Source organism: Narcine bancroftii, chromosome 8 (genome assembly GCF_036971445.1).
Source record: "Narcine bancroftii isolate sNarBan1 chromosome 8, sNarBan1.hap1, whole genome shotgun sequence".
Lineage (NCBI taxonomy): Eukaryota > Metazoa > Chordata > Chondrichthyes > Torpediniformes > Narcinidae > Narcine > Narcine bancroftii.
Window position 1 is genome coordinate 113,929,901 of NC_091476.1, and position 72,089 is coordinate 114,001,989.

Sequence of the window (72,089 nt, forward strand, 5' to 3'; positions counted from 1 at the left end):
CCATATCTGATTCCCCGCCTCTGATTCCCCAACTCTGATTCCCCACCTCTGATTCCCCAGCTCTGATTCCCCGCCTCTGATTCCCCGTGTTTGATTCCCTGCCTCTGATTCCCCGCCTCTGATTCCCCATCTCTGATTCACTGCCTTTGATTCGACACCTCTGATTCCCCATATCTGATTCCCCACCTCTGTTACCCCGCCTCTGATTCCCCGCCTCTGATTCCCCATATATCATTCCCCGCCTCTGAATCCCCATCTCTGATTCCCGGACTCTGATTCCCCACCTCTGATTCCCGGCCTCTTATTCCCGGCATCTGAATCCCGGCCTCTGATTCCCGGCCTCTGATTCCCCGCTTCTGATTCTGATTCCCTGCCTCTGATTCCCCATCTCTGATTCCGCACATCTGATTCCCTGCCTCTGATTACCCACCTCTGATTCCCCATATCTGATTCCCCACCTCTGTTTCCCCGACTCTGATTCCCCGCCTCTGTTTCCCCATATCTAATTCCCCACCTCTGATGCCCCAACTCTGATACCCCGCCTCTGATTCCCCAGCTCTGATTCCCCGCCTCTGATTCCCCGCATCCGATTCCCCATATCTGATTCCCCGCCTCTGTTTCCCCGCCTTTGATTCCCCGCCTCTGTTTCCCCATATCTGATTCCCCGCCTCTGATTCCCCGCCTCTGATTCCCAACTATGATTCCCCGCCTCTGATTCCCCAGCTCTGATTCCCCGCCTCTGATTCCCCGCGTTCTATTCCCTGCCTCTGATTCCCCGCCTGTGATTCCCCATCTCTGATTCACCACCTCTGTTTCCCCATATCTGATTCCCCGTGTCTGATTCCCTGCCTCTGATTCCCCGCCTCTGATTCCCCGCCTCTGATTCCCTGCCACTGATTCCCTGCCCCTGATACCCCACCTCTGATTCCCCATATCTGATTCCCTGCCTCTGTTTCCCCGCCTCTGATTCCCCGCCTCTGATTCCCCGCCTCTGATTCCCCGCCTCTGATTCCCCAACTCTGATTCCCCGCCTCTGATTCGCCAGCTCTGATACCCGCCTCTGATTCCCCGCGTCTGTTTCCCCGCCTCTGATTCCCTGCCTCTGTTTCCCCATATCTAAGTCCCCGACTCTGATTCCCCAACTCTGATTCCCCACCTCTGATTCCCCAGCTCTGATTCCCCGCCTCTGATTCCCCGCCTCTGTTTCCCCATATCTGATTCCCGGCCTCTGATTCCACGCCTCTGATTCCCCGCCTCTGATTCCCTGCCTCTGATTCCCCATCTCCGATTCCGCACATCGGATTTCCTGCCTCTGATTCCCCGCCTCTGATTCCCCGCCTCTGATTCCCTGCTTCTGATTCCCAACCTCTGATTCCCCACCTCTGATTCCCCATATCTGATTCCCCGCCTCTGTTTCCCCGCCTCTGATTCCCCGCCTCTGATTCCCCAACTCTGAATCCCCGCCTCTGATTCCCCAGCTCTGATTCCACGCCTCTGATTCCCCGTGTTTGATTCCCTGCCTCTGATTCCCTGCCCTGATTCCCCATCTCTGATTCACCGCCTTTAATTCGCCACCTCTGATTCCACATATCTGATTCCCCTCCTCTGTTTCCCCGCCTCTGATTCCCAACCACTGATTCCACACCTCTGATTCCCCATATCTGATTCCCCGCCTCTGTTTCCCCGCCTCTGATTCCCCGCCACTGTTTCCCCATATCTGATTCCCCACCTCTGATTGCCCACCTCTGATTCCCCGCCTCTGATTCGCCAGCTCTGATTCCCCGCCTCTGATTCCCCGCATCTGATTCCCTGCCTCTGATTCCCCGCCTCTGATTCCCCATCTCTGATTCACCGCCTTTGATTCGCCACCTCTGATTCCCCATATCTGATTCCCCACCTCTGTTTCCCGGCCTCTGATTCCCCGCCTCTGATTCTCCATATCTCATTCCCCGCCTCTGAATCCCCATCTCTGATTCCCGGACTCTGATTCCCCACCTCTGATTCCCGGCCTCTTATTCCCAGCATCTGATTCCCGGCCTCTGATTCCCGGCCTCTGATTCCCCGCTTCTGATTCTGATTCCCTGCCTCTGATTCCCCATCTCTGATTCCGCACATCTGATTCCCTGCCTCTGATTCCCCACCTCTGATTCCCCATATCTGATTCCCCGCCTCTGTTTCCCCGCCTCTGATTCCCCACCTCTGTTTCCCCATATCTGATTCCAGCCTCTGATTCCCAACTATGATTCCCCGCCTCTGATTCCCCAGCTCTGATTCCCTGCCTCTGATTCCCCGCGTTCTATTCCCTGCCTCTGATTCCCCGCCTGTGATTCCCCATCACTGATTCACCACCTCTGATTCCCTACCTCTGATTCCGCACATCCGATTCCCTGCCTATGATTCCCCACCTCTGATTCCCCGCCTCTGATTCCCCATATCTGATTCCCTGCCTCTGTTTCCCCGCCTCTGATTCCCTACCTCTGTTTCCCCATATCTGATTCCCCGCCTCTAATTCCCCAACTCTAATACCCCGCCTCTGATTCCCCAGCTCTGATTCCCCGCCTCTGATTCCCCGCATCTGATTCCCTGCCTCTGATTTCCCGCCTCTGATTCCAGGCCTCTGATTCCCAGCATCTGATTCCGGCCTCTGATTCCCGGCCTCTGATTCCCTGCTTCTGATTCTGTTTCCCTGCCTCTGATTCCCCATCTCTGATTCCGCACATCTGATTCCCTGCCTCTGAATCCCCACCTCTGATTCCCCATATCTGATTCCCCGCCTCTGTTTCCCCGCCTCTGATTCCCCGCCTCTGTTTCCCAATATCTAAGTCCCCACCTCTGATTCCCCAAATCTGATTCCCCACCTCTGATTCCCCAGCTCTTATTCCCCGCCTCTGATTCCCCGCATCTGATTCCCTGCATCTGATTCCAAGCCTCTGATTCCCTGCCTCTGATTCCCAACCTCTGATTCCCCACCTCTGATTCCCAATATCTGATTCCCCGCCTCTGTTTCCCCGCCTCGGATTCCCCGCCTCAGTTTCCCCATATCTGATTCCCGGCCTCTGATTCCCCGCCTCTGATTCCCCGCCTCTGATTCCCTGCCTCTGATTCCCCATCTCCGATTCCGCATATCTGATTCCCTTCCTCTGATTCCCCGCCTCTGATTCCCCGCCTCTGATTCCCTGCCTCTGATTCCCAACCTCTGATTCCCCACCTCTGATTCCCCATATCTGATTCCCCGCCTCTGTTTCCCCGCCTCTGATTCCCCGCCTCTGATTCCCAACTCTGATTCCCCGCCTCTGATTCCCCAGCTCTGATTCCCCGTGTTTGATTCCCTGCCTCTGATTCCCTGCCCTGATTCCCCATCTCTGTTTCACGGCCTTTGATTCGCCACCTCTGATTCCACATATCTGATTCCCCGCCTCTGTTTCCCCGACTCTGATTCCCTTCCTCTGATTCCCAACCTCTGATTCCACACATCTGATTCCCCATATCTGATTCCCCGCCTCTATTTCCCCATATCTGATTCCCCGCCTCTGATTCCCCAACTCTGATTCCCCGCCTCTGATTCCCCAGCTCTGAATCCCCGCCTCTGATTCCCCGTGTCTGATTCCCTGCCTCTGATTCCCCGCCTTGATTCCCCATATCTGATTCCCCGCCTCTGTTTCCCCGCCTCTGATTCCCCGCCTCTGATTCCCCATATCTGATTCCCTACCTCTGATTCCCCAACTCTGATTCCCCGCCTCTGATTCCCCAGCTCTGAATCCCCGCCTCTGATTCCCCGTGTCTGATTCCCTGCCTCTGATTCCCCGCCTTGATTCCCCATCTCTGATTCACAACCTCTGATTCCCCACCTCTGATTCCCTATATTTGATTCCCCGCCTCTGTTTCCCCGCCTCTGATTCCACGCCTCTGATTCCCCATATCTGATTCCCCGCCTCTGATTGCCCACCTCTGATTCCCCGCCTCTGATACGCCAGCTCTGATTCCCCGCCCCTGATTCCCCGCATCTGATTCCCTGCCTCTGATTCCCCGCCTCTGATTCCCCATCTCTGATTCACCGCCTTTGATTCGCCACCTCTGATTCCCCATATCTGATTCCCCACCTCTGTTTCCCGGCCTCTGATTCCCCGCCTCTGATTCTCCATATCTCATTCCCCGCCTCTGAATCCCCATCTCTGAATCCCGGACTCTGATTCCCCACCTCTGATTCCCGGCCTCTTATTCCCAGCATCTGATTCCCGGCCTCTGATACCCGGCCTCTGATTCCCCGCTTCTGATTCTGATTCCCTGCCTCTGATTCCCCATCTCTGATTCCGCACATCTGATTCCCTGCCTCTGATTCCCCACCTCTGATTCCCCATATCTGATTCCCCGCCTCTGTTTCCCCGCCTCTGATTCCCCGCCTCTGTTTCCCTATATCTAATTCCCCACCTCTGATGCCCCAACTCTGATTCCCCGCCTCTGATTCCCCAGCTCTGATTCCCCGCCTCTGATTCCCCGCATCCGATTCCCCATATCTGATTCCCCGCCTCTGTTTCCCCGCCTCTGATTCCCCGCCTCTGTTTCCCCATATCTGATTCCCCGCCTCTGATTCCCAACTATGATTCCCCGCCTCTGATTCCCCAGCACTGATTCCCTGCGTCTGATTCCCTGCGTTCTATTCCCTGCCTCTGATTCCCCGCCTGTGATTCCCCATCACTGATTCACCACCTCTGATTCCCCACCTCTGATTCCCCATATCTAATTCCCCGCCTCTGTTTGCCCGCCTCTGATTCCCCGCCTCTGTTTCCCCATATCTGATTCCCCGTCTCTGAATCCCCAACTCTGATTCCCTGCCTCTGATTCCCCAGCTCTGATTCCCCGCCTTTGATTCCCCCCGTCTGATTCCCAGCCTCTGAATCCCCGTGTCTGATTTCCTGCCTCTGATTCCCCGCCTCTGATTCCCCATCTCTGATTCCTCTGATTCCCCACATCTGATTCCCCATCTCTGATTCCGCACATCCGATTCCCTGCCTCTGATTCCCCAACTCTGATTCCCCACCTCTGATTCCCCAGCTCTGATTCCCCGCCTCAGATTCCCCGCGTCTGATTCCCTGCCTCTGATTCCCCGCCTCTGATTCCCCATCTCTGATTCCCCACCTCTGATTCCCCGTGTCTGATTCCCTGCCTCTGATTCCCCGCCTCTGAATCCCAGCCTCTGATTCCCCATATCTGATTCCCCGCCTCTGATTCCCTGCCTCTGATTCCCCAGCTCTGATTCCCCGCCTTTGATTCCCCCCGTCTGATTCCCAGCCTCTGAATCCCCGTGTCTGATTTCCTGCCTCTGATTCCCCGCCTCTGATTCCCCATCTCTGATTCACCGTTTCTGATTCCCCATCTCTGATTCCCCACCTCTGATTCCCCGTGTCTGATTCCCCGTGTCTGATTCCCTGCCTCTGATTCCACGCCTCTGATTCCCCATATCTGATTCCATGCCACTGATTCCCCGCCTCTGATTCCCCATCTCTGATTCACCACCTCTGATTCCCGGCCTCTGATTGCCCACCTCTGATTCCCCGCCTCTGATTCGCCAGCTATGATTCCCCCCCTCTGAATCCCCGCGTCTGATTCCCCGCCTCTGATTCCCCAACTCTAATACCCCGCCTCTGATTCCCCAGCTCTGATTCCCCTCCTCTGATTCCCCGCATCTGATTCCCTGCCTCTGATTCCCCGCCTCTGATTCCAGGCCTCTGATTCCCAACCTCTGATTCCCCACCTCTGATTCCCCATATCTGATTCCCCGCCTCTGTTTCACCGCCTCTGATTCCCCGCCTCTGTTTCCCCATATCTGATTCCCCGCCTCTGATTCCCCAACTCTGATTCCCCGCCTGTGATTCGCCAGCTCTAATTCCCCGCCTCTGATTCCCCATATCTGATTCCCATCCTCTGATTGCCCACCTCTGATTCCCCGCCTCTGATTCGCCAGCTCTGATTCCCCGCCTCTGATTCCCCGCATCTGATTCCCTGCCTCTGATTCCCCGCCTCTGATTCCCCATCTCTGATTCCCCGCCTGTGATTCCCCAGCTCTGATTCCCAGCCTCTGATTCCCCGTGTTTGATCCCCTGCCTCTGATTACCTTCCTCTGATTCCCGGCCTCTGATACCCCGCTTCTGATTCTGATTCCCTGCCTCTGATTCCCCATCTCTGATTCACCACATCTAATTCCCTGCCTCTGATTCCACGCCCCTGATTCCCCACCTCTGATTCCCCATATCTGAATCCCCGCCTCTGTTTCCACGCCTCTGATTCCCTGCCTCTGATTCCCAACCTCTGATTCCCCACCCCTGATTCCCCATATCTGATTCCCCGCCTCTGTTTCCCTGCCTGTGATTCTCCGCCCCTGTTTCCCCATATCTGATTCCCCGCCTCTGATTCCCCAACTCTGATTCCCCACCTCTGATTCCCCAGCTCTGATTCCCCGCCTCTGATTCCCCGTGTTTGATTCCCTGCCTCTGATTCCCCGCCTCTGATTCCCCATCTCTGATTCACCGCCTTTGATTCGACACCTCTGATTCCCCATATCTGATTCCCCACCTCTGTTACCCCGCCTCTGATTCCCCGCCTCTGATTCCCCATATATCATTCCCCGCCTCTGAATCCCCATCTCTGATTCCCGGACTCTGATTCCCCACCTCTGATTCCCGGCCTCTTATTCCCGGCATCTGAATCCCGGCCTCTGATTCCCGGCCTCTGATTCCCCGCTTCTGATTCTGATTCCCTGCCTCTGATTCCCCATCTCTGATTCCGCACATCTGATTCCCTGCCTCTGATTCCCCACCTCTGATTCCCCATATCTGATTCCCCACCTCTGTTTCCCCGACTCTGATTCCCCGCCTCTGTTTCCCCATATCTAATTCCCCACCTCTGATGCCCCAACTCTGATACCCCGCCTCTGATTCCCCAGCTCTGATTCCCCGCCTCTGATTCCCCGCATCCGATTCCCCATATCTGATTCCCCGCCTCTGTTTCCCCGCCTTTGATTCCCCGCCTCTGTTTCCCCATATCTGATTCCCCGCCTCTGATTCCCAACTATGATTCCCCGCCTCTGATTCCCCAGCTCTGATTCCCCGCCTCTGATTCCCCGCGTTCTATTCCCTGCCTCTGATTCCCCGCCTGTGATTCCCCATCTCTGATTCACCACCTCTGTTTCCCCATATCTGATTCCCCGTGTCTGATTCCCTGCCTCTGATTCCCCGCCTCTGATTCCCCGCCTCTGATTCCCTGCCACTGATTCCCTGCCCCTGATACCCCACCTCTGATTCCCCATATCTGATTCCCTGCCTCTGATTCCCCGCCTCTGATTCCAGGCCTCTGATTCCCAGCATCTGATTCCGGCCTCTGATTCCCGGCCTCTGATTCCCTGCTTCTGATTCTGTTTCCCTGCCTCTGATTCCCCATCTCTGATTCCGCACATCTGATTCCCTGCCTCTGAATCCCCACCTCTGATTCCCCATATCTGATTCCCCGCCTCTGTTTCCCCGCCTCTGATTCCCCGCCTCTGTTTCCCAATATCTAAGTCCCCACCTCTGATTCCCCAAATCTGATTCCCCACCTCTGATTCCCCAGCTCTTATTCCCCGCCTCTGATTCCCCGCATCTGATTCCCTGCATCTGATTCCAAGCCTCTGATTCCCTGCCTCTGATTCCCAACCTCTGATTCCCCACCTCTGATTCCCAATATCTGATTCCCCGCCTCTGTTTCCCCGCCTCGGATTCCCCGCCTCAGTTTCCCCATATCTGATTCCCGGCCTCTGATTCCCCGCCTCTGATTCCCCGCCTCTGATTCCCTGCCTCTGATTTCCCATCTCCGATTCCGCATATCTGATTCCCTTCCTCTGATTCCCCGCCTCTGATTCCCCGCCTCTGATTCCCTGCCTCTGATTCCCAACCTCTGATTCCCCACCTCTGATTCCCCATATCTGATTCCCCGCCTCTGTTTCCCCGCCTCTGATTCCCCGCCTCTGATTCCCAACTCTGATTCCCCGCCTCTGATTCCCCAGCTCTGATTCCCCGTGTTTGATTCCCTGCCTCTGATTCCCTGCCCTGATTCCCCATCTCTGTTTCACCGCCTTTGATTCGCCACCTCTGATTCCACATATCTGATTCCCCGCCTCTGTTTCCCCGACTCTGATTCCCTTCCTCTGATTCCCAACCTCTGATTCCACACATCTGATTCCCCATATCTGATTCCCCGCCTCTATTTCCCCATATCTGATTCCCCGCCTCTGATTCCCCAACTCTGATTCCCCGCCTCTGATTCCCCAGCTCTGAATCCCCGCCTCTGATTCCCCGTGTCTGATTCCCTGCCTCTGATTCCCCGCCTTGATTCCCCATATCTGATTCCCCGCCTCTGTTTCCCCGCCTCTGATTCCCCGCCTCTGATTCCCCATATCTGATTCCCTACCTCTGATTCCCCAACTCTGATTCCCCGCCTCTGATTCCCCAGCTCTGAATCCCCGCCTCTGATTCCCCGTGTCTGATTCCCTGCCTCTGATTCCCCGCCTTGATTCCCCATCTCTGATTCACAACCTCTGATTCCCCACCTCTGATTCCCTATATTTGATTCCCCGCCTCTGTTTCCCCGCCTCTGATTCCACGCCTCTGATTCCCCATATCTGATTCCCCGCCTCTGATTGCCCACCTCTGATTCCCCGCCTCTGATTCGCCAGCTCTGATTCCCCGCCCCTGATTCCCCGCATCTGATTCCCTGCCTCTGATTCCCCGCCTCTGATTCCCCATCTCTGATTCACCGCCTTTGATTCGCCACCTCTGATTCCCCATATCTGATTCCCCACCTCTGTTTCCCGGCCTCTGATTCCCCGCCTCTGATTCTCCATATCTCATTCCCCGCCTCTGAATCCCCATCTCTGAATCCCGGACTCTGATTCCCCACCTCTGATTCCCGGCCTCTTATTCCCAGCATCTGATTCCCGGCCTCTGATACCCGGCCTCTGATTCCCCGCTTCTGATTCTGATTCCCTGCCTCTGATTCCCCATCTCTGATTCCGCACATCTGATTCCCTGCCTCTGATTCCCCACCTCTGATTCCCCATATCTGATTCCCCGCCTCTGTTTCCCCGCCTCTGATTCCCCGCCTCTGTTTCCCTATATCTAATTCCCCACCTCTGATGCCCCAACTCTGATTCCCCGCCTCTGATTCCCCAGCTCTGATTCCCCGCCTCTGATTCCCCGCATCCGATTCCCCATATCTGATTCCCCGCCTCTGTTTCCCCGCCTCTGATTCCCCGCCTCTGTTTCCCCATATCTGATTCCCCGCCTCTGATTCCCAACTATGATTCCCCGCCTCTGATTCCCCAGCACTGATTCCCTGCGTCTGATTCCCTGCGTTCTATTCCCTGCCTCTGATTCCCCGCCTGTGATTCCCCATCACTGATTCACCACCTCTGATTCCCCACCTCTGATTCCCCATATCTAATTCCCCGCCTCTGTTTGCCCGCCTCTGATTCCCCGCCTCTGTTTCCCCATATCTGATTCCCCGTCTCTGAATCCCCAACTCTGATTCCCTGCCTCTGATTCCCCAGCTCTGATTCCCCGCCTTTGATTCCCCCCGTCTGATTCCCAGCCTCTGAATCCCCGTGTCTGATTTCCTGCCTCTGATTCCCCGCCTCTGATTCCCCATCTCTGATTCCTCTGATTCCCCACATCTGATTCCCCATCTCTGATTCCGCACATCCGATTCCCTGCCTCTGATTCCCCAACTCTGATTCCCCACCTCTGATTCCCCAGCTCTGATTCCCCGCCTCAGATTCCCCGCGTCTGATTCCCTGCCTCTGATTCCCCGCCTCTGATTCCCCATCTCTGATTCCCCACCTCTGATTCCCCGTGTCTGATTCCCTGCCTCTGATTCCCCGCCTCTGAATCCCAGCCTCTGATTCCCCATATCTGATTCCCCGCCTCTGATTCCCTGCCTCTGATTCCCCAGCTCTGATTCCCCGCCTTTGATTCCCCCCGTCTGATTCCCAGCCTCTGAATCCCCGTGTCTGATTTCCTGCCTCTGATTCCCCGCCTCTGATTCCCCATCTCTGATTCACCGCCTCTGATTCCCCATCTCTGATTCCCCACCTCTGATTCCCCGTGTCTGATTCCCCGTGTCTGATTCCCTGCCTCTGATTCCACGCCTCTGATTCCCCATATCTGATTCCATGCCACTGATTCCCCGCCTCTGATTCCCCATCTCTGATTCACCACCTCTGATTCCCGGCCTCTGATTGCCCACCTCTGATTCCCCGCCTCTGATTCGCCAGCTATGATTCCCCCCCTCTGAATCCCCGCGTCTGATTCCCCGCCTCTGATTCCCCAACTCTAATACCCCGCCTCTGATTCCCCAGCTCTGATTCCCCTCCTCTGATTCCCCGCATCTGATTCCCTGCCTCTGATTCCCCGCCTCTGATTCCAGGCCTCTGATTCCCAACCTCTGATTCCCCACCTCTGATTCCCCATATCTGATTCCCCGCCTCTGTTTCACCGCCTCTGATTCCCCGCCTCTGTTTCCCCATATCTGATTCCCCGCCTCTGATTCCCCAACTCTGATTCCCCGCCTGTGATTCGCCAGTTCTAATTCCCCGCCTCTGATTCCCCATATCTGATTCCCATCCTCTGATTGCCCACCTCTGATTCCCCGCCTCTGATTCGCCAGCTCTGATTCCCCGCCTCTGATTCCCCGCATCTGATTCCCTGCCTCTGATTCCCCGCCTCTGATTCCCCATCTCTGATTCCCCGCCTGTGATTCCCCAGCTCTGATTCCCAGCCTCTGATTCCCCGTGTTTGATCCCCTGCCTCTGATTACCTTCCTCTGATTCCCGGCCTCTGATACCCCGCTTCTGATTCTGATTCCCTGCCTCTGATTCCCCATCTCTGATTCACCACATCTAATTCCCTGCCTCTGATTCCACGCCCCTGATTCCCCACCTCTGATTCCCCATATCTGAATCCCCGCCTCTGTTTCCACGCCTCTGATTCCCTGCCTCTGATTCCCAACCTCTGATTCCCCACCCCTGATTCCCCATATCTGATTCCCCGCCTCTGTTTCCCTGCCTGTGATTCTCCGCCCCTGTTTCCCCATATCTGATTCCCCGCCTCTGATTCCCCAACTCTGATTCCCCACCTCTGATTCCCCAGCTCTGATTCCCCGCCTCTGATTCCCCGTGTTTGATTCCCTGCCTCTGATTCCCCGCCTCTGATTCCCCATCTCTGATTCACTGCCTTTGATTCGACACCTCTGATTCCCCATATCTGATTCCCCACATCTGTTACCCCGCCTCTGATTCCCCGCCTCTGATTCCCCATATATCATTCCCCGCCTCTGAATCCCCATCTCTGATTCCCGGACTCTGATTCCCCACCTCTGATTCCCGGCCTCTTATTCCCGGCATCTGAATCCCGGCCTCTGATTCCCGGCCTCTGATTCCCCGCTTCTGATTCTGATTCCCTGCCTCTGATTCCCCATCTCTGATTCCGCACATCTGATTCCCTGCCTCTGATTACCCACCTCTGATTCCCCATATCTGATTCCCCACCTCTGTTTCCCCGACTCTGATTCCCCGCCTCTGTTTCCCCATATCTAATTCCCCACCTCTGATGCCCCAACTCTGATACCCCGCCTCTGATTCCCCAGCTCTGATTCCCCGCCTCTGATTCCCCGCATCCGATTCCCCATATCTGATTCCCCGCCTCTGTTTCCCCGCCTTTGATTCCCCGCCTCTGTTTCCCCATATCTGATTCCCCGCCTCTGATTCCCAACTATGATTCCCCGCCTCTGATTCCCCAGCTCTGATTCCCCGCCTCTGATTCCCCGCGTTCTATTCCCTGCCTCTGATTCCCCGCCTGTGATTCCCCATCTCTGATTCACCACCTCTGTTTCCCCATATCTGATTCCCCGTGTCTGATTCCCTGCCTCTGATTCCCCGCCTCTGATTCCCCGCCTCTGATTCCCTGCCACTGATTCCCTGCCCCTGATACCCCACCTCTGATTCCCCATATCTGATTCCCTGCCTCTGTTTCCCCGCCTCTGATTCCCCGCCTCTGATTCCCCGCCTCTGATTCCCCGCCTCTGATTCCCCAACTCTGATTCCCCGCCTCTGATTCGCCAGCTCTGATACCCGCCTCTGATTCCCCGCGTCTGTTTCCCCGCCTCTGATTCCCTGCCTCTGTTTCCCCATATGTAAGTCCCCGACTCTGATTCCCCAACTCTGATTCCCCACCTCTGATTCCCCAGCTCTGATTCCCCGCCTCTGATTCCCCGCCTCTGTTTCCCCATATCTGATTCCCGGCCTCTGATTCCACGCCTCTGATTCCCCGCCTCTGATTCCCTGCCTCTGATTCCCCATCTCCGATTCCGCACATCGGATTTCCTGCCTCTGATTCCCCGCCTCTGATTCCCCGCCTCTGATTCCCTGCTTATGATTCCCAACCTCTGATTCCCCACCTCTGATTCCCCATATCTGATTCCCCGCCTCTGTTTCCCCGCCTCTGATTCCCCGCCTCTGATTCCCCAACTCTGAATCCCCGCCTCTGATTCCCCAGCTCTGATTCCACGCCTCTGATTCCCCGTGTTTGATTCCCTGCCTCTGATTCCCTGCCCTGATTCCCCATCTCTGATTCACCGCCTTTAATTCGCCACCTCTGATTCCACATATCTGATTCCCCTCCTCTGTTTCCCCGCCTCTGATTCCCAACCACTGATTCCACACCTCTGATTCCCCATATCTGATTCCCCGCCTCTGTTTCCCCGCCTCTGATTCCCCGCCACTGTTTCCCCATATCTGATTCCCCACCTCTGATTGCCCACCTCTGATTCCCCGCCTCTGATTCGCCAGCTCTGATTCCCCGCCTCTGATTCCCCGCATCTGATTCCCTGCCTCTGATTCCCCGCCTCTGATTCCCCATCTCTGATTCACCGCCTTTGATTCGCCACCTCTGATTCCCCATATCTGATTCCCCACCTCTGTTTCCCGGCCTCTGATTCCCCGCCTCTGATTCTCCATATCTCATTCCCCGCCTCTGAATCCCCATCTCTGATTCCCGGACTCTGATTCCCCACCTCTGATTCCCGGCCTCTTATTCCCAGCATCTGATTCCCGGCCTCTGATTCCCGGCCTCTGATTCCCCGCTTCTGATTCTGATTCCCTGCCTCTGATTCCCCATCTCTGATTCCGCACATCTGATTCCCTGCCTCTGATTCCCCACCTCTGATTCCCCATATCTGATTCCCCGCCTCTGTTTCCCCGCCTCTGATTCCCCACCTCTGTTTCCCCATATCTGATTCCAGCCTCTGATTCCCAACTATGATTCCCCGCCTCTGATTCCCCAGCTCTGATTCCCTGCCTCTGATTCCCCGCGTTCTATTCCCTGCCTCTGATTCCCCGCCTGTGATTCCCCATCACTGATTCACCACCTCTGATTCCCTACCTCTGATTCCGCACATCCGATTCCCTGCCTATGATTCCCCACCTCTGATTCCCCGCCTCTGATTCCCCATATCTGATTCCCTGCCTCTGTTTCCCCGCCTCTGATTCCCTACCTCTGTTTCCCCATATCTGATTCCCCGCCTCTAATTCCCCAACTCTAATACCCCGCCTCTGATTCCCCAGCTCTGATTCCCCGCCTCTGATTCCCCGCATCTGATTCCCTGCCTCTGATTCCCCGCCTCTGATTCCAGGCCTCTGATTCCCAGCATCTGATTCCGGCCTCTGATTCCCGGCCTCTGATTCCCTGCTTCTGATTCTGTTTCCCTGCCTCTGATTCCCCATCTCTGATTCCGCACATCTGATTCCCTGCCTCTGAATCCCCACCTCTGATTCCCCATATCTGATTCCCCGCCTCTGTTTCCCCGCCTCTGATTCCCCGCCTCTGTTTCCCAATATCTAAGTCCCCACCTCTGATTCCCCAAATCTGATTCCCCACCTCTGATTCCCCAGCTCTTATTCCCCGCCTCTGATTCCCCGCATCTGATTCCCTGCATCTGATTCCAAGCCTCTGATTCCCTGCCTCTGATTCCCAACCTCTGATTCCCCACCTCTGATTCCCAATATCTGATTCCCCGCCTCTGTTTCCCCACCTCGGATTCCCCGCCTCAGTTTCCCCATATCTGATTCCCGGCCTCTGATTCCCCGCCTCTGATTCCCCGCCTCTGATTCCCTGCCTCTGATTCCCCATCTCCGATTCCGCATATCTGATTCCCTTCCTCTGATTCCCCGCCTCTGATTCCCCGCCTCTGATTCCCTGCCTCTGATTCCCAACCTCTGATTCCCCACCTCTGATTCCCCATATCTGATTCCCCGCCTCTGTTTCCCCGCCTCTGATTCCCCGCCTCTGATTCCCAACTCTGATTCCCCGCCTCTGATTCCCCAGCTCTGATTCCCCGTGTTTGATTCCCTGCCTCTGATTCCCTGCCCTGATTCCCCATCTCTGTTTCACCGCCTTTGATTCGCCACCTCTGATTCCACATATCTGATTCCCCGCCTCTGTTTCCCCGACTCTGATTCCCTTCCTCTGATTCCCAACCTCTGATTCCACACATCTGATTCCCCATATCTGATTCCCCGCCTCTATTTCCCCATATCTGATTCCCCGCCTCTGATTCCCCAACTCTGATTCCCCGCCTCTGATTCCCCAGCTCTGAATCCCCGCCTCTGATTCCCCGTGTCTGATTCCCTGCCTCTGATTCCCCGCCTTGATTCCCCATATCTGATTCCCCGCCTCTGTTTCCCCGCCTCTGATTCCCCGCCTCTGATTCCCCATATCTGATTCCCTACCTCTGATTCCCCAACTCTGATTCCCCGCCTCTGATTCCCCAGCTCTGAATCCCCGCCTCTGATTCCCCGTGTCTGATTCCCTGCCTCTGATTCCCCGCCTTGATTCCCCATCTCTGATTCACAACCTCTGATTCCCCACCTCTGATTCCCTATATTTGATTCCCCGCCTCTGTTTCCCCGCCTCTGATTCCACGCCTCTGATTCCCCATATCTGATTCCCCGCCTCTGATTGCCCACCTCTGATTCCCCGCCTCTGATTCGCCAGCTCTGATTCCCCACCCCTGATTCCCCGCATCTGATTCCCTGCCTCTGATTCCCCGCCTCTGATTCCCCATCTCTGATTCACCGCCTTTGATTCGCCACCTCTGATTCCCCATATCTGATTCCCCACCTCTGTTTCCCGGCCTCTGATTCCCCGCCTCTGATTCTCCATATCTCATTCCCCGCCTCTGAATCCCCATCTCTGAATCCCGGACTCTGATTCCCCACCTCTGATTCCCGGCCTCTTATTCCCAGCATCTGATTCCCGGCCTCTGATACCCGGCCTCTGATTCCCCGCTTCTGATTCTGATTCCCTGCCTCTGATTCCCCATCTCTGATTCCGCACATCTGATTCCCTGCCTCTGATTCCCCACCTCTGATTCCCCATATCTGATTCCCCGCCTCTGTTTCCCCGCCTCTGATTCCCCGCCTCTGTTTCCCTATATCTAATTCCCCACCTCTGATGCCCCAACTCTGATTCCCCGCCTCTGATTCCCCAGCTCTGATTCCCCGCCTCTGATTCCCCGCATCCGATTCCCCATATCTGATTCCCCGCCTCTGTTTCCCCGCCTCTGATTCCCCGCCTCTGTTTCCCCATATCTGATTCCCCGCCTCTGATTCCCAACTATGATTCCCCGCCTCTGATTCCCCAGCACTGATTCCCTGCGTCTGATTCCCTGCGTTCTATTCCCTGCCTCTGATTCCCCGCCTGTGATTCCCCATCACTGATTCACCACCTCTGATTCCCCACCTCTGATTCCCCATATCTAATTCCCCGCCTCTGTTTGCCCGCCTCTGATTCCCCGCCTCTGTTTCCCCATATCTGATTCCCCGTCTCTGAATCCCCAACTCTGATTCCCTGCCTCTGATTCCCCAGCTCTGATTCCCCGCCTTTGATTCCCCCCGTCTGATTCCCAGCCTCTGAATCCCCGTGTCTGATTTCCTGCCTCTGATTCCCCGCCTCTGATTCCCCATCTCTGATTCCTCTGATTCCCCACATCTGATTCCCCATCTCTGATTCCGCACATCCGATTCCCTGCCTCTGATTCCCCAACTCTGATTCCCCACCTCTGATTCCCCAGCTCTGATTCCCCGCCTCAGATTCCCCGCGTCTGATTCCCTGCCTCTGATTCCCCGCCTCTGATTCCCCATCTCTGATTCCCCACCTCTGATTCCCCGTGTCTGATTCCCTGCCTCTGATTCCCCGCCTCTGAATCCCAGCCTCTGATACCCCATATCTGATTCCCCGCCTCTGATTCCCTGCCTCTGATTCCCCAGCTCTGATTCCCCGCCTTTGATTCCCCCCGTCTGATTCCCAGCCTCTGAATCCCCGTGTCTGATTTCCTGCCTCTGATTCCCCGCCTCTGATTCCCCATCTCTGATTCACCGCCTCTGATTCCCCATCTCTGATTCCCCACCTCTGATTCCCCGTGTCTGATTCCCCGTGTCTGATTCCCTGCCTCTGATTCCACGCCTCTGATTCCCCATATCTGATTCCATGCCACTGATTCCCCGCCTCTGATTCCCCATCTCTGATTCACCACCTCTGATTCCAGGCCTCTGATTGCCCACCTCTGATTCCCCGCCTCTGATTCGCCAGCTATGATTCCCCCCCTCTGAATCCCCGCGTCTGATTCCCCGCCTCTGATTCCCCAACTCTAATACCCCGCCTCTGATTCCCCAGCTCTGATTCCCCTCCTCTGATTCCCCGCATCTGATTCCCTGCCTCTGATTCCCCGCCTCTGATTCCAGGCCTCTGATTCCCAACCTCTGATTCCCCACCTCTGATTCCCCATATCTGATTCCCCGCCTCTGTTTCACCGCCTCTGATTCCCCGCCTCTGTTTCCCCATATCTGATTCCCCGCCTCTGATTCCCCAACTCTGATTCCCCGCCTGTGATTCGCCAGCTCTAATTCCCCGCCTCTGATTCCCCATATCTGATTCCCATCCTCTGATTGCCCACCTCTGATTCCCCGCCTCTGATTCGCCAGCTCTGATTCCCCGCCTCTGATTCCCCGCATCTGATTCCCTGCCTCTGATTCCCCGCCTCTGATTCCCCATCTCTGATTCCCCGCCTGTGATTCCCCAGCTCTGATTCCCAGCCTCTGATTCCCCGTGTTTGATCCCCTGCCTCTGATTACCTTCCTCTGATTCCCGGCCTCTGATACCCCGCTTCTGATTCTGATTCCCTGCCTCTGATTCCCCATCTCTGATTCACCACATCTAATTCCCTGCCTCTGATTCCACGCCCCTGATTCCCCACCTCTGATTCCCCATATCTGAATCCCCGCCTCTGTTTCCACGCCTCTGATTCCCTGCCTCTGATTCCCAACCTCTGATTCCCCACCCCTGATTCCCCATATCTGATTCCCCGCCTCTGTTTCCCTGCCTGTGATTCTCCGCCCCTGTTTCCCCATATCTGATTCCCCGCCTCTGATTCCCCAACTCTGATTCCCCACCTCTGATTCCCCAGCTCTGATTCCCCGCCTCTGATTCCCCGTGTTTGATTCCCTGCCTCTGATTCCCCGCCTCTGATTCCCCATCTCTGATTCACCGCCTTTGATTCGACACCTCTGATTCCCCATATCTGATTCCCCACCTCTGTTACCCCGCCTCTGATTCCCCGCCTCTGATTCCCCATATATCATTCCCCGCCTCTGAATCCCCATCTCTGATTCCCGGACTCTGATTCCCCACCTCTGATTCCCGGCCTCTTATTCCCGGCATCTGAATCCCGGCCTCTGATTCCCGGCCTCTGATTCCCCGCTTCTGATTCTGATTCCCTGCCTCTGATTCCCCATCTCTGATTCCGCACATCTGATTCCCTGCCTCTGATTCCCCACCTCTGATTCCCCATATCTGATTCCCCACCTCTGTTTCCCCGACTCTGATTCCCCGCCTCTGTTTCCCCATATCTAATTCCCCACCTCTGATGCCCCAACTCTGATACCCCGCCTCTGATTCCCCAGCTCTGATTCCCCGCCTCTGATTCCCCGCATCCGATTCCCCATATCTGATTCCCCGCCTCTGTTTCCCCGCCTTTGATTCCCCGCCTCTGTTTCCCCATATCTGATTCCCCGCCTCTGATTCCCAACTATGATTCCCCGCCTCTGATTCCCCAGCTCTGATTCCCCGCCTCTGATTCCCCGCGTTCTATTCCCTGCCTCTGATTCCCCGCCTGTGATTCCCCATCTCTGATTCACCACCTCTGTTTCCCCATATCTGATTCCCCGTGTCTGATTCCCTGCCTCTGATTCCCCGCCTCTGATTCCCCGCCTCTGATTCCCTGCCACTGATTCCCTGCCCCTGATACCCCACCTCTGATTCCCCATATCTGATTCCCTGCCTCTGTTTCCCCGCCTCTGATTCCCCGCCTCTGATTCCCCGCCTCTGATTCCCCGCCTCTGATTCCCCAACTCTGATTCCCCGCCTCTGATTCGCCAGCTCTGATACCCGCCTCTGATTCCCCGCGTCTGTTTCCCCGCCTCTGATTCCCTGCCTCTGTTTCCCCATATCTAAGTCCCCGACTCTGATTCCCCAACTCCGATTCCCCACCTCTGATTCCCCAGCTCTGATTCCCCGCCTCTGATTCCCCGCCTCTGTTTCCCCATATCTGATTCCCGGCCTCTGATTCCACGCCTCTGATTCCCCGCCTCTGATTCCCTGCCTCTGATTCCCCATCTCCGATTCCGCACATCGGATTTCCTGCCTCTGATTCCCCGCCTCTGATTCCCCGCCTCTGATTCCCTGCTTCTGATTCCCAACCTCTGATTCCCCACCTCTGATTCCCCATATCTGATTCCCCGCCTCTGTTTCCCCGCCTCTGATTCCCCGCCTCTGATTCCCCAACTCTGAATCCCCGCCTCTGATTCCCCAGCTCTGATTCCACGCCTCTGATTCCCCGTGTTTGATTCCCTGCCTCTGATTCCCTGCCCTGATTCCCCATCTCTGATTCACCGCCTTTAATTCGCCACCTCTGATTCCACATATCTGATTCCCCTCCTCTGTTTCCCCGCCTCTGATTCCCAACCACTGATTCCACACCTCTGATTCCCCATATCTGATTCCCCGCCTCTGTTTCCCCGCCTCTGATTCCCCGCCACTGTTTCCCCATATCTGATTCCCCACCTCTGATTGCCCACCTCTGATTCCCCGCCTCTGATTCGCCAGCTCTGATTCCCCGCCTCTGATTCCCCGCATCTGATTCCCTGCCTCTGATTCCCCGCCTCTGATTCCCCATCTCTGATTCACCGCCTTTGATTCGCCACCTCTGATTCCCCATATCTGATTCCCCACCTCTGTTTCCCGGCCTCTGATTCCCCGCCTCTGATTCTCCATATCTCATTCCCCGCCTCTGAATCCCCATCTCTGATTCCCGGACTCTGATTCCCCACCTCTGATTCCCGGCCTCTTATTCCCAGCATCTGATTCCCGGCCTCTGATTCCCGGCCTCTGATTCCCCGCTTCTGATTCTGATTCCCTGCCTCTGATTCCCCATCTCTGATTCCGCACATCTGATTCCCTGCCTCTGATTCCCCACCTCTGATTCCCCATATCTGATTCCCCGCCTCTGTTTCCCCGCCTCTGATTCCCCACCTCTGTTTCCCCATATCTGATTCCAGCCTCTGATTCCCAACTATGATTCCCCGCCTCTGATTCCCCAGCTCTGATTCCCTGCCTCTGATTCCCCGCGTTCTATTCCCTGCCTCTGATTCCCCGCCTGTGATTCCCCATCACTGATTCACCACCTCTGATTCCCTACCTCTGATTCCCCATATCTAATTCCCCGCCTCTGTTTGCCCGCCTCTGATTCCCCGCCTCTGTTTCCCCATATCTGATTCCCCGCCTCTGAATCCCCAACTCTGATTCCCTGCCTCAGATACCCCAGCTCTGATTCCCCGCCTTTGATTCCCCCCGTCTGATTCCCAGCCTCTGAATCCCCGTGTCTGATTTCCTGCCTCTGATTCCCCGCCTCTGATTCCCCATCTCTGATTCACCGCCTCTGATTCCCCACCTCTGATTCCCCATCTCTGATTCCGCACATCCAATTCCCTGCCTCTGATTCCCCAACTCTGATTCCCCACCTCTGATTCCCCAGCTCTGATTCCCCGCCTCATATTCCCCGCGTCTGATTCCCTGCCTCTGATTCCCCGCCTCTGATTCCCTGCCTCTGATTCCCCATATCTGATTCCCCGCCTCTGATTCCCCAACTCTGATTCCCCGCTTCTGATTCCCCAGCTCTGAATCCCCGCCTCTGAATCCCCGCGTCTGATTCCCTGCCTCTGATTCCCCGCCTCTGATTCCCCATCTGTGATTCACAACCTCTGATGCCCCACCTCTGATTCCCCATATCTGATTCCCCGCCTCTGTTTCCCCGCCTCTGATTCCCCGCCTCTGATTCCCCATATCTGATTCCCCGCCTCTGATTGCCCACCTCTGATTCCCCGCGTCTGATACCCTGCCTCTGATTCCCCGCCTCTGATTCCCCATCTCTGATTCACCACCTCTGATTCCCGGCCTCTGATTCCCAATCTCTGATTCCGCACATCCGATTCCCTGCCTATGATTCCCCACCTCTGATTCCCCGCCTCTGATTCCCCATATCTGATTCCCTGCCTCTGTTTCCCCGCCTCTGATTCCCTACCTCTGTTTCCCCATATCTGATTCCCCGCCTCTAATTCCCCAACTCTAATACCCCGCCTCTGATTCCCCAGCTCTGATTCCCCGCCTCTGATTCCCCGCATCTGATTCCCTGCCTCTGATTCCCCGCCTCTGATTCCAGGCCTCTGATTCCCAGCATCTGATTCCGGCCTCTGATTCCCGGCCTCTGATTCCCTGCTTCTGATTCTGTTTCCCTGCCTCTGATTCCCCATCTCTGATTCCGCACATCTGATTCCCTGCCTCTGATTCCCCACCTCTGATTCCCCATATCTGATTCCCCGCCTCTGTTTCCCCGCCTCTGATTCCCCGCCTCTGTTTCCCAATATCTAAGTCCCCACCTCTGATTCCCCAAATCTGATTCCCCACCTCTGATTCCCCAGCTCTTATTCCCCGCCTCTGATTCCCCGCATCTGATTCCCTGCATCTGATTCCAAGCCTCTGATTCCCTGCCTCTGATTCCCAACCTCTGATTCCCCACCTCTGATTCCCAATATCTGATTCCCCGCCTCTGTTTCCCCGCCTCGGATTCCCCGCCTCAGTTTCCCCATATCTGATTCCCGGCCTCTGATTCCCCGCCTCTGATTCCCCGCCTCTGATTCCCTGCCTCTGATTCCCCATCTCCGATTCCGCATATCTGATTCCCTTCCTCTGATTCCCCGCCTCAGATTCCCCGCCTCTGATTCCCCGGCCTCTGATTCCCCGCCTCTGATTCCCCGCCTCTGATTCCCTGCCTCTGATTCCCCATCTCCGATTCCGCATATCAGATTCCCTTCCTCTGATTCCCCGCCTCTGATTCCCCGCCTCTGATTCCCTGCCTCTGATTCCCGGCCTCTGATTCCCAATCTCTGATTCCGCACATCCGATTCCCTGCCTATGATTCCCCACCTCTGATTCCCCGCCTCTGATTCCCCATATCTGATTCCCTGCCTCTGTTTCCCCGCCTCTGATTCCCTACCTCTGTTTCCCCATATCTGATTCCCCGACTCTAATTCCCCAACTCTAATACCCCGCCTCTGATTCCCCAGCTCTGATTCCCCGCCTCTGATTCCCCGCATCTGATTCCCTGCCTCTGATTCCCCGCCTCTGATTCCAGGCCTCTGATTCCCAGCATCTGATTCCGGCCTCTGATTCCCGGCCTCTGATTCCCTGCTTCTGATTCTGTTTCCCTGCCTCTGATTCCCCATCTCTGATTCCGCACATCTGATTCCCTGCCTCTGAATCCCCACCTCTGATTCCCCATATCTGATTCCCCGCCTCTGTTTCCCCGCCTCTGATTCCCCGCCTCTGTTTCCCAATATCTAAGTCCCCACCTCTGATTCCCCAAATCTGATTCCCCACCTCTGATTCCCCAGCTCTTATTCCCCGCCTCTGATTCCCCGCATCTGATTCCCTGCATCTGATTCCAAGCCTCTGATTCCCTGCCTCTGATTCCCAACCTCTGATTCCCCACCTCTGATTCCCAATATCTGATTCCCCGCCTCTGTTTCCCCGCCTCGGATTCCCCGCCTCAGTTTCCCCATATCTGATTCCCGGCCTCTGATTCCCCGCCTCTGATTCCCCGCCTCTGATTCCCTGCCTCTGATTCCCCATCTCCGATTCCGCATATCTGATTCCCTTCCTCTGATTCCCCGCCTCTGATTCCCCGCCTCTGATTGCCTGCCTCTGATTCCCAACCTCTGATTCCCCACCTCTGATTCCCCATATCTGATTCCCCGCCTCTGTTTCCCCGCCTCTGATTCCCCGCCTCTGATTCCCAACTCTGATTCCCCGCCTCTGATTCCCCAGCTCTGATTCCCCGTGTTTGATTCCATGCCTCTGATTCCCTGCCCTGATTCCCCATCTCTGTTTCACCGCCTTTGATTCGCCACCTCTGATTCCACATATCTGATTCCCCGCCTCTGTTTCCCCGACTCTGATTCCCTTCCTCTGATTCCCAACCTCTGATTCCACACATCTGATTCCCCATATCTGATTCCCCGCCTCTATTTCCCCATATCTGATTCCCCGCCTCTGATTCCCCAACTCTGATTCCCCGCCTCTGATTCCCCAGCTCTGATTCCCCGACTCTGATTCCCGGCGTCCGATTCCCCGCCTCTGATTCCCCGTGTCTGATTCCCTGCCTCTGATTACCTGCCACTGATTCCCTGCCCCTGATTCCCCACCTCTGATTCCCCATATCTGATTTCCCGCCTCTGTTTCCCCGCCTCTGATTCCCCGCCTCTGATTCCCCATATCTGATTCCCTACCTCTGATTCCCCAACTCTGATTCCCGGCCTCTGATTCCCCAGCTCTGAATCCCCGCCTCTGATTCCCCGTGTCTGATTCCCTGCCTCTGATTCCCCGCCTTGATTCCCCATCTCTGATTCACAACCTCTGATTCCCCACCTCTGATTCCCTATATTTGATTCCCCGCCTCTGTTTCCCCGCCTCTGATTCCACGCCTCTGATTCCCCATATCTGATTCCCCGCCTCTGATTGCCCACCTCTGATTCCCCGCCTCTGATTCGCCAGCTCTGATTCCCCGCCCCTGATTCCCCGCATCTGATTCCCTGCCTCTGATTCCCCGCCTCTGATTCCCCATCTCTGATTCACCGCCTTTGATTCGCCACCTCTGATTCCCCATATCTGATTCCCCACCTCTGTTTCCCGGCCTCTGATTCCCCGCCTCTGATTCTCCATATCTCATTCCCCGCCTCTGAATCCCCATCTCTGAATCCCGGACTCTGATTCCCCACCTCTGATTCCCGGCCTCTTATTCCCAGCATCTGATTCCCGGCCTCTGATACCCGGCCTCTGATTCCCCGCTTCTGATTCTGATTCCCTGCCTCTGATTCCCCATCTCTGATTCCGCACATCTGATTCCCTGCCTCTGATTCCCCACCTCTGATTCCCCATATCTGATTCCCCGCCTCTGTTTCCCCGCCTCTGATTCCCCGCCTCTGTTTCCCTATATCTAATTCCCCACCTCTGATGCCCCAACTCTGATTCCCCGCCTCTGATTCCCCAGCTCTGATTCCCCGCCTCTGATTCCCCGCATCCGATTCCCCATATCTGATTCCCCGCCTCTGTTTCCCCGCCTCTGATTCCCCGCCTCTGTTTCCCCATATCTGATTCCCCGCCTCTGATTCCCAACTATGATTCCCCGCCTCTGATTCCCCAGCACTGATTCCCTGCGTCTGATTCCCTGCGTTCTATTCCCTGCCTCTGATTCCCCGCCTGTGATTCCCCATCACTGATTCACCACCTCTGATTCCCCACCTCTGATTCCCCATATCTAATTCCCCGCCTCTGTTTGCCCGCCTCTGATTCCCCGCCTCTGTTTCCCCATATCTGATTCCCCGTCTCTGAATCCCCAACTCTGATTCCCTGCCTCTGATTCCCCAGCTCTGATTCCCCGCCTTTGATTCCCCCCGTCTGATTCCCAGCCTCTGAATCCCCGTGTCTGATTTCCTGCCTCTGATTCCCCGCCTCTGATTCCCCATCTCTGATTCCTCTGATTCCCCACATCTGATTCCCCATCTCTGATTCCGCACATCCGATTCCCTGCCTCTGATTCCCCAACTCTGATTCCCCACCTCTGATTCCCCAGCTCTGATTCCCCGCCTCAGATTCCCCACGTCTGATTCCCTGCCTCTGATTCCCCGCCTCTGATTCCCCATCTCTGATTCCCCACCTCTGATTCCCCGTGTCTGATTCCCTGCCTCTGATTCCCCGCCTCTGAATCCCAGCCTCTGATTCCCCATATCTGATTCCCCGCCTCTGATTCCCTGCCTCTGATTCCCCAGCTCTGATTCCCCGCCTTTGATTCCCCCCGTCTGATTCCCAGCCTCTGAATCCCCGTGTCTGATTTCCTGCCTCTGATTCCCCGCCTCTGATTCCCCATCTCTGATTCACCGCCTCTGATTCCCCATCTCTGATTCCCCACCTCTGATTCCCCGTGTCTGATTCCCCGTGTCTGATTCCCTGCCTCTGATTCCACGCCTCTGATTCCCCATATCTGATTCCATGCCACTGATTCCCCGCCTCTGATTCCCCATCTCTGATTCACCACCTCTGATTCCCGGCCTCTGATTGCCCACCTCTGATTCCCCGCCTCTGATTCGCCAGCTATGATTCCCCCCCTCTGAATCCCCGCGTCTGATTCCCCGCCTCTGATTCCCCAACTCTAATACCCCGCCTCTGATTCCCCAGCTCTGATTCCCCTCCTCTGATTCCCCGCATCTGATTCCCTGCCTCTGATTCCCCGCCTCTGATTCCAGGCCTCTGATTCCCAACCTCTGATTCCCCACCTCTGATTCCCCATATCTGATTCCCCGCCTCTGTTTCACCGCCTCTGATTCCCCGCCTCTGTTTCCCCATATCTGATTCCCCGCCTCTGATTCCCCAACTCTGATTCCCCGCCTGTGATTCGCCAGCTCTAATTCCCCGCCTCTGATTCCCCATATCTGATTCCCATCCTCTGATTGCCCACCTCTGATTCCCCGCCTCTGATTCGCCAGCTCTGATTCCCCGCCTCTGATTCCCCGCATCTGATTCCCTGCCTCTGATTCCCCGCCTCTGATTCCCCATCTCTGATTCCCCGCCTGTGATTCCCCAGCTCTGATTCCCAGCCTCTGATTCCCCGTGTTTGATCCCCTGCCTCTGATTACCTTCCTCTGATTCCCGGCCTCTGATACCCCGCTTCTGATTCTGATTCCCTGCCTCTGATTCCCCATCTCTGATTCACCACATCTAATTCCCTGCCTCTGATTCCACGCCCCTGATTCCCCACCTCTGATTCCCCATATCTGAATCCCCGCCTCTGTTTCCACGCCTCTGATTCCCTGCCTCTGATTCCCAACCTCTGATTCCCCACCCCTGATTCCCCATATCTGATTCCCCGCCTCTGTTTCCCTGCCTGTGATTCTCCGCCCCTGTTTCCCCATATCTGATTCCCCGCCTCTGATTCCCCAACTCTGATTCCCCACCTCTGATTCCCCAGCTCTGATTCCCCGCCTCTGATTCCCCGTGTTTGATTCCCTGCCTCTGATTCCCCGCCTCTGATTCCCCATCTCTGATTCACCGCCTTTGATTCGACACCTCTGATTCCCCATATCTGATTCCCCACCTCTGTTACCCCGCCTCTGATTCCCCGCCTCTGATTCCCCATATATCATTCCCCGCCTCTGAATCCCCATCTCTGATTCCCGGACTCTGATTCCCCACCTCTGATTCCCGGCCTCTTATTCCCGGCATCTGAATCCCGGCCTCTGATTCCCGGCCTCTGATTCCCCGCTTCTGATTCTGATTCCCTGCCTCTGATTCCCCATCTCTGATTCCGCACATCTGATTCCCTGCCTCTGATTCCCCACCTCTGATTCCCCATATCTGATTCCCCACCTCTGTTTCCCCGACTCTGATTCCCCGCCTCTGTTTCCCCATATCTAATTCCCCACCTCTGATGCCCCAACTCTGATACCCCGCCTCTGATTCCCCAGCTCTGATTCCCCGCCTCTGATTCCCCGCATCCGATTCCCCATATCTGATTCCCCGCCTCTGTTTCCCCGCCTTTGATTCCCCGCCTCTGTTTCCCCATATCTGATTCCCCGCCTCTGATTCCCAACTATGATTCCCCGCCTCTGATTCCCCAGCTCTGATTCCCCGCCTCTGATTCCCCGCGTTCTATTCCCTGCCTCTGATTCCCCGCCTGTGATTCCCCATCTCTGATTCACCACCTCTGTTTCCCCATATCTGATTCCCCGTGTCTGATTCCCTGCCTCTGATTCCCCGCCTCTGATTCCCCGCCTCTGATTCCCTGCCACTGATTCCCTGCCCCTGATACCCCACCTCTGATTCCCCATATCTGATTCCCTGCCTCTGTTTCCCCGCCTCTGATTCCCCGCCTCTGATTCCCCGCCTCTGATTCCCCGCCTCTGATTCCCCAACTCTGATTCCCCGCCTCTGATTCGCCAGCTCTGATACCCGCCTCTGATTCCCCGCGTCTGTTTCCCCGCCTCTGATTCCCTGCCTCTGTTTCCCCATATCTAAGTCCCCGACTCTGATTCCCCAACTCTGATTCCCCACCTCTGATTCCCCAGCTCTGATTCCCCGCCTCTGATTCCCCGCCTCTGTTTCCCCATATCTGATTCCCGGCCTCTGATTCCACGCCTCTGATTCCCCGCCTCTGATTCCCTGCCTCTGATTCCCCATCTCCGATTCCCCAGCTCTGATTCCACGCCTCTGATTCCCCGTGTTTGATTCCCTGCCTCTGATTCCCTGCCCTGATTCCCCATCTCTGATTCACCGCCTTTAATTCGCCACCTCTGATTCCACATATCTGATTCCCCTCCTCTGTTTCCCCGCCTCTGATTCCCAACCACTGATTCCACACCTCTGATTCCCCATATCTGATTCCCCGCCTCTGTTTCCCCGCCTCTGATTCCCCGCCACTGTTTCCCCATATCTGATTCCCCACCTCTGATTGCCCACCTCTGATTCCCCGCCTCTGATTCGCCAGCTCTGATTCCCCGCCTCTGATTCCCCGCATCTGATTCCCTGCCTCTGATTCCCCGCCTCTGATTCCCCATCTCTGATTCACCGCCTTTGATTCGCCACCTCTGATTCCCCATATCTGATTCCCCACCTCTGTTTCCCGGCCTCTGATTCCCCGCCTCTGATTCTCCATATCTCATTCCCCGCCTCTGAATCCCCATCTCTGATTCCCGGACTCTGATTCCCCACCTCTGATTCCCGGCCTCTTATTCCCAGCATCTGATTCCCGGCCTCTGATTCCCGGCCTCTGATTCCCCGCTTCTGATTCTGATTCCCTGCCTCTGATTCCCCATCTCTGATTCCGCACATCTGATTCCCTGCCTCTGATTCCCCACCTCTGATTCCCCATATCTGATTCCCCGCCTCTGTTTCCCCTCCTCTGATTCCCCGCCTCTGTTTCCCTATATCTAATTCCCCACCTCTGATGCCCCAACTCTGATTCCCCGCCTCTGATTCCCCAGCTCTGATTCCCCGCCTCTGATTCCCCGCATCCGATTCCCCATATCTGAATCCCCGCCTCTGTTTCCCCGCCTCTGATTCCCCGCCTCTGTTTCCCCACATCAGATTCCCCGCCTCTGATTCCCAACTATGATTCCCCGCCTCTGATTCCCCAGCTCTGATTCCCTGCCTCTGATTCCCTGCGTTCTATTCCCTGCCTCTGATTCCCCGCCTGTGATTCCCCATCACTGATTCACCACCTCTGATTCCCCACATCTGATTCCCCATATCTAATTCCCCGCCTCTGTTTGCCCGCCTCTGATTCCCCGCCTCTGTTTCCCCATATCTGATTCCCCGTCTCTGAATCCCCAACTCTGATTCCCTGCCTCTGATTCCCCAGCTCTGATTCCCCGCCTTTGATTCCCCCCGTCTGATTCCCAGCCTCTGAATCCCCGTGTCTGATTTCCTGCCTCTGATTCCCCGCCTCTGATTCCCCATCTCTGATTCACCGCCTCTGATTCCCCACCTCTGATTCCCCATCTCTGATTCCGCACATCCGATTCCTTGCCTCTGATTCCCCAACTCTGATTCCCCACCTCTGATTCCCCATCTCTGATTCCCCACCTCTGATTCCCCGTGTCTGATTCCCTGCCTCTGATTCCCCGCCTCTGAATACCAGCCTCTGATTCCCCATATCTGATTCCCCGCCTCTGATTCCCTGCCTCTGATTCCCCAGCTCTGATTCCCCGCCTTTGATTCCCCCCGTCTGATTCCCAGCCTCTGAATCCCCGTGTCTGATTTCCTGCCTCTGATTCCCCGCCTCTGATTCCCCATCTCTGATTCACCGCCTCTGATTCCCCATCTCTGATTCCCCACCTCTGATTCCCCGTGTCTGATTCCCCGTGTCTGATTCCCTGCCTCTGATTCCACGCCTCTGATTCCCCATATCTGATTCCCTGCCACTGATTCCCCGCCTCTGATTCCCCATCTCTGATTCACCACCTCTGATTCCCGGCCTCTGATTCCCCGCGTCTGATTCCCCGCCTCTGATTCCCCAACTCTAATACCCCGCCTCTGATTCCCCAGCTCTGATTCCCCTCCTCTGATTCCCCGCATCTGATTCCCTGCCTCTGATTCCCCGCCTCTGATTCCAGGACTCGGATTCCCAACCTCTGATTCCCCACCTCTGATTCCCAATATCTGATTCCCCGCCTCTGTTTCACCGCCTGTGATTCCCCAGCTCTGATTCCCCGCCCCTGATTCCCCATATCTGATTCCCATCCTCTGATTGCCCACCTCTGATTCCCCGCCTCTGATTCGCCAGCTCTGATTCCCCGCCTCTGATTCCCCGCATCTGATTCCCTGCCTCTGATTCCCGCCTCTGATTCCCCATCTCTGATTCCCTGCCTGTGATTCCCCAGCTCTGATTCCCCGCCTCTGATTCCCCAGCTCTGATTCCCAGCCTCTGATTCCCCGTGTTTGATCCCCTGCCTCTGATTACCATCCTCTGGTTCCCGGCCACTGATACCCCGCTTCTGATTCTGATTCCCTGCCTCTGATTCCCCATCTCTGATGCACCACATCTGAATCCCCGCCTCTGTTTCCCCGCCTCTGTTTCCACGCCTCTGATTCCCCGCCCCTGTTTCCCCATATCTGATTCCCCACCTCTGATTCCCCAACTCTGATTCCCCGCCTCTGATTCCCCAGCTCTGATTCCCCGCCTCTGATTCCCCGTGTTTGATTCCCTGCCTCTGATTCCCCGCCTCTGATTCCCCATCTCTGATTCTCCACCTTTGATTCGCCACCTCTGATTCCCCATATCTGATTCCCCACCTCTGTTACCCCGCCTCTGATTCCCCGCCTCTGATTCCCCATATATCATTCCTCGCCTCTGAATCCCCATCTCTGATTCCCGGACTCTGATTCCCCACCTCTGATTCCCGGCCTCTTATTCCCGGCATCTGAATCCCGGCCTCTGATTCCCGGCCTCTGATTCCCCGCTTCTGATTCTGATTCCCTGCCTCTGATTCCCCATCTCCGATTCCGCACATCTGATTCTCTGCCTCTGATTCCCCACCTCTGATTCCCCATATCTGATTCCCCGCCTCTGTTTCCCCGCCTCTGATTCCCCGCCTCTGTTTCTCATATCTAATTCCCCACCTCAGATGCCCCAACTCTGATACCCCGCCTCTGATTCCCCAGCTCTGATTCCCCGCCTCTGATTCCCCGCATCCGATTCCCCATATCTGATTCCCCGCCTCTGTTTCCCCACCTTTGATTCCCCGCCTCTGTTTCCCCATATCTGATTCCCCTCCTCTGATTCCCAACTATGATTCCCCGCCTCTGATTCCCCAGCTCTGATTCCCCAGCTCTGATTCCCCGCCTCAGATTCCCCGCGTCTGATTCCCTGCCTCTGATTCCCGGCCTCTGATTCCCGGCCTCTGATTCCCCGCTTCTGATTCTGATTCCCTGCCTCTGATTCCCTGCGTTCTATTCCCTGCCTCTGATTCCCCGCCTGTGATTCCCCATCACTGATTCACCACCTCTGTTTCCCCGCCTCTGATTCCCCGCCTCTGATTCCCCAACTCTGAATCCCCGCCTCTGATTCCCCAGCTCTGATTCCACGCCTCTGATTCCCCGTGTTTGATTCCCTGCCTCTGATTCCCTGCCCTGATTCCCCATCTCTGATTCACCGCCTTTAATTCGCCACCTCTGATTCCACATATCTGATTCCCCTCCTCTGTTTCCCCGCCTCTGATTCCCAACCACTGATTCCACACCTCTGATTCCCCATATCTGATTCCCCGCCTCTGTTTCCCCGCCTCTGATTCCCCGCCACTGTTTCCCCATATCTGATTCCCCACCTCTGATTGCCCACCTCTGATTCCCCGCCTCTGATTCGCCAGCTCTGATTCCCCGCCTCTGATTCCCCGCATCTGATTCCCTGCCTCTGATTCCCCGCCTCTGATTCCCCATCTCTGATTCACCGCCTTTGATTCGCCACCTCTGATTCCCCATATCTGATTCCCCACCTCTGTTTCCCGGCCTCTGATTCCCCGCCTCTGATTCTCCATATCTCATTCCCCGCCTCTGAATCCCCATCTCTGATTCCCGGACTCTGATTCCCCACCTCTGATTCCCGGCCTCTTATTCCCAGCATCTGATTCCCGGCCTCTGATTCCCGGCCTCTGATTCCCCGCTTCTGATTCTGATTCCCTGCCTCTGATTCCCCATCTCTGATTCCGCACATCTGATTCCCTGCCTCTGATTCCCCACCTCTGATTTCCCATATCTGATTCCCCGCCTCTGTTTCCCCTCCTCTGATTCCCCGCCTCTGTTTCCCTATATCTAATTCCCCACCTCTGATGCCCCAACTCTGATTCCCCGCCTCTGATTCCCCAGCTCTGATTCCCCGCCTCTGATTCCCCGCATCCGATTCCCCATATCTGAATCCCCGCCTCTGTTTCCCCGCCTCTGATTCCCCGCCTCTGTTTCCCCATATCAGATTCCCCGCCTCTGATTCCCAACTATGATTCCCCGCCTCTGATTCCCCAGCTCTGATTCCCTGCCTCTGATTCCCTGCGTTCTATTCCCTGCCTCTGATTCCCCGCCTGTGATTCCCCATCACTGATTCACCACCTCTGATTCCCCACATCTGATTCCCCATATCTAATTCCCCGCCTCTGTTTGCCCGCCTCTGATTCCCCGCCTCTGTTTCCCCATATCTGATTCCCCGTCTCTGAATCCCCAACTCTGATTCCCTGCCTCTGATTCCCCAGCTCTGATTCCCCGCCTTTGATTCCCCCCGTCTGATTCCCAGCCTCTGAATCCCCGTGTCTGATTTCCTGCCTCTGATTCCCCGCCTCTGATTCCCCATCTCTGATTCACCGCCTCTGATTCCCCACCTCTGATTCCCCATCTCTGATTCCGCACATCCGATTCCTTGCCTCTGATTCCCCAACTCTGATTCCCCACCTCTGATTCCCCATCTCTGATTCCCCACCTCTGATTCCCCGTGTCTGATTCCCTGCCTCTGATTCCCCGCCTCTGAATACCAGCCTCTGATTCCCCATATCTGATTCCCCGCCTCTGATTCCCTGCCTCTGATTCCCCAGCTCTGATTCCCCGCCTTTGATTCCCCCCGTCTGATTCCCAGCCTCTGAATCCCCGTGTCTGATTTCCTGCCTCTGATTCCCCGCCTCTGATTCCCCATCTCTGATTCACCGCCTCTGATTCCCCATCTCTGATTCCCCACCTCTGATTCCCCGTGTCTGATTCCCCGTGTCTGATTCCCTGCCTCTGATTCCACGCCTCTGATTCCCCATATCTGATTCCCTGCCACTGATTCCCCGCCTCTGATTCCCCATCTCTGATTCACCACCTCTGATTCCCGGCCTCTGATTCCCCGCGTCTGATTCCCCGCCTCTGATTCCCCAACTCTAATACCCCGCCTCTGATTCCCCAGCTCTGATTCCCCTCCTCTGATTCCCCGCATCTGATTCCCTGCCTCTGATTCCCCGCCTCTGATTCCAGGACTCGGATTCCCAACCTCTGATTCCCCACCTCTGATTCCCAATATCTGATTCCCCGCCTCTGTTTCACCGCCTGTGATTCCCCAGCTCTGATTCCCCGCCCCTGATTCCCCATATCTGATTCCCATCCTCTGATTGCCCACCTCTGATTCCCCGCCTCTGATTCGCCAGCTCTGATTCCCCGCCTCTGATTCCCCGCATCTGATTCCCTGCCTCTGATTCCCGCCTCTGATTCCCCATCTCTGATTCCCTGCCTGTGATTCCCCAGCTCTGATTCCCCGCCTCTGATTCCCCAGCTCTGATTCCCAGCCTCTGATTCCCCGTGTTTGATCCCCTGCCTCTGATTACCATCCTCTGGTTCCCGGCCACTGATACCCCGCTTCTGATTCTGATTCCCTGCCTCTGATTCCCCATCTCTGATGCACCACATCTGAATCCCCGCCTCTGTTTCCCCGCCTCTGTTTCCACGCCTCTGATTCCCCGCCCCTGTTTCCCCATATCTGATTCCCCACCTCTGATTCCCCAACTCTGATTCCCCGCCTCTGATTCCCCAGCTCTGATTCCCCGCCTCTGTTTCCCCGTGTTTGATTCCCTGCCTCTGATTCCCCGCCTCTGATTCCCCATCTCTGATTCTCCACCTTTGATTCGCCACCTCTGATTCCCCATATCTGATTCCCCACCTCTGTTACCCCGCCTCTGATTCCCCGCCTCTGATTCCCCATATATCATTCCTCGCCTCTGAATCCCCATCTCTGATTCCCGGACTCTGATTCCCCACCTCTGATTCCCGGCCTCTTATTCCCGGCATCTGAATCCCGGCCTCTGATTCCCGGCCTCTGATTCCCCGCTTCTGATTCTGATTCCCTGCCTCTGATTCCCCATCTCCGATTCCGCACATCTGATTCTCTGCCTCTGATTCCCCACCTCTGATTCCCCATATCTGATTCCCCGCCTCTGTTTCCCCGCCTCTGATTCCCCGCCTCTGTTTCTCATATCTAATTCCCCACCTCAGATGCCCCAACTCTGATACCCCGCCTCTGATTCCCCAGCTCTGATTCCCCGCCTCTGATTCCCCGCATCCGATTCCCCATATCTGATTCCCCGCCTCTGTTTCCCCACCTTTGATTCCCCGCCTCTGTTTCCCCATATCTGATTCCCCTCCTCTGATTCCCAACTATGATTCCCCGCCTCTGATTCCCCAGCTCTGATTCCCCAGCTCTGATTCCCCGCCTCAGATTCCCCGCGTCTGATTCCCTGCCTCTGATTCCCGGCCTCTGATTCCCGGCCTCTGATTCCCCGCTTCTGATTCTGATTCCCTGCCTCTGATTCCCTGCGTTCTATTCCCTGCCTCTGATTCCCCGCCTGTGATTCCCCATCACTGATTCACCACCTCTGTTTCCCCGCCTCTGATTCCCCGCCTCTGATTCCCCAACTCTGAATCCCCGCCTCTGATTCCCCAGCTCTGATTCCACGCCTCTGATTCCCCGTGTTTGATTCCCTGCCTCTGATTCCCTGCCCTGATTCCCCATCTCTGATTCACCGCCTTTAATTCGCCACCTCTGATTCCACATATCTGATTCCCCTCCTCTGTTTCCCCGCCTCTGATTCCCAACCACTGATTCCACACCTCTGATTCCCCATATCTGATTCCCCGCCTCTGTTTCCCCGCCTCTGATTCCCCGCCACTGTTTCCCCATATCTGATTCCCCACCTCTGATTGCCCACCTCTGATTCCCCGCCTCTGATTCGCCAGCTCTGATTCCCCGCCTCTGATTCCCCGCATCTGATTCCCTGCCTCTGATTCCCCGCCTCTGATTCCCCATCTCTGATTCACCGCCTTTGATTCGCCACCTCTGATTCCCCATATCTGATTCCCCACCTCTGTTTCCCGGCCTCTGATTCCCCGCCTCTGATTCTCCATATCTCATTCCCCGCCTCTGAATCCCCATCTCTGATTCCCGGACTCTGATTCCCCACCTCTGATTCCCGGCCTCTTATTCCCAGCATCTGATTCCCGGCCTCTGATTCCCGGCCTCTGATTCCCCGCTTCTGATTCTGATTCCCTGCCTCTGATTCCCCATCTCTGATTCCGCACATCTGATTCCCTGCCTCTGATTCCCCACCTCTGATTTCCCATATCTGATTCCCCGCCTCTGTTTCCCCTCCTCTGATTCCCCGCCTCTGTTTCCCTATATCTAATTCCCCACCTCTGATGCCCCAACTCTGATTCCCCGCCTCTGATTCCCCAGCTCTGATTCCCCGCCTCTGATTCCCCGCATCCGATTCCCCATATCTGAATCCCCGCCTCTGTTTCCCCGCCTCTGATTCCCCGCCTCTGTTTCCCCATATCAGATTCCCCGCCTCTGATTCCCAACTATGATTCCCCGCCTCTGATTCCCCAGCTCTGATTCCCTGCCTCTGATTCCCTGCGTTCTATTCCCTGCCTCTGATTCCCCGCCTGTGATTCCCCATCACTGATTCACCACCTCTGATTCCCCACATCTGATTCCCCATATCTAATTCCCCGCCTCTGTTTGCCCGCCTCTGATTCCCCGCCTCTGTTTCCCCATATCTGATTCCCCGTCTCTGAATCCCCAACTCTGATTCCCTGCCTCTGATTCCCCAGCTCTGATTCCCCGCCTTTGATTCCCCCCGTCTGATTCCCAGCCTCTGAATCCCCGTGTCTGATTTCCTGCCTCTGATTCCCCGCCTCTGATTCCCCATCTCTGATTCACCGCCTCTGATTCCCCACCTCTGATTCCCCATCTCTGATTCCGCACATCCGATTCCTTGCCTCTGATTCCCCAACTCTGATTCCCCACCTCTGATTCCCCATCTCTGATTCCCCACCTCTGATTCCCCGTGTCTGATTCCCTGCCTCTGATTCCCCGCCTCTGAATACCAGCCTCTGATTCCCCATATCTGATTCCCCGCCTCTGATTCCCTGCCTCTGATTCCCCAGCTCTGATTCCCCGCCTTTGATTCCCCCCGTCTGATTCCCAGCCTCTGAATCCCCGTGTCTGATTTCCTGCCTCTGATTCCCCGCCTCTGATTCCCCATCTCTGATTCACCGCCTCTGATTCCCCATCTCTGATTCCCCACCTCTGATTCCCCGTGTCTGATTCCCCGTGTCTGATTCCCTGCCTCTGATTCCACGCCTCTGATTCCCCATATCTGATTCCCTGCCACTGATTCCCCGCCTCTGATTCCCCATCTCTGATTCACCACCTCTGATTCCCGGCCTCTGATTCCCCGCGTCTGATTCCCCGCCTCTGATTCCCCAACTCTAATACCCCGCCTCTGATTCCCCAGCTCTGATTCCCCTCCTCTGATTCCCCGCATCTGATTCCCTGCCTCTGATTCCCCGCCTCTGATTCCAGGACTCTGATTCCCAACCTCTGATTCCCCACCTCTGATTCCCAATATCTGATTCCCCGCCTCTGTTTCACCGCCTGTGATTCCCCAGCTCTGATTCCCCGCCCCTGATTCCCCATATCTGATTCCCATCCTCTGATTGCCCACCTCTGATTCCCCGCCTCTGATTCGCCAGCTCTGATTCCCCGCCTCTGATTCCCCGCATCTGATTCCCTGCCTCTGATTCCCGCCTCTGATTCCCCATCTCTGATTCCCTGCCTGTGATTCCCCAGCTCTGATTCCCCGCCTCTGATTCCCCAGCTCTGATTCCCAGCCTCTGATTCCCCGTGTTTGATCCCCTGCCTCTGATTACCATCCTCTGGTTCCCGGCCACTGATACCCCGCTTCTGATTCTGATTCCCTGCCTCTGATTCCCCATCTCTGATGCACCACATCTGAATTCCCGCCTCTGTTTCCCCGCCTCTGTTTCCACGCCTCTGATTCCCCGCCCCTGTTTCCCCATATCTGATTCCCCACCTCTGATTCCCCAACTCTGATTCCCCGCCTCTGATTCCCCAGCTCTGATTCCCCGCCTCTGATTCCCCGTGTTTGATTCCCTGCCTCTGATTCCCCGCCTCTGATTCCCCATCTCTGATTCACCACCTTTGATTCGCCACCTCTGATTCCCCATATCTGATTCCCCACCTCTGTTACCCCGCCTCTGATTCCCCGCCTCTGATTCCCCATATATCATTCCTCGCCTCTGAATCCCCATCTCTGATTCCCGGACTCTGATTCCCCACCTCTGATTCCCGGCCTCTTATTCCCGGCATCTGAATCCCGGCCTCTGATTCCCGGCCTCTGATTCCCCGCTTCTGATTCTGATTCCCTGCCTCTGATTCCCCATCTCCGATTCCGCACATCTGATTCTCTGCCTCTGATTCCCCACCTCTGATTCCCCATATCTGATTCCCCGCCTCTGTTTCCCCGCCTCTGATTCCCCGCCTCTGTTTCTCATATCTAATTCCCCACCTCAGATGCCCCAACTCTGATACCCCGCCTCTGATTCCCCAGCTCTGATTCCCCGCCTCTGATTCCCCGCATCCGATTCCCCATATCTGATTCCCCGCCTCTGTTTCCCCACCTTTGATTCCCCGCCTCTGTTTCCCCATATCTGATTCCCCTCCTCTGATTCCCAACTATGATTCCCCGCCTCTGATTCCCCAGCTCTGATTCCCCAGCTCTGATTCCCCGCCTCAGATTCCCCGCGTCTGATTCCCTGCCTCTGATTCCCGGCCTCTGATTCCCGGCCTCTGATTCCCCGCTTCTGATTCTGATTCCCTGCCTCTGATTCCCTGCGTTCTATTCCCTGCCTCTGATTCCCCGCCTGTGATTCCCCATCACTGATTCACCACCTCTGTTTCCCCGCCTCTGATTCCCCGCCTCTGATTCCCCAACTCTGAATCCCCGCCTCTGATTCCCCAGCTCTGATTCCACGCCTCTGATTCCCCGTGTTTGATTCCCTGCCTCTGATTCCCTGCCCTGATTCCCCATCTCTGATTCACCGCCTTTAATTCGCCACCTCTGATTCCACATATCTGATTCCCCTCCTCTGTTTCCCCGCCTCTGATTCCCAACCACTGATTCCACACCTCTGATTCCCCATATCTGATTCCCCGCCTCTGTTTCCACGCCTCTGATTCCCCGCCACTGTTTCCCCATATCTGATTCCCCACCTCTGATTGCCCACCTCTGATTCCCCGCCTCTGATTCGCCAGCTCTGATTCCCCGCCTCTGATTCCCCGCATCTGATTCCCTGCCTCTGATTCCCCGCCTCTGATTCCCCATCTCTGATTCACCGCCTTTGATTCGCCACCTCTGATTCCCCATATCTGATTCCCCACCTCTGTTTCCCGGCCTCTGATTCCCCGCCTCTGATTCTCCATATCTCATTCCCCGCCTCTGAATCCCCATCTCTGATTCCCGGACTCTGATTCCCCACCTCTGATTCCCGGCCTCTTATTCCCAGCATCTGATTCCCGGCCTCTGATTCCCGGCCTCTGATTCCCCGCTTCTGATTCTGATTCCCTGCCTCTGATTCCCCATCTCTGATTCCGCACATCTGATTCCCTGCCTCTGATTCCCCACCTCTGATTCCCCATATCTGATTCCCCGCCTCTGTTTCCCCTCCTCTGATTCCCCGCCTCTGTTTCCCTATATCTAATTCCCCACCTCTGATGCCCCAACTCTGATTCCCCGCCTCTGATTCCCCAGCTCTGATTCCCCGCCTCTGATTCCCCGCATCCGATTCCCCATATCTGAATCCCCGCCTCTGTTTCCCCGCCTCTGATTCCCCGCCTCTGTTTCCCCATATCAGATTCCCCGCCTCTGATTCCCAACTATGATTCCCCGCCTCTGATTCCCCAGCTCTGATTCCCTGCCTCTGATTCCCTGCGTTCTATTCCCTGCCTCTGATTCCCCGCCTGTGATTCCCCATCACTGATTCACCACCTCTGATTCCCCACATCTGATTCCCCATATCTAATTCCCCGCCTCTGTTTGCCCGCCTCTGATTCCCCGCCTCTGTTTCCCCATATCTGATTCCCCGTCTCTGAATCCCCAACTCTGATTCCCTGCCTCTGATTCCCCAGCTCTGATTCCCCGCCTTTGATTCCCCCCGTCTGATTCCCAGCCTCTGAATCCCCGTGTCTGATTTCCTGCCTCTGATTCCCCGCCTCTGATTCCCCATCTCTGATTCCCGGCCTCTGATTCCCCGCTTCTGATTCTGATTCCCTGCCTCTGATTCCCTGCGTTCTATTCCCTGCCTCTGATTCCCCGCCTGTGATTCCCCATCACTGATTCACCACCTCTGTTTCCCCGCCTCTGATTCCCCGCCTCTGATTCCCCAACTCTGAATCCCCGCCTCTGATTCCCCAGCTCTGATTCCACGCCTCTGATTCCCCGTGTTTGATTCCCTGCCTCTGATTCCCTGCCCTGATTCCCCATCTCTGATTCACCGCCTTTAATTCGCCACCTCTGATTCCACATATCTGATTCCCCTCCTCTGTTTCCCCGCCTCTGATTCCCAACCACTGATTCCACACCTCTGATTCCCCATATCTGATTCCCCGCCTCTGTTTCCCCGCCTCTGATTCCCCGCCACTGTTTCCCCATATCTGATTCCCCACCTCTGATTGCCCACCTCTGATTCCCCGCCTCTGATTCGCCAGCTCTGATTCCCCGCCTCTGATTCCCCGCATCTGATTCCCTGCCTCTGATTCCCCGCCTCTGATTCCCCATCTCTGATTCACCGCCTTTGATTCGCCACCTCTGATTCCCCATATCTGATTCCCCACCTCTGTTTCCCGGCCTCTGATTCCCCGCCTCTGATTCTCCATATCTCATTCCCCGCCTCTGAATCCCCATCTCTGATTCCCGGACTCTGATTCCCCACCTCTGATTCCCGGCCTCTTATTCCCAGCATCTGATTCCCGGCCTCTGATTCCCGGCCTCTGATTCCCCGCTTCTGATTCTGATTCCCTGCCTCTGATTCCCCATCTCTGATTCCGCACATCTGATTCCCTGCCTCTGATTCCCCACCTCTGATTCCCCATATCTGATTCCCCGCCTCTGTTTCCCCTCCTCTGATTCCCCGCCTCTGTTTCCCTATATCTAATTCCCCACCTCTGATGCCCCAACTCTGATTCCCCGCCTCTGATTCCCCAGCTCTGATTCCCCGCCTCTGATTCCCCGCATCCGATTCCCCATATCTGAATCCCCGCCTCTGTTTCCCCGCCTCTGATTCCCCGCCTCTGTTTCCCCATATCAGATTCCCCGCCTCTGATTCCCAACTATGATTCCCCGCCTCTGATTCCCCAGCTCTGATTCCCTGCCTCTGATTCCCTGCGTTCTATTCCCTGCCTCTGATTCCCCGCCTGTGATTCCCCATCACTGATTCACCACCTCTGATTCCCCACATCTGATTCCCCATATCTAATTCCCCGCCTCTGTTTGCCCGCCTCTGATTCCCCGCCTCTGTTTCCCCATATCTGATTCCCCGTCTCTGAATCCCCAACTCTGATTCCCTGCCTCTGATTCCCCAGCTCTGATTCCCCGCCTTTGATTCCCCCCGTCTGATTCCCAGCCTCTGAATCCCCGTGTCTGATTTCCTGCCTCTGATTCCCCGCCTCTGATTCCCCATCTCTGATTCACCGCCTCTGATTCCCCACCTCTGATTCCCCATCTCTGATTCCGCACATCCGATTCCTTGCCTCTGATTCCCCAACTCTGATTCCCCACCTCTGATTCCCCATCTCTGATTCCCCACCTCTGATTCCCCGTGTCTGATTCCCTGCCTCTGATTCCCCGCCTCTGAATACCAGCCTCTGATTCCCCATATCTGATTCCCCGCCTCTGATTCCCTGCCTCTGATTCCCCAGCTCTGATTCCCCGCCTTTGATTCCCCCCGTCTGATTCCCAGCCTCTGAATCCCCGTGTCTGATTTCCTGCCTCTGATTCCCCGCCTCTGATTCCCCATCTCTGATTCACCGCCTCTGATTCCCCATCTCTGATTCCCCACCTCTGATTCCCCGTGTCTGATTCCCCGTGTCTGATTCCCTGCCTCTGATTCCACGCCTCTGATTCCCCATATCTGATTCCCTGCCACTGATTCCCCGCCTCTGATTCCCCATCTCTGATTCACCACCTCTGATTCCCGGCCTCTGATTCCCCGCGTCTGATTCCCCGCCTCTGATTCCCCAACTCTAATACCCCGCCTCTGATTCCCCAGCTCTGATTCCCCTCCTCTGATTCCCCGCATCTGATTCCCTGCCTCTGATTCCCCGCCTCTGATTCCAGGACTCTGATTCCCAACCTCTGATTCCCCACCTCTGATTCCCAATATCTGATTCCCCGCCTCTGTTTCACCGCCTGTGATTCCCCAGCTCTGATTCCCCGCCCCTGATTCCCCATATCTGATTCCCATCCTCTGATTGCCCACCTCTGATTCCCCGCCTCTGATTCGCCAGCTCTGATTCCCCGCCTCTGATTCCCCGCATCTGATTCCCTGCCTCTGATTCCCGCCTCTGATTCCCCATCTCTGATTCCCTGCCTGTGATTCCCCAGCTCTGATTCCCCGCCTCTGATTCCCCAGCTCTGATTCCCAGCCTCTGATTCCCCGTGTTTGATCCCCTGCCTCTGATTACCATCCTCTGGTTCCCGGCCACTGATACCCCGCTTCTGATTCTGATTCCCTGCCTCTGATTCCCCATCTCTGATGCACCACATCTGAATCCCCGCCTCTGTTTCCACGCCTCTGATTCCATGCCTCTGATTCCCAACCTCTGATTCCCCACCCCTGATTCCCCATATCTGATTCCCCGCCTCTGTTTCCCTGCCTCTGATTCCCCGCCCCTGTTTCCCCATATCTGATTCCCCACCTCTGATTCCCCAACTCTGATTCCCCGCCTCTGATTCCCCAGCTCTGATTCCCCGCCTCTGATTCCCCGTGTTTGATTCACTGCCTCTGATTCCCCGCCTCTGATTCCCCATCTCTGATTCACCACCTTTGATTCGCCACCTCTGATTCCCCATATCTGATTCCCCACCTCTGTTACCCCGCCTCTGATTCCCCGCCTCTGATTCCCCATATATCATTCCTCGCCTCTGAATCCCCATCTCTGATTCCCGGACTCTGATTCCCCACCTCTGATTCCCGGCCTCTTATTCCCGGCATCTGAATCCCGGCCTCTGATTCCCGGCCTCTGATTCCCCGCTTCTGATTCTGATTCCCTGCCTCTGATTCCCCATCTCCGATTCCGCACATCTGATTCCCTGCCTCTGATTCCCCACCTCTGATTCCCCATATCTGATTCCCCGCCTCTGTTTCCCCGCCTCTGATTCCCCGCCTCTGTTTCTCATATCTAATTCCCCACCTCAGATGCCCCAACTCTGATACCCCGCCTCTGATTCCCCAGCTCTGATTCCCCGCCTCTGATTCCCCGCATCCGATTCCCCATATCTGATTCCCCGCCTCTGTTTCCCCACCTTTGATTCCCCGCCTCTGTTTCCCCATATCTGATTCCCCTCCTCTGATTCCCAACTATGATTCCCCGCCTCTGATTCCCCAGCTCTGATTCCCCAGCTCTGATTCCCCGCCTCAGATTCCCCGCGTCTGATTCCCTGCCTCTGATTCCCCGCCTCTGATTCCCCATCTCTGATTCCCCACCTCTGATTCCCCGTGTCTGATTCCCTGCCTCTGATTCCCCGCCTCTGAATCCCAGCCTCTGATTCCCCATATCTGATTCCCCGCCTCTGATTCCCTGCCTCTGATTCCCCAGCTCTGATTCCCCGCCTTTGATTCCCCCCGTCTGATTCCCAGCCTCTGAATCCCCGTGTCTGATTTCCTGCCTCTGATTCCCCGCCTCTGATTCCCCATCTCTGATTCACCGCCTCTGATTCCCCATCTCTGATTCCCCACCTCTGATTCCCCGTGTCTGATTCCCTGTGTCTGATTCCCTGCCTCTGATTCCACGCCTCTGATTCCCCATATCTGATTCCCTGCCACTGATTCCCCGCCTCTGATTCCCCATCTCTGATTCACCACCTCTGATTCCCGGCCTCTGATTGCCCACCTCTGATTCCCCGCCTCTGATTCGCCAGCTATGATTCCCCCCCTCTGATTCCCCGCGTCTGATTCCCCGCCTCTGATTCCCCAACTCTAATACCCCGCCTCTGATTCCCCAGCTCTGATTCCCCTCCTCTGATTCCCCGCATCTGATTCCCTGCCTCTGATTCCCCGCCTCTGATTCCAGGCCTCTGATTCCCAACCTCTGATTCCCCACCTCTGATTCCCCATATCTGATTCCCCGCCTCTGTTTCACCGCCTCTGATTCCCCGCCTCTGTTTCCCCATATCTGATTCCCCGCCTCTGATTCCCCAACTCTGATTCCCCGCCTGTGATTCGCCAGCTCTAATTCCCCGCCTCTGATTCCCCATATCTGATTCCCATCCTCTGATTGCCCACCTCTGATTCCCCGCCTCTGATTCGCCAGCTCTGATTCCCCGCCTCTGATTCCCCGCATCTGATTCCCTGCCTCAGATTCCCCGCCTCTGATTCCCCATCTCTGATTCCCCGCCTGTGATTCCCCAGCTCTGATTCCCAGCCTCTGATTCCCCGTGTTTGATCCCCTGCCTCTGATTACCTTCCTCTGATTCCCGGCCTCTGATACCCCGCTTCTGATTCTGATTCCCTGCCTCTGATTCCCCATCTCTGATTCACCACATCTAATTCCCTGCCTCTGATTCCACGCCCCTGATTCCCCACCTCTGATTCCCCATATCTGAATCCCCGCCTCTGTTTCCACGCCTCTGATTCCCTGCCTCTGATTCCCAACCTCTGATTCCCCACCCCTGATTCCCCATATCTGATTCCCCGCCTCTGTTTCCCTGCCTCTGATTCTCCGCCCCTGTTTCCCCATATCTGATTCCCCGCCTCTGATTCCCCAACTCTGATTCCCCACCTCTGATTCCCCAGCTCTGATTCCCCGCCTCTGATTCCCCGTGTTTGATTCCCTGCCTCTGATTCCCCGCCTCTGATTCCCCATCTCTGATTCACCGCCTTTGATTCGACACCTCTGATTCCCCATATCTGATTCCCCACCTCTGTTACCCCGCCTCTGATTCCCCGCATCTGATTCCCCATATATCATTCCCCGCCTCTGAATCCCCATCTCTGATTCCCGGACTCTGATTCCCCACCTCTGATTCCCGGCCTCTTATTCCCGGCATCTGAATCCCGGCCTCTGATTCCCGGCCTCTGATTCCCCGCTTCTGATTCTGATTCCCTGCCTCTGATTCCCCATCTCTGATTCCGCACATCTGATTCCCTGCCTCTGATTCCCCACCTCTGATTCCCCATATCTGATTCCCCACCTCTGTTTCCCCGCCTCTGATTCCCCGCCTCTGTTTCCCCATATCTAATTCCCCACCTCTGATGCCCCAACTCTGATACCCCGCCTCTGATTCCCCAGCTCTGATTCCCCGCCTCTGATTCCCCGCATCCGATTCCCCATATCTGATTCCCCGCCTCTGTTTCCCCGCCTTTGATTCCCCGCCTCTGTTTCCCCATATCTGATTCCCCGCCTCTGATTCCCAACTATGATTCCCCGCCTCTGATTCCCCAGCTCTGATTCCCCGCCTCTGATTCCCCGCGTTCTATTCCCTGCCTCTGAATCCCCGCCTCTGATTCCCCAGCTCTGATTCCACGCCTCTGATTCCCCGTGTTTGATTCCCTGCCTCTGATTCCCTGCCCTGATTCCCCATCTCTGATTCACCGCCTTTAATTCGCCACCTCTGATTCCACATATCTGATTCCACTCCTCTGTTTCCCCGCCTCTGATTCCCAACCTCTGATTCCACACCTCTGATTCCCCATATCTGATTCCCCGCCTCTGTTTCCCCGCCTCTGATACCCCGCCACTGTTTCCCCATATCTGATTCCCCACCTCTGATTCTCCTACTCTGCTTCCCCGCCTCTGATTCCCCAGCTCTGATTCCCCGCCTCTGATTCCCCGTTTTTGATTCCCTGCCTCTGATTCCCCGCCTCTGATTCCCCATCTCTGATTCACCGCCTTTGATTCGCCACCTCTGTTTCCCCATATCTGATTCCCCACCTCTGTTTCCCCGCCTCTGATACCCCGCCTCTGATTCCCCAGCTCTGATTCCCCGCCACTGATTCCCCGCATCCGATTCCCCATATCTGATTCCCCGCCTCTGTTTCCCCGCCTTTGATTCCCCGCCTCTGTTTCCCCATATCTGATTCCCCGCCTCTGATTCCCAACTATGATTCCCCGCCTCTGATTCCCCAGCTCTGATTCCCCGCCTCTGATTCCCCGCGTTCTATTCCCTGCCTCTGATTCCCCGCCTGTGATTCCCCATCTCTGATTCACCACCTCTGTTTCCCCATATCTGATTCCCCGTGTCTGATTCCCTGCCTCTGATTCCCCGCCTCTGATTCCCCGCCTCTGATTCCCTGCCACTGATTCCCTGCCCCTGATACCCCACCTCTGATTCCCCATATCTGATTCCCTGCCTCTGTTTCCCCGCCTCTGATTCCCCGCCTCTGATTCCCCGCCTCTGATTCCCCGCCTCTGATTCCCCAACTCTGATTCCCCGCCTCTGATTCGCCAGCTCTGATACCCGCCTCTGATTCCCCGCGTCTGTTTCCCCGCCTCTGATTCCCTGCTTCTGTTTCCCCATATCTAAGTCCCCGACTCTGATTCCCCAACTCTGATTCCCCACCTCTGATTCCCCAGCTCTGATTCCCCGCCTCTGATTCCCCGCATCTGATTCCCTGCATCTGATTCCCAGGCTCTGATTCCCTGCCTCTGATTCCCAACCTCTGATTCCCCACCTCTGATTCCCCATATCTGATTCCCCGCCTCTGTTTCCCCGCCTCAGATTCCCCGCCTCTGTTTCCCCATATCTGATTCCCGGCCTCTGATTCCACGCCTCTGATTCCCCGCCTCTGATTCCCTGCCTCTGATTCCCCATCTCCGATTCCGCACATCGGATTTCCTGCCTCTGATTCCCCGCCTCTGATTCCCCGCCTCTGATTCCCTGCTTCTGATTCCCAACCTCTGATTCCCCACCTCTGATTCCCCATATCTGATTCCCCGCCTCTGTTTCCCCGCCTCTGATTCCCCGCCTCTGATTCCCCAACTCTGAATCCCCGCCTCTGATTCCCCAGCTCTGATTCCACGACTCTGATTCCCCGTGTTTGATTCCCTGCCTCTGATTCCCTGCCCTGATTCCCCATCTCTGATTCACCGCCTTTAATTCGCCACCTCTGATTCCACATATCTGATTCCCCTCCTCTGTTTCCCCGCCTCTGATTCCCAACCTCTGATTCCACACCTCTGATTCCCCATATCTGATTCCCCGCCTCTGTTTCCCCGCCTCTGATTCCCCGCCACTGTTTCCCCATATCTGATTCCCCACCTCTGATTCTCCTACTCTGCTTCCCCGCCTCTGATTCCCCAGCTCTGATTCCCCGCCTCTGATTCCCCGTTCTTGATTCCCTGCCTCTGATTCCCCGCCTCTGATTCCCCATCTCTGATTCACCGCCTTTGATTCGCCACCTCTGTTTCCCCATATCTGATTCCCCACCTCTGTTTCCCCGCCTCTGATTCCCCAACTCTGAATCCCCGCCTCTGATTCCCCAGCTCTGATTCCACGCCTCTGATTCCCCGTGTTTGATTCCCTGCCTCTGATTCCCTGCCCTGATTCCCCATCTCTGATTCACCGCCTTTAATTCGCCACCTCTGATTCCACATATCTGATTCCACTCCTCTGTTTCCCCGCCTCTGATTACCAACCTCTGATTCCACACCTCTGATTCCCCATATCAGATTCCCCGCCTCTGTTTCCCCGCCTCTGATTCCCCGCCACTGTTTCCCCATATCTGATTCCCCACCTCTGATTCTCCTACTCTGCTTCCCCGCCTCTGATTCCCCAGCTCTGATTCCCCGCCTCTGATTCCCCGTTTTTGATTCCCTGCCTCTGATTCCCCGCCTCTGATTCCCCATCTCTGATTCACCACCTTTGATTCGCCACCTCTGTTTCCCCATATCTGATTCCCCACCTCTGTTTCCCCGCCTCTGATTCCCCGCCTCTGATTCCCCATATCTGATTCCCCGGCTCTGATTGCCCACCTCTGATTCCCCGCCTCTGATTCGCCAGCTCTGATTCCCCGCCTCTGATTCCCCGCATCTGATTCCCTGCCTCTGATTCCCCGCCTCTGATTCCCCATCTCTGATTCACCGCCTTTGATTCGCCACCTCTGATTCCCCATATCTGATTCCCCACCTCTGTTTCCCGGCCTCTGATTCCCCGCCTCTGATTCTCCATATCTCATTCCCCGCCTCTGAATCCCCATCTCTGATTCCCGGACTCTGATTCCCCACCTCTGATTCCCGGCCTCTTATTCCCAGCATCTGATTCCCGGCCTCTGATTCCCGGCCTCTGATTCCCCGCTTCTGATTCTGATTCCCTGCCTCTGATTCCCCATCTCTGATTCCGCACATCTGATTCCCTGCCTCTGATTCCCCACCTCTGATTCCCCATATCTGATTCCCCGCCTCTGTTTCCCCTCCTCTGATTCCCCGCCTCTGTTTCCCTATATCTAATTCCCCACCTCTGATGCCCCAACTCTGATTCCCCGCCTCTGATTCCCCAGCTCTGATTCCCCGCCTCTGATTCCCCGCATCCGATTCCCCATATCTGATTCCCCGCCTCTGTTTCCCCGCCTCTGATTCCCCGCCTCTGTTTCCCCATATCTGATTCCCCGCCTCTGATTCCCAACTATGATTCCCCGCCTCTGATTCCCCAGCTCTGATTCCATGCCTCTGATTCCCTGCGTTCTATTCCCTGCCTCTGATTCCCCGCCTGTGATTCCCCATCACTGATTCACCACCTCTGATTCCCCACATCTGATTCCCCATATCTAATTCCCCGCCTCTGTTTGCCCGCCTCTGATTCCCCGCCTCTGTTTCCCCATATCTGATTCCCCGTCTCTGAATCCCCAACTCTGATTCCCTGCCTCTGATTCCCCAGCTCTGATTCCCCGCCTTTGATTCCCCCCGTCTGATTCCCAGCCTCTGAATCCCCGTGTCTGATTTCCTGCCTCTGATTCCCCGCCTCCGATTCCCCATCTCTGATTCACCGCCTCTGATTCCCCACCTCTGATTCCCCATCTCTGATTCCGCACATCCGATTCCCTGCCTCTGATTCCCCAACTCTGATTCCCCGCCTCTGATTCCCCATCTCTGATTCCCCACCTCTGATTCCCCGTGTCTGATTCCCTGCCTCTGATTCCCCGCCTCTGAATACCAGCCTCTGATTCCCCATATCTGATTCCCCGCCTCTGATTCCCTGCCTCTGATTCCCCAGCTCTGATTCCCCGCCTTTGATTCCCCCCGTCTGATTCCCAGCCTCTGAATCCCCGTGTCTGATTTCCTGCCTCTGATTCCCCGCCTCTGATTCCCCATCTCTGATTCACCGCCTCTGATTCCCCATCTCTGATTCCCCACCTCTGATTCCCCGTGTCTGATTCCCCGTGTCTGATTCCCTGCCTCTGATTCCACGCCTCTGATTCCCCATATCTGATTCCCTGCCACTGATTCCCCGCCTCTGATTCCCCATCTCTGATTCACCACCTCTGATTCCCGGCCTCTGATTCCCCGCGTCTGATTCCCCGCCTCTGATTCCCCAACTCTAATACCCCGCCTCTGATTCCCCAGCTCTGATTCCCCTCCTCTGATTCCCCGCATCTGATTCCCTGCCTCTGATTCCCCGCCTCTGATTCCAGGACTCTGATTCCCAACCTCTGATTCCCCACCTCTGATTCCCAATATCTGATTCCCCGCCTCTGTTTCACCGCCTGTGATTCCCCAGCTCTGATTCCCCGCCCCTGATTCCCCATATCTGATTCCCATCCTCTGATTGCCCACCTCTGATTCCCCGCCTCTGATTCGCCAGCTCTGATTCCCCGCCTCTGATTCCCCGCATCTGATTCCCTGCCTCTGATTCCCGCCTCTGATTCCCCATCTCTGATTCCCTGCCTGTGATTCCCCAGCTCTGATTCCCCGCCTCTGATTCCCCAGCTCTGATTCCCAGCCTCTGATTCCCCGTGTTTGATCCCCTGCCTCTGATTACCTTCCTCTGATTCCCGGCCACTGATACCCCGCTTCTGATTCTGATTCCCTGCCTCTGATTCCCCATCTCTGATTCACCACATCTGAATCCCCGCCTCTGTTTCCACGCCTCTGATTCCCTGCCTCTGATTCCCAACCTCTGATTCCCCACCCCTGATTCCCCATATCTGATTCCCCGCCTCTGTTTCCCTGCCTCTGATTCCCCGCCCCTGTTTCCCCATATCTGATTCCCCACCTCTGATTCCCCAACTCTGATTCCCCGCCTCTGATTCCCCAGCTCTGATTCCCCGCCTCTGATTCCCCGTGTTTGATTCCCTGCCTCTGATTCCCCGCCTCTGATTCCCCATCTCTGATTCACCACCTTTGATTCGCCACCTCTGATTCCCCATATCTGATTCCCCACCTCTGTTACCCCGCCTCTGATTCCCCGCCTCTGATTCCCCATATATCATTCCCCGCCTCTGAATCCCCATCTCTGATTCCCGGACTCTGATTCCCCACCTCTGATTCCCGGCCTCTTATTCCCGGCATCTGAATCCCGGCCTCTGATTCCCGGCCTCTGATTCCCCGCTTCTGATTCTGATTCCCTGCCTCTGATTCCCCATCTCTGATTCCGCACATCTGATTCCCTGCCTCTGATTCCCCACCTCTGATTCCCCATATCTGATTCCCCGCCTCTGTTTCCCCGCCTCTGATTCCCCGCCTCTGTTTCTCATATCTAATTCCCCACCTCAGATGCCCCAACTCTGATACCCCGCCTCTGATTCCCCAGCTCTGATTCCCCGCCTCTGATTCCCCGCATCCGATTCCCCATATCTGATTCCCCGCCTCTGTTTCCCCACCTTTGATTCCCCGCCTCTGTTTCCCCATATCTGATTCCCCTCCTCTGATTCCCAACTATGATTCCCCGCCTCTGATTCCCCAGCTCTGATTCCCCGCCTCTGATTCCCCGCGTTCTATTCCCTGCCTCTGATTCCCCGCCTGTGATTCCCCATCTCTGATTCACCACCTCTGATTCCCCACCTCTGATTCCCCATATCTGATTCCCCGCCTCTGTTTCCCCTCCTCTGATTCCCCGCCTCTGTTTCCCTATATCTAATTCCCCACCTCTGATGCCCCAACTCTGATTCCCCGACTCTGATTCCCCAGCTCTGATTCCCCGCCTCTGATTCCCCGCATCCGATTCCCCATATCTGATTCCCCGCCTCTGTTTCCCCGCCTCTGATTCCCCGCCTCTGTTTCCCCATATCTGATTCCCCGCCTCTGATTCCCAACTATGATTCCCCGCCTCTGATTCCCCAGCTCTGATTCCCTGCCTCTGATTCCCTGCGTTCTATTCCCTGCCTCTGATTCCCCGCCTGTGATTCCCCATCACTGATTCACCACCTCTGATTCCCCACATCTGATTCCCCATATCTAATTCCCCGCCTCTGTTTGCCCGCCTCTGATTCCCCGCCTCTGTTTCCCCATATCTGATTCCCCGTCTCTGAATCCCCAACTCTGATTCCCTGCCTCTGATTCCCCAGCTCTGATTCCCCGCCTTTGATTCCCCCCGTCTGATTCCCAGCCTCTGAATCCCCGTGTCTGATTTCCTGCCTCTGATTCCCCGCCTCTGATTCCCCATCTCTGATTCACTGCCTCTGATTCCCCACCTCTGATTCCCCATCTCTGATTCCGCACATCCGATTCCCTGCCTCCGATTCCCCAACTCTGATTCCCCGCCTCTGATTCCCCATCTCTGATTCCCCACCTCTGATTCCCCGTGTCTGATTCCCTGCCTCTGATTCCCCGCCTCTGAATACCAGCCTCTGATTCCCCATATCTGATTCCCCGCCTCTGATTCCCTGCCTCTGATTCCCCAGCTCTGATTCCCCGCCTTTGATTCCCCCCGTCTGATTCCCAGCCTCTGAATCCCCGTGTCTGATTTCCTGCCTCTGATTCCCCGCCTCTGATTCCCCATCTCTGATTCACCGCCTCTGATTCCCCATCTCTGATTCCCCACCTCTGATTCCCCGTGTCTGATTCCCCGTGTCTGATTCCCTGCCTCTGATTCCACGCCTCTGATTCCCCATATCTGATTCCCTGCCACTGATTCCCCGCCTCTGATTCCCCATCTCTGATTCACCACCTCTGATTCCCGGCCTCTGATTGCCCACCTCTGATTCCCCGCCTCTGATTCGCCAGCTATGATTCCCCCCCTCTGATTCCCCGCGTCTGATTCCCCGCCTCTGATTCCCCAACTCTAATACCCCGCCTCTGATTCCCCAGCTCTGATTCCCCTCCTCTGATTCCCCTCATCTGATTCCCTGCCTCTGATTCCCCGCCTCTGATTCCAGGACTCTGATTCCCAACCTCTGATTCCCCACCTCTGATTCCCAATATCTGATTCCCCGCCTCTGTTTCACCGCCTGTGATTCCCCAGCTCTGATTCCCCGCCCCTGATTCCCCATATCTGATTCCCATCCTCTGATTGCCCACCTCTGATTCCCCGCCTCTGATTCGCCAGCTCTGATTCCCCGCCTCTGATTCCCCGCATCTGATTCCCTGCCTCTGATTCCCGCCTCTGATTCCCCATCTCTGATTCCCCGCCTGTGATTCCCCAGCTCTGATTCCCCGCCTCTGATTCCCCAGCTCTGATTCCCAGCCTCTGATTCCCCGTGTTTGATCCCCTGCCTCTGATTACCTTCCTCTGATTCCCGGCCACTGATACCCCGCTTCTGATTCTGATTCCCTGCCTCTGATTCCCCATCTCTGATTCACCACATCTGAATCCCCGCCTCTGTTTCCACGCCACTGATTCCCTGCCTCTGATTCCCAACCTCTGATTCCCCACCCCTGATTCCCCATATCTGATTCCCCGCCTCTGTTTCCCTGCCTCTGATTCCCCGCCCCTGTTTCCCCATATCTGATTCCCCACCTCTGATTCCCCAACTCTGATTCCCCGCCTCTGATTCCCCAGCTCTGATTCCCCGCCTCTGATTCCCCGTGTTTGATTCCCTGCCTCTGATTCCCCGCCTCTGATTCCCCATCTCTGATTCACCACCTTTGATTCGCCACCTCTGATTCCCCATATCTGATTCCCCACCTCTGTTACCCAGCCTCTGATTCCCCGCCTCTGATTCCCCATATATCATTCCCCGCCTCTGAATCCCCATCTCTGATTCCCGGACTCTGATTCCCCACCTCTGATTCCCGGCCTCTTATTCCCGGCATCTGAATCCCGGCCTCTGATTCCCGGCCTCTGATTCCCCGCTTCTGATTCTGATTCCCTGCCTCTGATTCCCCATCTCTGATTCCGCACATCTGATTCCCTGCCTCTGATTCCCCACCTCTGATTCCCCATATCTGATTTCCCGCCTCTGTTTCCCCGCCTCTGATTCCCCGCCTCTGTTTCCCATATCTAATTCCCCACCTCAGATGCCCCAACTCTGATACCCCGCCTCTGATTCCCCAGCTCTGATTCCCCGCCTCTGATTCCCCGCATCCGATTCCCCATATCTGATTTCCCGCCTCTGTTTCCCCGCCTTTGATTCCCCGCCTCTGTTTCCCCATATCTGATTCCCCGCCTCTGATTTCCAATTATGATTCCCCGCCTCTGATTCCCCAGCTCTGATTCCCCGCCTCTGATTCCCCGCGTTCTATTCCCTGCCTCTGATTCCCCGCCTGTGATTCCCCATCTCTGATTCACCACCTCTGATTCCCCACCTCTGATTCCCCATATCTAATTCCCCGCCTCTGTTTGCCCGCCTCTGATTCCCCGCCTCTGTTTCCCCATATCTGATTCCCCGTGTCTGATTCCCTGCCTCTGATTCCCCGCCTCTGATTCCCCGCCTCTGATTCCCTGCCACTGATTCCCTGCCCCTGATACCCCACCTCTGATTTCCCATATCTGATTCCCTGCCTCTGTTTCCCCGCCTCTGATTCCCCGCCTCTGATTCCCCATATCTGATTCCCCGCCTCTGATTCCCCAGCTCTGATTCCCCGCCTCTGATTCCCCGCATCTGATTCCCTGCATCTGATTCCCAGCCTCTGATTCCCTGCCTCTGATTCCCAACCTCTGATTCCCCACCTCTGATTCCCCATTTCTGATTCCCCGCCTCTGTTTCCCCGCCTCTGATCCCCCGCCTCTGTTTCCCCATATCTGATTCCCGGCCTCTGATACTCCGCCTCTGATTCCCCGCCTCTGATTCCCTGCCTCTGATTCCCCATCTCCGATTCCGCACATCGGATTCCCTGCCTCTGATTCCCCGCCTCTGATTCCCCGCCTCTGATTCCCTGCTTCTGATTCCCAACCTCTGATTCCCCACCTCTGATTCCCCATATCTGATTCCCCGCCTCTGATTCCCCGCCTCCGATTCCCCGCCTCTGATTCCCCAACTCTGAATCCCCGCCTCTGATTCCCCAGCTCTGATTCCCCGCCTCTGATTCCCCGTGTTTGATTCCCTGCCTCTGATTCCCTGCCCTGATTCCCCATCTCTGATACACCGCCTTTAATTCGCCACCGCTGATTCCCCATATCTGATTCCCCGCCTCTGTTTCCCCGTCTCTGATTCCCCGCCTCTGTTTCGCCATATCTAATTCCACGCCTCTGATTCCCCAACTCTGATTCCCCGCCTCTGATTCCCCAGCTCTGATTCCCTGCCTCTGATTCCCCGCATCTGATTCCCTGCCTCTGATTCCCCGCCTCTGATTCCCTGCCTCTGATTCCCAACCTCTGATTCCCCACCTCTGAATCCCCATATCTGATTCCCCGCCTCTGTTTCCCCGCCTCTGATTCCCCGCCTCTGTTTCCCCATATCTGATTCCCCGCCTCTGATTCCCCAACTCGGATTCCCCTCCTCTGATTCGCCAGCTATGATTCCCCGCCTCTGATTCCCTGCATCTGATTCCCTGCATCTGATTCCCCGCCTCTGATTCCCCTTCTCTGATTCCCCGGCTCTGATTCCCCAGCTCTGATTCCCTGCCTCTGATTCCCCGCATCTGATTCCCTGCCTCTGATTCCCCGCCTCTGATTCCCTGCCTCTGATTCCCAACCTCTGATTCCCCACCTCTGAATCCCCATATCTGATTCCCCGCCTCTGTTTCCCTGCCTCTGATTCTCCGCCCCTGTTTCCCCATATCTGATTCCCTGCCTCTGATTCCCCAACTCTGATTCCCCACCTCTGATTCCCCAGCTCTGATTCCCCGCCTCTGATTCCCCGTGTTTGATTCCCTGCCTCTGATTCCCCGCCTCTGATTCCCCATCTCTGATTCACCGCCTTTGATTCGACACCTCTGATTCCCCATATCTGATTCCCCACCTCTGTTACCCCGCCTCTGATTCCCCGCCTCTGATTCCCCATATATCATTCCCCGCCTCTGAATCCCCATCTCTGATTCCCGGACTCTGATTCCCCACCTCTGATTCCCGGCCTCTTATTCCCGGCATCTGAATCCCGGCCTCTGATTCCCGGCCTCTGATTCCCCGCTTCTGATTCTGATTCCCTGCCTCTGATTCCCCATCTCTGATTCCGCACATCTGATTCCCTGCCTCTGATTCCCCACCTCTGATTCCCCATATCTGATTCCCCACCTCTGTTTCCCCGCCTCTGATTCCCCGCCTCTGTTTCCCCATATCTAATTCCCCACCTCTGATGCCCCAACTCTGATACCCCGCCTCTGATTCCCCAGCTCTGATTCCCCGCCTCTGATTCCCCGCATCCGATTCCCCATATCTGATTTCCCGCCTCTGTTTCCCCGCCTTTGATTCCCCGCCTCTGTTTCCCCATATCTGATTCCCCGCCTCTGATTCCCAACTATGATTCCCCGCCTCTGATTCCCCAGCTCTGATTCCCCGCCTCTGATTCCCCGCGTTCTATTCCCTGCCTCTGATTCCCCATCTCTGATTCACCACCTCTGTTTCCCCATATCTGATTCCCCGTGTCTGATTCCCTGCCTCTGATTCCCCGCCTCTGATTCCCCGCCTCTGATTCCCTGCCACTGATTCCCTGCCCCTGATACCCCACCTCTGATTCCCCATATCTGATTCCCTGCCTCTGTTTCCCCGCCTCTGATTCCCTGCCTCTGTTTCCCCATATCTAAGTCCCCGACTCTGATTCCCCAACTCTGATTCCCCACCTCTGATTCCCCAGCTCTGATTCCCCGCCTCTGATTCCCCGCATCTGATTCCCTGCATCTGATTCCCAGGCTCTGATTCCCTGCCTCTGATTCCCAACCTCTGATTCCCCACCTCTGATTCCCCATATCTGATTCCCCGCCTCTGTTTCCCCGCCTCAGATTCCCAGCCTCTGTTTCCCCATATCTGATTCCCGGCCTCTGATTCCACGCCTCTGATTCCCCGCCTCTGATTCCCTGCCTCTGATTCCCCATCTCCGATTCCGCACATCGGATTTCCTGCCTCTGATTCCCCGCCTCTGATTCCCCGCCTCTGATTCCCTGCTTCTGATTCCCAACCTCTGATTCCCCACCTCTGATTCCCCATATCTGATTCCCCGCCTCTGTTTCCCCGCCTCTGATTCCCCGCCTCTGATTCCCCAACTCTGAATCCCCGCCTCTGATTCCCCAGCTCTGATTCCACGCCTCTGATTCCCCGTGTTTGATTCCCTGCCTCTGATTCCCTGCCCTGATTCCCCATCTCTGATTCACCGCCTTTAATTCGCCACCTCTGATTCCACATATCTGATTCCCCTCCTCTGTTTCCCCGCCTCTGATTCCCAACCTCTGATTCCACACCTCTGATTCCCCATATCTGATTCCCCGCCTCTGTTTCCCCGCCTCTGATTCCCCGCCACTGTTTCCCCATATCTGATTCCCCACCTCTGATTCTCCTACTCTGCTTCCCCGCCTCTGATTCCCCAGCTCTGATTCCCCGCCTCTGATTCCCCGTTTTTGATTCCCTGCCTCTGATTCCCCGCCTCTGATTCCCCATCTCTGATTCACCGCCTTTGATTCGCCACCTCTGTTTCCCCATATCTGATTCCCCACCTCTGTTTCCCCGCCTCTGATTCCCCGCCTCTGATTCCCCATATCTGATTCCCCGGCTCTGATTGCCCACCTCTGATTCCCCGCCTCTGATTCGCCAGCTATGATTCTCCGCCTCTGATTCCCCGCATCTGATTCCCTGCCTCTGATTCCCCGCCTCTGATTCCCCATCTCTGATTCACCGCATTTGATTCGCCACCTCTGATTCCCCATATCTGATTCCCCACCTCTGTTTCCCGGCCTCTGATTCCCCGCCTCTGATTCTCCATATCTCATTCCCCGCCTCTGAATCCCCATCTCTGATTCCCGGACTCTGATTCCCCACCTCTGATTCCCGGCCTCTGATTCCCCGCTTCTGATTCTGATTCCCTGCCTCTGATTCCCCATCTCTGATTCCGCACATCTGATTCCCTGCCTCTGATTCCCCACCTCTGATTCCCCATATCTGATTCCCCGCCTCTGTTTCCCCTCCTCTGATTCCCCGCCTCTGTTTCCCTATATCTAATTCCCCACCTCTGATGCCCCAACTCTGATTCCCCGCCTCTGATTCCCCAGCTCTGATTCCCCACCTCTGATTCCCCGCATCCGATTCCCCATATCTGATTCCCCGCCTCTGTTTCCCCGCCTCTGATTCCCCGCCTCTGTTTCCCCATACCTGATTCCCCGCCTCTGATTCCCAACTATGATTCCCCGCCTCTGATTCCCCAGCTCTGATTCCCTGCCTCTGATTCCCTGCGTTCTATTCCCTGCCTCTGATTCCCCGCCTGTGATTCCCCATCACTGATTCACCACCTCTGATTCCCCACATCTGATTGCCCATATCTAATTCCCCGCCTCTGTTTGCCCGCCTCTGATTCCCCGCCTCTGTTTCCCCATATCTGATTCCCCGTCTCTGAATCCCCAACTCTGATTCCCTGCCTCTGATTCCCCAGCTCTGATTCCCCGCCTTTGATTCCCCCCGTCTGATTCCCAGCCTCTGAATCCCCGTCCCCGTGTCTGATTTCCTGCCTCTGATTCCCCGCCTCTGATTCCCCATCTCTGATTCACCGCCTCTGATTCCCCACCTCTGATTCCCCATCTCTGATTCCGCACATCCGATTCCCTGCCTCTGATTCCCCGTGTCTGATTCCCTGCCTCTGATTCCCCGCCTCTGAATACCAGCCTCTGATTCCCCATATCTGATTCCCCGCCTCTGATTCCCTGCCTCTGATTCCCCAGCTCTGATTCCCCGCCTTTGATTCCCCCCGTCTGATTCCCAGCTTCTGAATCCCCGTGTCTGATTTCCTGCCTCTGATTCCCCGCCTCTGATTCCCCATCTCTGATTCACCGCCTCTGATTCCCCATCTCTGATTCCCCACCTCTGATTCCCCGTGTCTGATTCCCCGTGTCTGATTCCCTGCCTCTGATTCCACGCCTCTGATTCCCCATATCTGATTCCCTGCCACTGATTCCCCGCCTCTGATTCCCCATCTCTGATTCACCACCTCTGATTCCCGGCCTCTGATTCCCCGCGTCTGATTCCCCGCCTCTGATTCCCCAACTCTAATACCCCGCCTCTGATTCCCCAGCTCCGATTCCCCTCCTCTGATTCCCCGCATCTGATTCCCTGCCTCTGATTCCCCGCCTCTGATTCCAGGACTCTGATTCCCAACCTCTGATTCCCCACCTCTGATTCCCAATATCTGATTCCCCGCCTCTGTTTCACTGCCTGTGATTCCCCAGCTCTGATTCCCCGCCCCTGATTCCCCATATCTGATTCCCATCCTCTGATTGCCCACCTCTGATTCCCCGCCTCTGATTCGCCAGCTCTGATTCCCCGCCTCTGATTCCCCGCATCTGATTCCCTGCCTCTGATTCCCGCCTCTGATTCCCCATCTCTGATTCCCTGCCTGTGATTCCCCAGCTCTGATTCCTCGCCTCTGATTCCCCAGCTCTGATTCCCAGCCTCTGATTCCCCGTGTTTGATCCCCTGCCTCTGATTACCTTCCTCTGATTCCCGGCCACTGATACCCCGCTTCTGATTCTGATTCCCTGCCTCTGATTCCCCATCTCTGATTCACCACATCTGAATCCCCGCCTCTGTTTCCACGCCTCTGATTCCCAACCTCTGATTCCCCACCCCTGATTCCCCATATCTGATTCCCCGCCTCTGTTTCCCTGCCTCTGATTCCCCGCCCCTGTTTCCCCATATCTGATTCCCCACCTCTGATTCCCCAACTCTGATTCCCCGCCTCTGATTCCCCAGCTCTGATTCCCCGCCTCTGATTCCCCGTGTTTGATTCCCTGCCTCTGATTCCCCGCCTCTGATTCCCCATCTCTGATTCACCACCTTTGATTCGCCACCTCTGATTCCCCATATCTGATTCCCCACCTCTGTTACCCCGCCTCTGATTCCCCGCCTCTGATTCCCCATATATCATTCCCCGCCTCTGAATCCCCATCTCTGATTCCCGGACTCTGATTCCCCACCTCTGATTCCCGGCCTCTTATTCCCGGCATCTGAATCCCGGCCTCTGATTCCCGGCCTCTGATTCCCCGCTTCTGATTCTGATTCCCTGCCTCTGATTCCCCATCTCTGATTCCGCACATCTGATTCCCTGCCTCTGATTCCCCACCTCTGATTCCCCATATCTGATTCCCCGCCTCTGTTTCCCCGCCTCTGATTCCCCGCCTCTGTTTCCCATATCTAATTCCCCACCTCTGATGCCCCAACTCTGATACCCCGCCTCTGATTCCCCAGCTCTGATTCCCCGCCTCTGATTCCCCGCATCCGATTCCCCATATCTGATTTCCCGCCTCTGTTTCCCCGCCTTTGATTCCCCGCCTCTGTTTCCCCATATCTGATTCCCCGCCTCTGATTCCCAACTATGATTCCCCGCCTCTGATTCCCCAGCTCTGATTCCCCGCCTCTGATTCCCCGCGTTCTATTCCCTGCCTCTGATTCCCCATCTCTGATTCACCACCTCTGTTTCCCCATATCTGATTCCCCGTGTCTGATTCCCTGCCTCTGATTCCCCGCCTCTGATTCCCCGCCTCTGATTCCCTGCCACTGATTCCCTGCCCCTGATACCCCACCTCTGATTCCCCATATCTGATTCCCTGCCTCTGTTTCCCCGCCTCTGATTCCCCGCCTCTGATTCCCCGCCTCTGATTCCCCGCCTCTGATTCCCCAACTCTGATTCCCCGCCTCTGATTCCCCAGCTCAGATACCCGCCTCTGATTCCCCGCGTCTGTTTCCCCGCCTCTGATTCCCTGCCTCTGTTTCCCCATATCTAAGTCCCCGACTCTGATTCCCCAACTCTGATTCCCCACCTCTGATTCCCCAGCTCTGATTCCCCGCCTCTGATTCCCCGCATCTGATTCCCTGCATCTGATTCCCAGGCTCTGATTCCCTGCCTCTGATTCCCAACCTCTGATTCCCCACCTCTGATTCCCCATATCTGATTCCCCGCCTCTGTTTCCCCGCCTCAGATTCCCAGCCTCTGTTTCCCCATATCTGATTCCCGGCCTCTGATTCCACGCCTCTGATTCCCCGCCTCTGATTCCCTGCCTCTGATTCCCCATCTCCGATTCCGCACATCGGATTTCCTGCCTCTGATTCCCCGCCTCTGATTCCCCGCCTCTGATTCCCTGCTTCTGATTCCCAACCTCTGATTCCCCACCTCTGATTCCCCATATCTGATTCCCCGCCTCTGTTTCCCCGCCTCTGATTCCCCGCCTCTGATTCCCCAACTCTGAATCCCTGCCTCTGATTCCCCAGCTCTGATTCCACGCCTCTGATTCCCCGTGTTTGATTCCCTGCCTCTGATTCCCTGCCCTGATTCCCCATCTCTGATTCACCGCCTTTAATTCGCCACCTCTGATTCCACATATCTGATTCCCCTCCTCTGTTTCCCCGCCTCTGATTCCCAACCTCTGATTCCACACCTCTGATTCCCCATATCTGATTCCCCGCCTCTGTTTCCCCGCCTCTGATTCCCCGCCACTGTTTCCCCATATCTGATTCCCCACCTCTGATTCTCCTACTCTGCTTCCCCGCCTCTGATTCCCCAGCTCTGATTCCCCGCCTCTGATTCCCCGTTTTTGATTCCCTGCCTCTGATTCCCCGCATCTGATTCCCCATCTCTGATTCACCGCCTTTGATTCGCCACCTCTGTTTCCCCATATCTGATTCCCCACCTCTGTTTCCCCGCCTCTGATTCCCCGCCTCTGATTCCCCATATCTGATTCCCCGGCTCTGATTGCCCACCTCTGATTCCCCGCCTCTGATTCGCCAGCTATGATTCTCCGCCTCTGATTCCCCGTGTTTGATTCCCTGCCTCTGATTCCCCGCCTCTGATTCCCCATCTCTGATTCACCGCCTTTGATTCGACACCTCTGATTCCCCATATCTGATTCCCCACCTCTGTTACCCCGCCTCTGATTCCCCGCCTCTGATTCCCCATATATCATTCCCCGCCTCTGAATCCCCATCTCTGATTCCCGGACTCTGATTCCCCACCTCTGATTCCCGGCCTCTTATTCCCGGCATCTGAATCCCGGCCTCTGATTCCCGGCCTCTGATTCCCCGCTTCTGATTCTGATTCCCTGCCTCTGATTCCCCATCTCTGATTCCGCACATCTGATTCCCTGCCTCTGATTCCCCACCTCTGATTCCCCATATCTGATTCCCCACCTCTGTTTCCCCGCCTCTGATTCCCCGCCTCTGTTTCCCCATATCTAATTCCCCACCTCTGATGCCCCAACTCTGATACCCCGCCTCTGATTCCCCAGCTCTGATTCCCCGCCTCTGATTCCCCGCATCCGATTCCCCATATCTGATTTCCCGCCTCTGTTTCCCCGCCTTTGATTCCCCGCCTCTGTTTCCCCATATCTGATTCCCCGCCTCTGATTCCCAACTATGATTACCCGCCTCTGATTCCCCAGCTCTGATTCCCCGCCTCTGATTCCCCGCGTTCTATTCCCTGCCTCTGATTCCCCATCTCTGATTCACCACCTCTGTTTCCCCATATCTGATTCCCCGTGTCTGATTCCCTGCCTCTGATTCCCCGCCTCTGATTCCCCGCCTCTGATTCCCTGCCACTGATTCCCTGCCCCTGATACCCCACCTCTGATTCCCCATATCTGATTCCCTGCCTCTGTTTCCCCGCCTCTGATTCCCCGCCTCTGATTCCCCGCCTCTGATTCCCCGCCTCTGATTCCCCAACTCTGATTCCCCGCCTCTGATTCCCCAGCTCAGATACCCGCCTCTGATTCCCCGCGTCTGTTTCCCCGCCTCTGATTCCCTGCCTCTGTTTCCCCATATCTAAGTCCCCGACTCTGATTCCCCAACTCTGATTCCCCACCTCTGATTCCCCAGCTCTGATTCCCCGCCTCTGATTCCCCGCATCTGATTCCCTGCATCTGATTCCCAGGCTCTGATTCCCTGCCTCTGATTCCCAACCTCTGATTCCCCACCTCTGATTCCCCATATCTGATTCCCCGCCTCTGTTTCCCCGCCTCAGATTCCCAGCCTCTGTTTCCCCATATCTGATTCCCGGCCTCTGATTCCACGCCTCTGATTCCCCGCCTCTGATTCCCTGCCTCTGATTCCCCATCTCCGATTCCGCACATCGGATTTCCTGCCTCTGATTCCCCGCCTCTGATTCCCCGCCTCTGATTCCCTGCTTCTGATTCCCAACCTCTGATTCCCCACCTCTGATTCCCCATATCTGATTCCCCGCCTCTGTTTCCCCGCCTCTGATTCCCCGCCTCTGATTCCCCAACTCTGAATCCCCGCCTCTGATTCCCCAGCTCTGATTCCACGCCTCTGATTCCCCGTGTTTGATTCCCTGCCTCTGATTCCCTGCCCTGATTCCCCATCTCTGATTCACCGCCTTTAATTCGCCACCTCTGATTCCACATATCTGATTCCCCTCCTCTGTTTCCCCGCCTCTGATTCCCAACCTCTGATTCCACACCTCTGATTCCCCATATCTGATTCCCCGCCTCTGTTTCCCCGCCTCTGATTCCCCGCCACTGTTTCCCCATATCTGATTCCCCACCTCTGATTCTCCTACTCTGCTTCCCCGCCTCTGATTCCCCAGCTCTGATTCCCCGCCTCTGATTCCCCGTTTTTGATTCCCTGCCTCTGATTCCCCGCCTCTGATTCCCCATCTCTGATTCACCGCCTTTGATTCGCCACCTCTGTTTCCCCATATCTGATTCCCCACCTCTGTTTCCCCGCCTCTGATTCCCCGCCTCTGATTCCCCATATCTGATTCCCCGGCTCTGATTGCCCACCTCTGATTCCCCGCCTCTGATTCGCCAGCTATGATTCTCCGCCTCTGATTCCCCGCATCTGATTCCCTGCCTCTGATTCCCCGCCTCTGATTCCCCATCTCTGATTCACCGCCTTTGATTCGCCACCTCTGATTCCCCACCTCTGTTTCCCGGCCTCTGATTCCCCGCCTCTGATTCTCCATATCTCATTCCCCGCCTCTGAATCCCCATCTCTGATTCCCGGACTCTGATTCCCCACCTCTGATTCCCGGCCTCTTATTCCCAGCATCTGATTCCCGGCCTCTGATTCCCGGCCTCTGATTCCCCGCTTCTGATTCTGATTCCCTGCCTCTGATTCCCCATCTCTGATTCCGCACATCTGATTCCCTGCCTCTGATTCCCCACCTCTGATTCCCCATATCTGATTCCCGCCTCTGTTTCCCCTCCTCTGATTCCCCGCCTCTGTTTCCCTATATCTAATTCCCCACCTCTGATGCCCCAACTCTGATTCCCCGCCTCTGATTCCCCAGCTCTGATTCCCCACCTCTGATTCCCCGCATCCGATTCCCCATATCTGATTCCCCGCCTCTGTTTCCCCGCCTCTGATTCCCCGCCTCTGTTTCCCCATATCTGATTCCCCGCCTCTGATTCCCAACTATGATTCCCCGCCTCTGATTCCCCAGCTCTGATTCCCTGCCTCTGATTCCCTGCGTTCTATTCCCTGCCTCTGATTCCCCGCCTGTGATTCCCCATCACTGATTCACCACTTCTGATTCCCCACATCTGATTCCCCATATCTAATTCCCCGCCTCTGTTTGCCCGCCTCTGATTCCCCGCCTCTGTTTCCCCATATCTGATTCCCCGTCTCTGAATCCCCAACTCGGATTCCCTGCCTCTGATTCCCCAGCTCTGATTCCCCACCTTTGATTCCCCCCGTCTGATTCCCAGCCTCTGAATCCCCGTCCCCGTGTCTGATTTCCTGCCTCTGATTCCCCGCCTCTGATTCCCCATCTCTGATTCACCGCCTCTGATTCCCCACCTCTGATTCCCCATCTCTGATTCCGCACATCCGATTCCCTGCCTCTGATTCCCCAACTCTGATTCCCCGCCTCTGATTCCCCATCTCTGATTCCCCACCTCTGATTCCCCGTGTCTGATTCCCTGCCTCTGATTCCCCGCCTCTGAATACCAGCCTCTGATTCCCCATATCTGATTCCCCGCCTCTGATTCCCTGCCTCTGATTCCCCAGCTCTGATTCCCCGCCTTTGATTCCCCCCGTCTGATTCCCAGCTTCTGAATCCCCGTGTCTGATTTCCTGCCTCTGATTCCCCGCCTCTGATTCCCCATCTCTGATTCACCGCCTCTGATTCCCCATCTCTGATTCCCCACCTCTGATTCCCCGTGTCTGATTCCCCGTGTCTGATTCCCTGCCTCTGATTCCACGCCTCTGATTCCCCACCTCTGATTCCCCATATCTGATTCCCCGCCTCTGATTCCCCGCCTCTGATTCCCCATCTCTGATTCACCGCCTCTGATTCCCCATCTCTGATTCCCCACCTCTGATTCCCCGTGTCTGATTCCCCGTGTCTGATTCCCTGCTTCTGATTCCCAACCTCTGATTCCCCACCTCTGATTCCCCATATCTGATTCCCCGCCTCTGATTCCCCGCCTCCGATTCCCCGCCTCTGATTCCCCAACTCTGAATCCCCGCCTCTGATTCCCCAGCTCTGATTCCCCGCCTCTGATTCCCCGTGTTTGATTCCCTGCCTCTGATTCCCTGCCCTGATTCCCCATCTCTGATACACCGCCTTTAATTCGCCACCGCTGATTCCCCATATCTGATTCCCCGCCTCTGTTTCCCCGTCTCTGATTCCCCGCCTCTGTTTCGCCATATCTAATTCCACGCCTCTGATTCCCCAACTCTGATTCCCCGCCTCTGATTCCCCAGCTCTGATTCCCTGCCTCTGATTCCCCGCATCTGATTCCCTGCCTCTGATTCCCCGCCTCTGATTCCCTGCCTCTGATTCCCAACCTCTGATTCCCCACCTCTGAATCCCCATATCTGATTCCCCGCCTCTGTTTCCCCGCCTCTGATTCCCCGCCTCTGTTTCCCCATATCTGATTCCCCGCCTCTGATTCCCCAACTCGGATTCCCCTCCTCTGATTCGCCAGCTATGATTCCCCGCCTCTGATTCCCTGCATCTGATTCCCTGCATCTGATTCCCCGCCTCTGATTCCCCTTCTCTGATTCCCCGGCTCTGATTCCCCAGCTCTGATTCCCTGCCTCTGATTCCCCGCATCTGATTCCCTGCCTCTGATTCCCCGCCTCTGATTCCCTGCCTCTGATTCCCAACCTCTGATTCCCCACCTCTGAATCCCCATATCTGATTCCCCGCCTCTGTTTCCCTGCCTCTGATTCTCCGCCCCTGTTTCCCCATATCTGATTCCCTGCCTCTGATTCCCCAACTCTGATTCCCCACCTCTGATTCCCCAGCTCTGATTCCCCGCCTCTGATTCCCCGTGTTTGATTCCCTGCCTCTGATTCCCCGCCTCTGATTCCCCATCTCTGATTCACCGCCTTTGATTCGACACCTCTGATTCCCCATATCTGATTCCCCACCTCTGTTACCCCGCCTCTGATTCCCCGCCTCTGATTCCCCATATATCATTCCCCGCCTCTGAATCCCCATCTCTGATTCCCGGACTCTGATTCCCCACCTCTGATTCCCGGCCTCTTATTCCCGGCATCTGAATCCCGGCCTCTGATTCCCGGCCTCTGATTCCCCGCTTCTGATTCTGATTCCCTGCCTCTGATTCCCCATCTCTGATTCCGCACATCTGATTCCCTGCCTCTGATTCCCCACCTCTGATTCCCCATATCTGATTCCCCACCTCTGTTTCCCCGCCTCTGATTCCCCGCCTCTGTTTCCCCATATCTAATTCCCCACCTCTGATGCCCCAACTCTGATACCCCGCCTCTGATTCCCCAGCTCTGATTCCCCGCCTCTGATTCCCCGCATCCGATTCCCCATATCTGATTTCCCGCCTCTGTTTCCCCGCCTTTGATTCCCCGCCTCTGTTTCCCCATATCTGATTCCCCGCCTCTGATTCCCAACTATGATTCCCCGCCTCTGATTCCCCAGCTCTGATTCCCCGCCTCTGATTCCCCGCGTTCTATTCCCTGCCTCTGATTCCCCATCTCTGATTCACCACCTCTGTTTCCCCATATCTGATTCCCCGTGTCTGATTCCCTGCCTCTGATTCCCCGCCTCTGATTCCCCGCCTCTGATTCCCTGCCACTGATTCCCTGCCCCTGATACCCCACCTCTGATTCCCCATATCTGATTCCCTGCCTCTGTTTCCCCGCCTCTGATTCCCTGCCTCTGTTTCCCCATATCTAAGTCCCCGACTCTGATTCCCCAACTCTGATTCCCCACCTCTGATTCCCCAGCTCTGATTCCCCGCCTCTGATTCCCCGCATCTGATTCCCTGCATCTGATTCCCAGGCTCTGATTCCCTGCCTCTGATTCCCAACCTCTGATTCCCCACCTCTGATTCCCCATATCTGATTCCCCGCCTCTGTTTCCCCGCCTCAGATTCCCAGCCTCTGTTTCCCCATATCTGATTCCCGGCCTCTGATTCCACGCCTCTGATTCCCCGCCTCTGATTCCCTGCCTCTGATTCCCCATCTCCGATTCCGCACATCGGATTTCCTGCCTCTGATTCCCCGCCTCTGATTCCCCGCCTCTGATTCCCTGCTTCTGATTCCCAACCTCTGATTCCCCACCTCTGATTCCCCATATCTGATTCCCCGCCTCTGTTTCCCCGCCTCTGATTCCCCGCCTCTGATTCCCCAACTCTGAATCCCCGCCTCTGATTCCCCAGCTCTGATTCCACGCCTCTGATTCCCCGTGTTTGATTCCCTGCCTCTGATTCCCTGCCCTGATTCCCCATCTCTGATTCACCGCCTTTAATTCGCCACCTCTGATTCCACATATCTGATTCCCCTCCTCTGTTTCCCCGCCTCTGATTCCCAACCTCTGATTCCACACCTCTGATTCCCCATATCTGATTCCCCGCCTCTGTTTCCCCGCCTCTGATTCCCCGCCACTGTTTCCCCATATCTGATTCCCCACCTCTGATTCTCCTACTCTGCTTCCCCGCCTCTGATTCCCCAGCTCTGATTCCCCGCCTCTGATTCCCCGTTTTTGATTCCCTGCCTCTGATTCCCCGCCTCTGATTCCCCATCTCTGATTCACCGCCTTTGATTCGCCACCTCTGTTTCCCCATATCTGATTCCCCACCTCTGTTTCCCCGCCTCTGATTCCCCGCCTCTGATTCCCCATATCTGATTCCCCGGCTCTGATTGCCCACCTCTGATTCCCCGCCTCTGATTCGCCAGCTATGATTCTCCGCCTCTGATTCCCCGCATCTGATTCCCTGCCTCTGATTCCCCGCCTCTGATTCCCCATCTCTGATTCACCGCCTTTGATTCGCCACCTCTGATTCCCCATATCTGATTCCCCACCTCTGTTTCCCGGCCTCTGATTCCCCGCCTCTGATTCTCCATATCTCATTCCCCGCCTCTGAATCCCCATCTCTGATTCCCGGACTCTGATTCCCCACCTCTGATTCCCGGCCTCTGATTCCCCGCTTCTGATTCTGATTCCCTGCCTCTGATTCCCCATCTCTGATTCCGCACATCTGATTCCCTGCCTCTGATTCCCCACCTCTGATTCCCCATATCTGATTCCCCGCCTCTGTTTCCCCTCCTCTGATTCCCCGCCTCTGTTTCCCTATATCTAATTCCCCACCTCTGATGCCCCAACTCTGATTCCCCGCCTCTGATTCCCCAGCTCTGATTCCCCACCTCTGATTCCCCGCATCCGATTCCCCATATCTGATTCCCCGCCTCTGTTTCCCCGCCTCTGATTCCCCGCCTCTGTTTCCCCATACCTGATTCCCCGCCTCTGATTCCCAACTATGATTCCCCGCCTCTGATTCCCCAGCTCTGATTCCCTGCCTCTGATTCCCTGCGTTCTATTCCCTGCCTCTGATTCCCCGCCTGTGATTCCCCATCACTGATTCACCACCTCTGATTCCCCACATCTGATTGCCCATATCTAATTCCCCGCCTCTGTTTGCCCGCCTCTGATTCCCCGCCTCTGTTTCCCCATATCTGATTCCCCGTCTCTGAATCCCCAACTCTGATTCCCTGCCTCTGATTCCCCAGCTCTGATTCCCCGCCTTTGATTCCCCCCGTCTGATTCCCAGCCTCTGAATCCCCGTCCCCGTGTCTGATTTCCTGCCTCTGATTCCCCGCCTCTGATTCCCCATCTCTGATTCACCGCCTCTGATTCCCCACCTCTGATTCCCCATCTCTGATTCCGCACATCCGATTCCCTGCCTCTGATTCCCCGTGTCTGATTCCCTGCCTCTGATTCCCCGCCTCTGAATACCAGCCTCTGATTCCCCATATCTGATTCCCCGCCTCTGATTCCCTGCCTCTGATTCCCCAGCTCTGATTCCCCGCCTTTGATTCCCCCCGTCTGATTCCCAGCTTCTGAATCCCCGTGTCTGATTTCCTGCCTCTGATTCCCCGCCTCTGATTCCCCATCTCTGATTCACCGCCTCTGATTCCCCATCTCTGATTCCCCACCTCTGATTCCCCGTGTCTGATTCCCCGTGTCTGATTCCCTGCCTCTGATTCCACGCCTCTGATTCCCCATATCTGATTCCCTGCCACTGATTCCCCGCCTCTGATTCCCCATCTCTGATTCACCACCTCTGATTCCCGGCCTCTGATTCCCCGCGTCTGATTCCCCGCCTCTGATTCCCCAACTCTAATACCCCGCCTCTGATTCCCCAGCTCCGATTCCCCTCCTCTGATTCCCCGCATCTGATTCCCTGCCTCTGATTCCCCGCCTCTGATTCCAGGACTCTGATTCCCAACCTCTGATTCCCCACCTCTGATTCCCAATATCTGATTCCCAGCCTCTGTTTCACTGCCTGTGATTCCCCAGCTCTGATTCCCCGCCCCTGATTCCCCATATCTGATTCCCATCCTCTGATTGCCCACCTCTGATTCCCCGCCTCTGATTCGCCAGCTCTGATTCCCCGCCTCTGATTCCCCGCATCTGATTCCCTGCCTCTGATTCCCGCCTCTGATTCCCCATCTCTGATTCCCTGCCTGTGATTCCCCAGCTCTGATTCCTCGCCTCTGATTCCCCAGCTCTGATTCCCAGCCTCTGATTCCCCGTGTTTGATCCCCTGCCTCTGATTACCTTCCTCTGATTCCCGGCCACTGATACCCCGCTTCTGATTCTGATTCCCTGCCTCTGATTCCCCATCTCTGATTCACCACATCTGAATCCCCGCCTCTGTTTCCACGCCTCTGATTCCCAACCTCTGATTCCCCACCCCTGATTCCCCATATCTGATTCCCCGCCTCTGTTTCCCTGCCTCTGATTCCCCGCCCCTGTTTCCCCATATCTGATTCCCCACCTCTGATTCCCCAACTCTGATTCCCCGCCTCTGATTCCCCAGCTCTGATTCCCCGCCTCTGATTCCCCGTGTTTGATTCCCTGCCTCTGATTCCCCGCCTCTGATTCCCCATCTCTGATTCACCACCTTTGATTCGCCACCTCTGATTCCCCATATCTGATTCCCCACCTCTGTTACCCCGCCTCTGATTCCCCGCCTCTGATTCCCCATATATCATTCCCCGCCTCTGAATCCCCATCTCTGATTCCCGGACTCTGATTCCCCACCTCTGATTCCCGGCCTCTTATTCCCGGCATCTGAATCCCGGCCTCTGATTCCCGGCCTCTGATTCCCTGCTTCTGATTCTGATTCCCTGCCTCTGATTCCCCATCTCTGATTCCGCACATCTGATTCCCTGCCTCTGATTCCCCACCTCTGATTCCCCATATCTGATTCCCCGCCTCTGTTTCCCCGCCTCTGATTCCCCGCCTCTGTTTCCCATATCTAATTCCCCACCTCTGATGCCCCAACTCTGATACCCCGCCTCTGATTCCCCAGCTCTGATTCCCCGCCTCTGATTCCCCGCATCCGATTCCCCATATCTGATTTCCCGCCTCTGTTTCCCCGCCTTTGATTCCCCGCCTCTGTTTCCCCATATCTGATTCCCCGCCTCTGATTCCCAACTATGATTCCCCGCCTCTGATTCCCCAGCTCTGATTCCCCGCCTCTGATTCCCCGCGTTCTATTCCCTGCCTCTGATTCCCCATCTCTGATTCACCACCTCTGTTTCCCCATATCTGATTCCCCGTGTCTGATTCCCTGCCTCTGATTCCCCGCCTCTGATTCCCCGCCTCTGATTCCCTGCCACTGATTCCCTGCCCCTGATACCCCACCTCTGATTCCCCATATCTGATTCCCTGCCTCTGTTTCCCCGCCTCTGATTCCCCGCCTCTGATTCCCCGCCTCTGATTCCCCGCCTCTGATTCCCCAACTCTGATTCCCCGCCTCTGATTCCCCAGCTCAGATACCCGCCTCTGATTCCCCGCGTCTGTTTCCCCGCCTCTGATTCCCTGCCTCTGTTTCCCCATATCTAAGTCCCCGACTCTGATTCCCCAACTCTGATTCCCCACCTCTGATTCCCCAGCTCTGATTCCCCGCCTCTGATTCCCCGCATCTGATTCCCTGCATCTGATTCCCGGGCTCTGATTCCCTGCCTCTGATTCCCAACCTCTGATTCCCCACCTCTGATTCCCCATATCTGATTCCCCGCCTCTGTTTCCCCGCCTCAGATTCCCAGCCTCTGTTTCCCCATATCTGATTCCCGGCCTCTGATTCCACGCCTCTGATTCCCCGCCTCTGATTCCCTGCCTCTGATTCCCCATCTCCGATTCCGCACATCGGATTTCCTGCCTCTGATTCCCCGCCTCTGATTCCCCGCCTCTGATTCCCTGCTTCTGATTCCCAACCTCTGATTCCCCACCTCTGATTCCCCATATCTGATTCCCCGCCTCTGTTTCCCCGCCTCTGATTCCCCGCCTCTGATTCCCCAACTCTGAATCCCTGCCTCTGATTCCCCAGCTCTGATTCCACGCCTCTGATTCCCCGTGTTTGATTCCCTGCCTCTGATTCCCTGCCCTGATTCCCCATCTCTGATTCACCGCCTTTAATTCGCCACCTCTGATTCCACATATCTGATTCCCCTCCTCTGTTTCCCCGCCTCTGATTCCCAACCTCTGATTCCACACCTCTGATTCCCCATATCTGATTCCCCGCCTCTGTTTCCCCGCCTCTGATTCCCCGCCACTGTTTCCCCATATCTGATTCCCCACCTCTGATTCTCCTACTCTGCTTCCCCGCCTCTGATTCCCCAGCTCTGATTCCCCGCCTCTGATTCCCCGTTTTTGATTCCCTGCCTCTGATTCCCCGCCTCTGATTCCCCATCTCTGATTCACCGCCTTTGATTCGCCACCTCTGTTTCCCCATATCTGATTCCCCACCTCTGTTTCCCCGCCTCTGATTCCCCGCCTCTGATTCCCCATATCTGATTCCCCGGCTCTGATTGCCCACCTCTGATTCCCCGCCTCTGATTCGCCAGCTATGATTCTCCGCCTCTGATTCCCCGTGTTTGATTCCCTGCCTCTGATTCCCCGCCTCTGATTCCCCATCTCTGATTCACCGCCTTTGATTCGACACCTCTGATTCCCCATATCTGATTCCCCACCTCTGTTACCCCGCCTCTGATTCCCCGCCTCTGATTCCCCATATATCATTCCCCGCCTCTGAATCCCCATCTCTGATTCCCGGACTCTGATTCCCCACCTCTGATTCCCGGCCTCTTATTCCCGGCATCTGAATCCCGGCCTCTGATTCCCGGCCTCTGATTCCCCGCTTCTGATTCTGATTCCCTGCCTCTGATTCCCCATCTCTGATTCCGCACATCTGATTCCCTGCCTCTGATTCCCCACCTCTGATTCCCCATATCTGATTCCCCACCTCTGTTTCCCCGCCTCTGATTCCCCGCCTCTGTTTCCCCATATCTAATTCCCCACCTCTGATGCCCCAACTCTGATACCCCGCCTCTGATTCCCCAGCTCTGATTCCCCGCCTCTGATTCCCCGCATCCGATTCCCCATATCTGATTTCCCGCCTCTGTTTCCCCGCCTTTGATTCCCCGCCTCTGTTTCCCCATATCTGATTCCCCGCCTCTGATTCCCAACTATGATTCCCCGCCTCTGATTCCCCAGCTCTGATTCCCCGCCTCTGATTCCCCGCGTTCTATTCCCTGCCTCTGATTCCCCATCTCTGATTCACCACCTCTGTTTCCCCATATCTGATTCCCCGTGTCTGATTCCCTGCCTCTGATTCCCCGCCTCTGATTCCCCGCCTCTGATTCCCTGCCACTGATTCCCTGCCCCTGATACCCCACCTCTGATTCCCCATATCTGATTCCCTGCCTCTGTTTCCCCGCCTCTGATTCCCCGCCTCTGATTCCCCGCCTCTGATTCCCCGCCTCTGATTCCCCAACTCTGATTCCCCGCCTCTGATTCCCCAGCTCAGATACCCGCCTCTGATTCCCCGCGTCTGTTTCCCCGCCTCTGATTCCCTGCCTCTGTTTCCCCATATCTAAGTCCCCGACTCTGATTCCCCAACTCTGATTCCCCACCTCTGATTCCCCAGCTCTGATTCCCCGCCTCTGATTCCCCGCATCTGATTCCCTGCATCTGATTCCCAGGCTCTGATTCCCTGCCTCTGATTCCCAACCTCTGATTCCCCACCTCTGATTCCCCATATCTGATTCCCCGCCTCTGTTTCCCCGCCTCAGATTCCCAGCCTCTGTTTCCCCATATCTGATTCCCGGCCTCTGATTCCACGCCTCTGATTCCCCGCCTCTGATTCCCTGCCTCTGATTCCCCATCTCCGATTCCGCACATCGGATTTCCTGCCTCTGATTCCCCGCCTCTGATTCCCCGCCTCTGATTCCCTGCTTCTGATTCCCAACCTCTGATTCCCCACCTCTGATTCCCCATATCTGATTCCCCGCCTCTGTTTCCCCGCCTCTGATTCCCCGCCTCTGATTCCCCAACTCTGAATCCCCGCCTCTGATTCCCCAGCTCTGATTCCACGCCTCTGATTCCCCGTGTTTGATTCCCTGCCTCTGATTCCCTGCCCTGATTCCCCATCTCTGATTCACCGCCTTTAATTCGCCACCTCTGATTCCACATATCTGATTCCCCTCCTCTGTTTCCCCGCCTCTGATTCCCAACCTCTGATTCCACACCTCTGATTCCCCATATCTGATTCCCCGCCTCTGTTTCCCCGCCTCTGATTCCCCGCCACTGTTTCCCCATATCTGATTCCCCACCTCTGATTCTCCTACTCTGCTTCCCCGCCTCTGATTCCCCAGCTCTGATTCCCCGCCTCTGATTCCCCGTTTTTGATTCCCTGCCTCTGATTCCCCGCCTCTGATTCCCCATCTCTGATTCACCGCCTTTGATTCGCCACCTCTGTTTCCCCATATCTGATTCCCCACCTCTGTTTCCCCGCCTCTGATTCCCCGCCTCTGA